The 70,634-nt window shown below is 47.3% G+C and overlaps 2 protein-coding genes across 2 annotated transcripts in view; both read left to right on the plus strand.

The window, feature by feature from the left end:
- Window positions 1–9,976, plus strand: part of CASC3 (CASC3 exon junction complex subunit) — a gene marked incomplete at its 3' end in the record, with an annotated part of 16,498 nt that extends 6,522 nt beyond the window's left edge. Inside the window, exons 7-13 of the mRNA XM_080712230.1 lie at window positions 1–57; window positions 4,388–4,452; window positions 4,967–5,081; window positions 5,858–5,956; window positions 6,195–6,409; window positions 9,681–9,803; window positions 9,953–9,976. The exon at window positions 1–57 is cut by the window's left edge and continues 629 nt beyond it. Coding sequence (XP_080568356.1) covers window positions 1–57; window positions 4,388–4,452; window positions 4,967–5,081; window positions 5,858–5,956; window positions 6,195–6,409; window positions 9,681–9,803; window positions 9,953–9,976 — 698 coding nt within the window. The remainder of the gene's footprint in view (window positions 58–4,387; window positions 4,453–4,966; window positions 5,082–5,857; window positions 5,957–6,194; window positions 6,410–9,680; window positions 9,804–9,952) is intronic.
- A 10,197-nt stretch (window positions 9,977–20,173) lies between these two features.
- RAPGEFL1 (Rap guanine nucleotide exchange factor like 1) lies at window positions 20,174–37,787 on the plus strand (the record flags this gene model as incomplete). The annotated part of the gene is made up of 15 exons (XM_080713539.1): window positions 20,174–20,693; window positions 23,521–23,596; window positions 25,497–25,632; window positions 25,823–25,920; window positions 29,639–29,751; window positions 29,985–30,152; window positions 33,867–33,964; window positions 34,067–34,189; window positions 34,995–35,173; window positions 35,254–35,344; window positions 36,317–36,367; window positions 36,666–36,753; window positions 36,949–37,013; window positions 37,372–37,426; window positions 37,663–37,787. 15 exons carry the CDS (start codon window positions 20,174–20,176, stop codon window positions 37,785–37,787), a joined length of 1,986 nt encoding a protein of 661 aa, XP_080569665.1.
- Window positions 37,788–70,634: the final 32,847 nt, after the last annotated feature.

The following is a 70,634-nucleotide window of genomic DNA, read 5'->3' on the forward strand; positions in this document are numbered from 1 at the left end:
CAGAGCAGAACTGGAGCCCAGGACAGCCTTCATTCCTACAACCACGGGAACTTCGAGGTGGGTATTACACATTGTTGGGTAGCTTTTTTCCCTTTGCATCATTGAGTTTATGGGCCCAGGACTTCTCTCTCAGGAATATGGTATCTGATAAATATTTACCTCTTTATTGACTGAAATAAAATTCTTGGGGTTTATAGGTCCATTTTTTCAGGCTTTAGAGCAGTTGTCTTTTACCAAGGCTATCTTAGTCTCTTTTTTTTGGTAGACTGGGGATTGAACTCAGTACTCACATGCTAGGCACATGCTCTACCTCTGAACTGCCTACCCAGCCCTCTCCCGTGTTTGTTTGTTTGTTTGTTTGTTTGTTTGTTTGTTTATTGAGGGTCTGGGGGTAGAACTCAGGAGCATTTGACCTCCAAGCTATACCCTCTGCCCTATTTTTTGTTTGTTGGTTTGGTTTGGGGGGGGCGGGTCTGGGGATGGAACCCAGGGACACTCGACCTCCGAGCTATACCCCATGCCCTATTCTTTTACTCTTTATTTTGAAACAGGATCTCACTAAGTTGCAGAGTGCCTCACTAAGTAGCTGTTCACGAACTGTGATCCTCCAGTCTCAGCCTCCTGAATGCTGAGATTACAAGTGTGGGCCACCATGCCCGGCTTCTCTCCTTTTTTTGAGACAGGGTCTCACTAAGTTGCCCAGGATGGCCTAGATTGTGTGTGTGTGTGTGTGTGTGTGTGTGTGTGTGTGTGTGTGTGTGTGTGTTACTGGGGATAGAACCCTGGGGTATTCTACCTCCGAGTGACACCTTAAGCCCATGAGTTGCAAAGGACCTCACTAATAGTTGAGGCTCTCCGTGAACCACAATCCTCCTGTTTCAGCCTCCCTAAGGAATTAATCTTCTAATTAATTAAAATTTAAGAGGCGGGCATGGTGGTGCACACTTTTAATCCCAGCATTTGGGAGGCTGAGACAGGAGGATCATGGTTCTCAGACAGCCTCAGTTACTCAGTGAGGCACTTTGTACTCAGTGAGACCCTGTTTCCAAATAAAAAATTAAAAAAGGGCTGGGATGTAGCTCAGTGGCAAAGCGCTTGCCTAGCAAGTGCACTGCCCTGGGTTTGATCCCCAGTCCAAAAAGACCCCCCTTAAAAAAATAGGGCTGGGATTGTAGTTTGGAGCTAGAATTCCCCTGGGTTCTATCCTACTATAGGGGGAAAGAATTTTTTTAAATGCCCACGTGTGGCTTTTGATTTCATACTGGATGGCATAGTTCTGGAAAATAGGACCTACCCATGTTGACACTTGTCCATTCTGGTTTGTCTTTGCCCAGCCAGATAGATTTGAGTTTTTTGTTTGTTTGTTTGTTTGTTTGTTTGTTTGTTTGTTTTTGGTCGTACTGAAGATGGAACCCTTCTCTTCTAGCTCCAGGCTACGCTCCCAGATCTATTTTGTATTTTTTTTTTTTTTTAATTTGGAAACAGGGTCTCTTAAGCCAGCGAGGCTGGCTTTGAACCTGCGTGATCCTCCTGTCTCCACCTCCCAAGTGTGGGGATTACAAGTGTGTGCCACCACGCCCGGCTCTTAGTTTCTAAAATCTAGTTCACGTTTAAAAGATTAGAAGGCAAAAAATAAAATAAATAAATAGGAATTGGAGTGTAACTCCGGTATTTTTTGTTCCGAGTTCAATCCCCAGTACCACGTACAAAAGAAAAAAAAAAAAATTGGAGCTGGATGTGGTGGCTTGTGCTTGTAATCCCAGTATTTAGGAGGCTGAGACAGGAGGACCACAGGTTTGAGGCCAGCCTCAGCTACTTAGGCCCTCCACAAGTTAGTGAGACCTTGTTTCAAAATAAAGAATAAACAATAGGGCTGGGGGTATAGCTCAAAGGTAGAATGCTCCTGGGTTCAATTCCTAGTACTGAAAAAAAAAAAAAGATTGGAAGTCCTTGTTTGGACTGGGCATTTCAGTGTCTTGTGATATAGGTGATTTTTTTTTTTTTTTTTTTTCCCCATACTGGAGATGGAACCCAGGGCCATTCTACCTCTGAGCTACACTCCCAGTCCTATTTTTCATTCTTTATTTTGAAACAGGGTCTCACTAGTTGCAGAGGGTCTCGCTAAGTAACTGAGGCTGGCTTTGAACCTGCGTGATCCTCCTGTCTCAGCCTCCCAAGTACTGGGATTACAAGCGTGCGCCACCACGCCCGGCTTTCTTTCTTTTTTTTTTTTTTTTTTTTTTTAATTGGGAATTGAACACAGGACACTGCCATTGAGCTATGTCTAGCCTGTTTTTTTGTTTTTATTTTGAGACAAATTCTTGCTACATTGCCCTAGCCTCCTAAATTGTATGGATTGTAGAACTGTACCACCACAGGAAGTATGGTATAGGTGAGGGTTTTTTTTTGTTTTGTTTTTGCATTACTGGGGGGATTGAAACAAGGGGCATTTTACCTCCTATCTACACTCCCAGCCCCATTTTTTATTCTTTATTTTGGAACAGGGTTTCAGTAATTTGCAAGGGGCCTCACTAAGTAGCTGAGGCTGTACACAAACCTGTGGTCCTCCTGTCTCAGCCTCCCAAGTACTAGGATTACAAACTTGTGCTACCACACTCGGTTTAGGTGAGGTTTATTTATTTATTTAGTACTAGGGATTCAACTCAGAGGCATTTGACTCTGAGCTTCACACAAAACCTTTTTAAAAGAGGGTCACAGGCCAGGCATGGTGATGCACGCTTAAAATCCCAGCAATCGGGAGGCTGTGACTGGAGGATTGTGGTTCGCGGACAGCCTCAGCTACTTAGTAGGGCCCTTTGCAACTCAGTGAGACCCAGTTTCAAAATAAAGAATAAACAAAAATAGGGCTGGAGGTTTTAGCTCAGAGGTAGAATGTCCCTGAGTTCTGTCCCCAGTACCACAAAAAAAAAAAGTAAAGGAAAAACAATAACAAGGTCTCACCTGTCGAGCGTGGTGGTACTTAGTGAGGCCCTTTACAACTCATTGAGACCCTGACTCAAAATAAAGAATTAAAAATAGGGATAGAGGTATAGCTCGGAGGCAGAATGACCCTGGGTTTCATCCCCAGTACTGCAAAAAAAAATGGGGGGGGGGGTTTGAGGGTATAGCTCCGAGGTAGAATTCCCCTGGGTTGAAGCCCTAGTACTGCTAAATAAATAAATAGGGTCTGGGTATGTTGCTGTGGCTGGCCTTGAGCCAGTGATCCTCCTGTCCTAGTCTCCCAAGTATAGGGATTACAGATGTACATCACCATGCCTAAATCCAAGGTCACTTTATATGTTCAAGGACTTTATTACTGTATTAAGATGATGTGCATGCCTATAATCCCAGTACTAGGGAGGTTGAGACAGGAGGATCACAAGTTCGAGTACTGCTATAGCAATGTAGGAAGACCCTGTTTCCAAACAAACAAAAAAAAAATCTAGGCCTGATGGTGCATGTTTGTAATCCCAGTACTTGGGGTGCTGAAACAGGAGCATTCCAGGCCATCCTTGCTCACTTAGCAAGGTCCTGTTTCAAAGTAAAACGTAAAATAGGGCTGGAGTGTATCTCAAAATTAGAACCTCCCTGAGTTGAATCCCTAGCGCCATAAATAAAGCTGGGCATGGTGGTACAAGTTTATAATCCCAGTACTTTGGAGCCTGAGGCAGGAGGATTGCAGGTTCACGGCCAGCGTCAACAACTTAGGCCCTCTACAACTCAGTGAGACCCTGTTTAAAAATAAAAGAATAAAATAGGGCTGTAGCTGTAGCTTGGAGGGAGAAGGCCCCTGGGTTCCCTTCCCAGTACCACAAAATAAGTACATAAATGAGAGAGAAAGAAAAAGGAAATAAAGTAAAAGCTGGGGATATTGTTCAGAGTAGAATTAGAACACATTTTCAAATGCTAGTGCTGACAATGAGCACCTTAAAAGGAATTTTGTGGCTGGACGTGGTGGCACACACTTGTAATCCCAGCATTTGGGAGGCTGAAACAGGAGGAGCGCAGTTTAAGGACAGACAACCTCAGCTTACTCCTTAGTGAGATCCTTTGCAACTCAGTGAGACCCTGTTTCAAAATAGAAATAGGGCTGGGGGTGTAGCTCAGAGGTAAAATGTTTCTGGGTTCCATCCCCAATACCGCAAAAAAAATTTTTTAATTAATTAATTAAATAAAGAATAAAAAATAGGGCTGAGGGTGTAGCTAGGAGGTAGAATGCCCCTGGCTCCATCCCCAGCACCACAAAAAAAAAAAAAGAAGAAGAAGAAGAAAAGAAAAGACAAAAAGAGGGAATTTTGCCAGTTTAAAAGAAGAACGCAAAGTTGGGTGCCAAATATATATATATATATTTGCTCTGCATCAGTGATTTTTTTTTGGTGTGTTGCAGGTATGCCCAACCACATACACATGGGAGCTGGACCTCCACCTCAGTTTAACCGGATGGAAGAAATGGTACAAAAAGGGAAGAGGGGCAGATGGGGAAGGGGGTACATATTATAGTTTGTCACTATTTAAATCAAGGTCGTGATGCCAGTTTTTTCATTGATTATCCATGTTTCTTTTAATGAGGTCTCAGAAATGTAGAATAGAAGGTTAAGGTTCAAATAGTGGTTGTTTTTATTGATTCTTTATGTTGCAAATACTTAATAAATACCTGCTACGTACCATGTTTTGTAGCATCTAAAGAAAATTAGACAGCTAGGTGTGGTAGCACACGCTTGAGACTGGAGGATTGCGGTTCGCGGACAGCCTCAGCTACTTGGTGAGGCCCTTAGCAACTCAGTGAGACCCTGTTTCAAAATAAAGCATAAAAAATTGGGCAGGGGGTGTAACTCGGAGATCAAAAGCCTCTGGGTTCCATCCTCAGACCTGCTCCCCCCCCTCCCCCCCCAAAAAAGGAGGGTAGAACTTTATATTAGAATCAGCCTTCTGGAAGACTTCTTATTCAAGTTTCTTTTTATTTCAGGGAGTCCAGGGCGGTCGAGCCAAACGCTATTCATCCCAGCGGCAGAGACCTGTGCCGGAGCCCCCAGCTCCTCCTGTGCATATTAGTATCATGGAAGGACATTACTACGATCCATGTGAGGTTTTTTCCTTTCTCTCTCTTTTTTTCTTTATGTGTATGTGTGTGTGATTATTGGGACATTTTACCTCTGAGCTACATTCCCGGCCCTATTTTTTACTTTGAAACAGGATCTCACTAAGTTGCAGAGGGCATGATTAAGTTGTATTGGGGTACTTTTTGAGGTGAAAGAAATTAAGAGACCAGCTTCTACATCCTAATTTCCCTTCTGACTTCTCACAATGGTTATTAAAGGTTGACTAGTTGCTATTCTTTTCACATGAAAAATTAAAGGCATGTTTGTGTGTTTACTGGGGATTGAACCCGGGGCATTCTACCTCCCAGGTACACCCCCTAGCCCTATTTTTTATTATTGATTGATTGACTGATTGATTGATGGTACTGGTGTTCCTGGAAACCCTTCTACTTCCGGGCTACACTCCCAGACCTATTTTATATTTTTATTTGGAAACAGTCTCTTAAGCCAGAGAGGCTGGCTTCGAACCTGCGCGATCCTCCTGTCTCCACTTCCCAAGTGTGGGGATTACAAGTGTGCGCCACCACGACCGTCTCTTATTATTTATTTTGAAACAGGGTCTCATTAAGTTGTGAAGTGCCTAAGTAGTTAAGGCTGTCTGCGAACTGAAATCCTCCTATCTCAGCCTCTCAAGTACTGGGATTACAAGCATGTGCCACTATGCCTGGCTAACAGCACATTTTAAAGGGTTTAGGGAATAAGACTTCCATGTGATATGAAGACTGAGGGTATATGAGTCCCATTGTGATATCTTACAGTGCAGTTCCAAGGACCAATCTATACCCATGGTGACAGCCCTGCCCCACTGCCTCCACAGGGCATGATTGTGCAGCCTGAAATGCACCTTCCCCATCCAGGTAAGCTTTGCATTACTGTCTGTATGTTTCTAGTATATGAGAATATGTTTTGGGCACTCCTTAAACCCCACCCTCTTTAGCTTTGTGCTACTAGCCTATGAGGCTGGCTGCCTTGGCTACTTGGGTCCATTCTGAGAATTTCCATCCTGAGCTTCTTTGTGTTAAGCAGTCCAACCGTACAATCCCATGAAAATAGTGGTATCATCTTTCTCAGTTTTTGTTTTCCTCTCTTTTCCAGGTTTACATCCCCACCAGACACCAGCACCTCTGCCCAATCCAGGCCTCTACCCTCCACCAGTGTCCATGTCTCCAGGCCAGCCACCACCCCAGCAGCTGCTTGCCCCTACTTACTTTTCTGCTCCAGGAGTCATGAACTTCGGCAATCCCAGCTACCCATATGCCCCAGGAGCACTGCCTCCCCCACCACCTCCTCATCTGTATCCTAACACACAGGTGAGATGGCTCATGAGAAGATTTTTGTAGGTACACAACCTATAAATGAGTCAGGAATGCTGTGCATGGTGGTGCACCTTGTAATACAGCATTCAGGAGGCTGAGATGGGAGGATTGCGCTTTGCAGACAGCCTCAGCTACTTAGTGAGACCCTTTGCAACTTAGACCCTTTTTCAAAATAAAGAATAAAAAACAGGGCAGGGAGTGTAGCTCAGAGGTGGAATACCCCTTTGTTCCATCCCTAGACCCACAAAATAAATAAGTAAGTAAATAAATGAGTCAGGAATATGCCATAGGAAAGGGGAGAGTATTAGAGGAATTTGAAGAATATTTTAATGCCACTGATTTGCATGTTGCACTAGGGTGCCTCTTGGTGGTCAGGTGCTGGAAATAACAGTTTATGTAATGCTCATCATCTCTTTTATTTATTTTTTCTTTTCTTTCTGTTGGTTCTGAGGATTAAACCCAGGGGGATTCTACCTTTGAGCTACACCCTCATCCCTATTTTTTATTTTGAAAGAGACTCTCACTAAGTTGCCAAAGGCTGAGACTGGTTATGAATCTGGAATCCTCCTGTCTCAGTCTCCCAAGTACTGGGATTACAAGCATGTGCCACCACGCTTGGCTTTTCTTTTCCTTTAATGGTGTTTCATTGAGTGTTTTGCGGTATGTTATATGTAGTCATATTTGCTATTTATTTAACTACATAAAGGAGCTATAAGCCAGCATGGTGAAGCATGCTTGTAATCCTAGTACTTGGGAGGCTGAGACAGTAGGATCATAGGTTTGCAGCCAGTCTCAACAATTTAGTGAGACCCTGTTTTAAAATGAAAAATAAGCCGGGCGTGGTGGCGCACGCTTGTAATCCCAGCATTTGGGAGACTGAGACAGGAGAATCGTGGTTCACAGACAGCCTCAACGACTTAGGCCCTCTGCAACTCAGTGAGACCCTGTTTCAAAATAAAGAATTAAAAATAGGGTAGGGGTTCCATCCCCAGACCCGCCAAAAAAAAAAAATTATAAAAATATTAAATGAAAAATAAAATAGGGGTGAGAGCCAGGTGAAGTGGCACACGGTTGTAATCCCATCATTTGGGAGGCTGAGATAGGATCCCAGTTTGCAGACAGCCTCAGCTATTTAGGCCCTTTGCAACTCAGTGAGACCCTGTTTCCAAATAAAGGCTAAAAAATAGGTCTGGGAACCGGGTTTGGTGGCGCACGCTGGTAATCCCTGTGCTTGGGAGGCGGAGACAGGAGGATCACACAGGTTCAAAGCCAGCCTTGCTGGCTTAAGAGACTCTGTTTCCAAATAGTATAAAATATTATAAAATAGGTCTGGGAGTGTAGCCTGGAGGTAGAAGGGTTTCCAGGAACCTCAGTACCACCAAAAAAAAAAAAAAATAGGCCTGGGGGTATAACTTGGAGGTAGAATGTCCCTGAGTTCCATCCTCAGTACTGCATAAGAGGAGAAAAAATAGGGGTGGGGATATAACTCAAAGGTAAAATGTCCCTGGTTCAATCCTTAGTACTGCAAAAGAAAAAAAGGAGCCAAGTGTGGTAGAGTATGCCTATAATCCCATTTACTTTTGGAGTCTGAGGCAGGAGGATTGCATGTTTGAGACCAGTCTGAGTAACTTAGACCCTGATTCAGAATGGATATAGCTCAGTGGTAGAGCACCCTTGGAATTGATCCTCAACACAACCACCAAAACCAAGAAAGCTATATTGTATTCCTGGACAGCTTATTCTACCGTGTCCTGCTTAACTCCCAGCAAGGTGACACCATCTGGTATTTGCTGGTATTTGGACTGTAACCATTGAACTCAGCCTTTGGCATTTGTCAAATAATGGTAGGAATTGGAGAAAGCTGGGCAGTACTCCAGAGAATAGGAACTGGGGCATAATAATGACAGATTAAGGCCTGGCTTGGTGGCCCAGGCCTGTAAACCCAGTACTTGGGAGGCTGGGAGAGGAGGATCACAGGTTCAAAGCTATCCTCAGCAACCTAGCTAATACCTTGTTTCCAAATGAGAAATTTAAAAAAATCAGCTGGAGCCGGGCGTGGTGGCGCACGCTTGTAATCCCCGCGCTTGGGAGGCAGAGATAGGAGGATTGCGCAGGTTCGAAGCCAGCTGCACGTGCTGGCTTAGGAGACCCTGTTTCCAAAAAAAATGTAAAAAATAGGTCTGGGAGTGTAGCCCGGAGGAACCCCAGTACCACAAAAAAAAAAAAAAAAAAAAATCAGCTGGGGTTTGTAGCCTCTGGGTTTAATTCCCAGTACTTCTTCTAAGAATAATAACAACAACAACAACAAGAATGACAGATTAAGAAAGAAATCAATAATCACTTTACTTTAAAGGAGCAGCCTAAAATATTTTAAAAATTAGCTGGGCATGGTGGTCCACACTTGTAATCCCAGCATTTGGGAGGCTGAGACAGGAGGATCACAGTTCATGGATAGCCTCAACTACTTAGGCCCTTTGCAATTCATTGAGGCTCTATTTCAAAAAATAAGCCAGGTGTGGTGGCGCACATTTGTAATCCCAGCATTCGGGAGGCGGAAACTGGATGATCAGGGTTCATTAACATCCTCAGCTAGTTTGTGAAGCCTTTTGCAACTCAGTGAGACCCTGTTTCAAAAATAAAAAGGACTAGCCGGGCATGGTGGCATAAACTTCTATTCCCAGCATTAGGGAGGCCGAGACAGGAGGATCGCAGTTTGCAGACAGCCTCAGCTACTTAGTGAGACCCTGTTTCAAATTAAAGAATACTAGCCGGGCGTGGTGGCGCACGCTTGTAATCCCTGCGCTTGGGAGGCAGAGACAGGAGGATCGCGCAGGTTTGAAGCTAGCCGCACGCGCTGGTTTAGGAGACCCTGTTTCCAAAATGAAAATGTAAAAATAGGTCTGGGAGTGTAGCCCGGAGGTAGAAGGGCTTCCAGGAACCCCAGTACCACCAAAAAAAAAAAAAAAAAAAAAATTAAAGAATACAAAACAGGGCAGGGGTTGTAGCTCAGAGGTCAAATGCCCCTGGGTTCCAGACCCAGCAAAATAAAAATAAATAAATAAAAAGGACTAAAAAATAGGGCTGGGACTGTAGCTTGGAGGTAGAGTGCACTTGGGTTCCATCCCCAGACCCGCAGAAAAAAAAAAAAAGAATAAAAAATCGGGCTGGGGGTGTAGCTCGGTACTGCCAAAAAAAAAAAAAAAAAAATTGTAGAAATTCTCTAATATTTTTATTTAACTTTTTCTTCTGGCTTGTGGGATCCCAGGCCCCATCACAGGTATATGGAGGCGTGACCTACTATAACCCTGCCCAGCAGCAGGTGCAGCCAAAGCCCTCCCCACCCCGGAGGACTCCCCAGCCAGTCACCATCAAGCCCCCTCCACCTGAGGTATGAGCTTCTTTCCATGAGTAAAGCACATGTTTACATCAGTGGGCTTTTCTTTATTTTAGAGAATTTCTGTTTTTCAGGGCATGTTTTTATGGAAAAACATTCTTTTGTATATGACCTCATAACAAATTCCATGTTTATTGTTTCAGGTTGTAAGCAGGGGTTCCAGTTAATATGAACTTCTGAATATTTTAACTTTAAATAGCATATGAAAGTAAGTACTCAACTTATGACTCCTTTATTAAAACTGAAGTTTATGCTTACTTGCTTTGCAAACAAAATTGCTTAATTAATGCTTTAGGTTATAATCATGGGATATCTAGGAAGACTTAAAGGACTCCTAGAATTTTCGAGGTTTATTGTTACATTGGACAGGGTTGAACTACAACCCTTTTTGGGGGGGGTGGTACTGGGGGTGGAACCCAGAGGCTTTCTACCTCTGGGCTATACCCCCAGACCTATTTTTTATATTTTTATTTGGAAACAGGGTCTCACTAAGTAGCTGATGCTGGCTTCAAACTTGTGCGATCCTCTTGTCTCAGCCTCCCAAGCGCAGGGACTATAGGTATACACCACCACGCCTGGTGCTACAACCCATTTTTAATAGCTTTATTTGCGAAGCTGCAAAAAATTATACAGGAGCACAGTCTAAACTTGATTAAAAAAAAGAAAATTAAACTTAAAGTGAGCTGGGTCTGGTGGCTCACACTTGTAATCCCAGCATTTGGGAGGCTGAGACAGGAGGATCATGGGTCCAGGACAGCCTCAGCTACTTAGTGAGACCCTGCCCAAAAAAAAGAAAAAGAAATTTAAAGTGATAGAGTAGAAAGAGCCAATTTGAAAATCATAAAGGAGAAAGGCTATGAGGTTTTTGTTGCTCTTGTTTTGTTTTTGCAGTACTGGGCATGGAACCCAGGGGCATTCTACCTCAGAGCTACACCCCTAGCCCTACATTTTTATTCTTTATTTTGAAACAGGGTCTCACTGAGTTGCAAAGCACCTTACTAAGTAGCTCAGGCTGTCTGGGAACCAAGATTCTCCTGTCTCAGCTTCCTGAATGCTGGGATTACAAGCCTGTACCACCATACCCAGCTTCTTTGCTTTTGTTTTTTGTTTTGTTTTATGGGTCTGAGGGTGGAACCCAGGGGCATTCAACCTCCGAGCTACACCCCCTTCCCTATTTTTTATTCTTTATTTTGAAACAGGTTCTAAGTTGTGGAGGGCCTCACTAAGTAGTTGAGGCTTTTTGGTTTTTGGGTTTTGGGTTTTGGTGGTTTTTTTTTTTTTTTTTTTGGTGGTACTGGGGGTGGAACCCAGAGGCTTTCTACCTTCGGGCTATACTTCCAGACCTATTTTATATTTTATTTGGAAACAGGGTCTCATTAAGTTGCTGAGAGCCTCACTAAGTAGCTGGGGCTGGCTTCAAACCTGTGCGATCCTCCTGTCTCAGCCTCCTAAGCGCGGGGATTACAAGCGTGCGCCACCACGCCCGGCTTGTTTTGTTTTTTAAGGGCTAAGCAGCAGGTACCTGTAATCCCAGTACTTAGGAGACTGAGACAGGAAGATTACAGGTTCAAGGATAGCCTCAGCATCTTTGTGAGGCTCTCAGCAACCTACTGAATACCTGTTTCATAATAAATAGTAAGCCGGGCGAGGTGGTATACGCTTGTAATCTCAGCATTTGGGAGGTTGAGACCAGAGGTTTGTGTTTTGCGGATAGCCTCAGCTACTTATTGAGGCCCTCCATAACTTAGTGAGACCCTGTTTCAAAAAATAAAAAATAAGCCGGGCGTGGTGGTGCATGCTTGTAATTCTCGGGCTTGGGAGGTGGAGACGGGAAGATTGCGCAGATTCGAAGCCAGCTGTGCTGGTTTGGAGCCCTGTTTCCAAATAAAAATATAAAAAAATAGGTGTGGGAGTGTAGCCTGGAGGTAGAAGGGCTTCCAGGAACTCTAATACCACCAAAAAAAAATAAATAAATAAAAAATAAAAATAAAGAATAAAAATAGGGCAGGGGCTGTAGCTTGGAGGTCAAATGCCCCTGGGTTACATCCTCAGACCAGCAAAAAAGAAAAAAAAATAGTAAAAAAAAAGGTTGAGGGTTGATTAGCTCAGAGGTAGAATGTCCCTGGGTTCAATCCCTAGTGCCAAAAAAAAACCCACACTTAAGCCAGGCATGGTAGCACACACTTATAATCCCAGTATTTGGGAGGCTAAGTCAGGAATGTTGTAGGTTTGGCCCTCTACAATTTAGTGAGACCCTGTTTCAAAAATAGGAGCCATGTGTGGTGGTGCATGCTTGTAATCTCAGCATTCTGGAGGCTGAGACTGGAGGATTGCAATTTGTGGACAGCCTTAGCTACTTAGCAAGGTCCTTTGTAACTAAATGAGATCCTTTTCAAAAATAAAAAGACTAAGCTAGACGTGGTGGCGCACGCTTGTAATCCCAGCATTCTGGAGGCTGAGACTGGAGTATTGCGGTTCGCAGACAGCCTCAGCTGTTTAGTGAGGCCCTCTGCAACTCAGTGAGACTCTGTTTCAAAATAAAGAATAAAAAATTAGGCAGGGGGTGTAGCTTAGAGGTAAAATGGCTCTGGGTTCCATCCCCAGACCCACAAAAAAAAAAAAAAAAAGAAAAGACTAGCTGGGCGTGGTGGCACATGCTTATAATCCCAGTGCTTGGGAGGCTGAGACAGGAGAATCGCACCGTTTCAAAGCTAGCCTCAGCTACTGAGCAAGGCTCTCAGCAACTTAGACCCTGTTTCCAAATAAAATATAAAATTGGTCTGGGAGTGTAGCTCAGAGGTAGAAAGCCCCTTGGTTCCACCCCCAGTACCACAAGAATGAATGAATGAATGAATCAATGAATGAATGAATGAATAGACTAAAAAATAGGGCTGGTATCCAGGCGTCTTGGCTCACGCTTGTAATCCTAGCATTTGGTAGGCTGAGACAGGAGGATCGCGGTTTGTGGACAACTTTAGCTACTTAGTGAGGCCCTTTACAACTCAGTGAGACAGTTTAAAATAAAGAATAAAAAATAGGGCTAGGGGCGTATCTCAGAGGTAAAATGCCCATGCCCCTGGGTTCTATCCCCAGTACGGGAAAAAAAAAAAAAATAGGACTGGGGTTATAGCTCAGAGGTACAATGCCCCTGGGTTTCATTCCCAGTACCCCCCCAAAAAAATAAATTAAAAAATAGGGCTGGGGGTGTTTCTTGAGGTACAGTGCCCCTGGGTTCCATCCCCAGTACCACAAAATTAAAAGGCTAGGAGTGTAGCTCAGAAGTAGAATGCCCTGGCTTAAATTCCAGTACTATACCACAAAAAAAAATCACTTAAGGGCTGGGTTGTCGCTTAGTGGTGGAGCACCTACTTAGCATGCACAAGGCTTTTGCTTCTATCCTCAACACCAAGGGGAAAGGGATGGAATGTGTGTGTGTGTGTGTGTATATATATACACAGATATGTACATATATATTATATGTATACACATACATACACACATATCTCATTATTTAGAAATGTGGCTATTTGGCCGGGCGTGGTGGCGCACGCTTGTAATCCCCGCGCTTGGGAGGCAGAGACAGGAGGATCGCGCAGGTTCGAAGCCAGCCGCGCGCGCTGGTTTAGGAGACCCTGTTTCCAAATAAAAATGTAAAAATAGGTCTGGGAGTGTAGCCCGGAGGTAGAAGGGCTTCCAGGAACCCCAGTACCACCAAAAAAAAAAAAAAAAAGAAATGTGGCTATTTGAAAACAGCTTATAAGTGTCCAGAGATCCACTAACACTTTGATGGTTCTTCCCTTTTCCCAACCATTGTCAGAACAGCAGAGTTGAGATCTCAGGAGAGAAGAGAACTACAACTGGCTATCCACCACCCAAAGACTTCAAAGGTTTAGGGTGGCCTATAAGCGAGCAGCTGAAGCAGGAGGAGGCTTCTTCCTCTGAGGACAGGCTCTGCTGGAAAGAGGAGAAGCAGGTGACCTCCTCCCACCTCCACTCTTCACCTGAGCTGGCTGTGCTCAGGAGAGCAGAGGCCCAGACAGCCCAGGCTTCTGAGTAGAGATCCAGAAGCCATGTCCTGCTCTTCATTTTCTCCTGGGAAATTCCAGTATCTTCTCCCAGAAAAGTTTCTGCCCGTTTGTTTTATTTTCTAAAATGTTCATTTTAAAAACCCATCTTTCTGTTCTTAAATTAATAATCATAGTTTTTTTGTTTGGTTTGTTTGGTTTGGTCTCTCTCTACCTTCAAATGAAACGAATTCATTCTGGTTTCCTGGCCCCTCGGGGTTCCCTCTTGAACTCTTCCCTGCATCCCAGATAATTGAGAATGTATCAACCAAGTGTAAAAAGAGCTGGCCTTTCACTTTTGGCTGGCCTTTGTTATTCTCTTGTATACTTGAATTCTCCTAACTCTTCTAACCCTGTGGAAACAAAGCTGTCTGCACAGTGTCCCTTTGTCGAGCAAAGCTCAGAATGGGTAGTAGGAGCCCTTCTAAGTCTGAGCTTCCATCTATACCTGAACTCTGGTGGGCTGCAATACCTTACTGAAGGTAGACTCTACTGTGGGGAGAAGTAGCAAAACAGATCGATGCTTTTGTGAGGAGGGAGAGTAAAGGGAGAGAGCCTCTGCACCTTAGGGGAATGTATTCAGTCTTCAGGGCTCAGTCTTTGAGGTTGGTGGGATTAGAGGGCCCTGCTGCTTTTCTTTCCATCCCTATTGCACCCTTATCCCAATTGCTGTGGACCAATGCATCTCTCTGGAGGCAAGTACTATCCAGCAAGAAGTTTACCTTGTCCTTTGCAGTTGTTCTCCATGACTTTCCTGCTCGAAGTATTTTAGATATTACTGCTTTATTTCCCCCTGAATCCTCCTATTCTTGCAAACAGAAGATACTGCATCTGGGCTTAAGGCCTGAGGAAGCCAGTCACTTTCTGGGCAAGGGCTCTCCCTCCTGTCCTTCCTATCCATGGCACTGAACCATTGCCCTGCTGCCTCAGTGGAAGAGCTTCCTGTTACTGCAGCACTTGTGTCTGCCAAGGGGAACTTGGCCATTGTCCCTAGACCTGAGGGAGAAGATGGTGGCTGTCTCTCCCCTAGACATGTCTGTTCTCCTTGTCTCTAGCAGTTGGCCTGACCACTCTGAGTCAAGGTGTTGGGTGGGGAGAGAAGACAGACACTTAAATTGTAACCCCCAAGGAGGAAAGAAAAAAGAGGTGCTTCGAGGCGTAGTTGGTGGTGGTGCCTTTCATAGGCTTCCCTTTGCCTTAAACCTAAAGATGTCTCTTCAAGCCTGTGGGCAGCATGGCCAGATTCCCAGACCTTAAGACACTGTGACAGTTGTGTCTATTCGTCCACTGTGTTTAATTGCAAGAATCTCTCCATGTGTGGTGTTGTTTGTTCTTGTTACTGTTTTAAAGGGTGCACATTTGTGATCTGCATCATGACTTGGAGATAATAAAATTTAAACTATAAACTTGTCTTCCTTGTCTGCTTTGCCTGAGTCTTCATTTGGGAGGGGAAAAGAGGACTCCCTAATTTCCTCCCATAGTCAACATTCACAACTCTAGCCACCCCAGACTTGTGAAATGGAAGCCCAGGGAGATGAGGACCCCCACGTGGACCTAAGTGTGTCAGCACTCCCCATCAGTTCATTTAAAAGTACATTGTGTAGACACCAAAATATCAATCATGCTATCTCTTAAATTTTGAAATTGTCATGGACAGAAAAACTAGTGACATGCTGCTTACCAACATGCTTGCCCACATTACACCCAGTACCCTTTATGTTCTTTGTTTCTTCAGTTAGTGTACCATCAAATGTTAATACAACTGTACCAGATCCTTGATGAAAAGGAGGCATACGTAGCTATCTTGAAAAGTAAAGATACTGACCGGGCATTGTGGTGCACACCTGTAATCCCGGTACTTGGAGGTTGAGACAGGAATCTTATAGGTTTGAGGACAGCCTCAGCAAGTACTGAGACTCTCCGCAACCTAGGGAGATCCTGTTTCAAAATAAAAATAAAAGCCGGGTGTAGTGGTGCACGCTTGTAATTCCAGAGTTTGGGAGGCTTAGGAGGATCGCACAGGTTTGAAGCCAGCCTCAGCTACTTAGACCCTGTTTCCAAATAAAGTATATATTTAAAAAAATAGGTCTGGGAGTGCAGCCCAGAGGTAGAAAAGCCCCTGGGTTCCACCCCCATTACCCAAAAAAAAAAAAAAAAAGACTGGGGGTGTAGCTCAGTGGTAGAATATCCTTGGGTTCAGTCCCTAGTACCACACACAAAACACAAAGACGCTGGTACTAAAATATAGCCACATTTGGGAGGCTGAGATGGGAGGATCACAGGTTCACGGGCAGCCTCAGCTACTTAGGCCCTTTGCAACTCAGACTCTTTCAAAATAAAAAATACAGCTGGGTGTGGTGGCGCATGCTAGTAATCCCAGCATTTGGGAGACCAAGACCGGAGAATCACAGTTCATGGACAGCCTAAGCTACTTAGTGAGGCCCTCCACAACTCAGTGAGACCCTCTTTCAAAATAAAAAACAAGCCAGGCTTGGTGGCGCATGCTTGTAATCCCCGCGCTTGGGAGGCGGAGACGGGAGGATCGCGCTGGTTCGAAGCCAGTCCCGCTGGCTTAAGAGACCCAGTTTCCAAAAATAAAAAAGTATAAAATAGGTCTGAGAGTGTAGTCCAGAGGTAGAAGGGCTTCCAGGGACCCCAGTACCACCAAAAAATAAAAATTGGGCAGGGGGTGTATCTTGGAGGTCAAATGTCTCTGGGTTCCATCCCCAGACCCACACATACAAAAAATAATAAGGCTGGGGCTGTAGCTCAGAGGTAGAATGCCCCTGGGTTCCATCCCCAGTACTACTATATATGTATATATTATGGCCCACAGTGTAAGGGAGAGACACCTATGGGTCTTAGTATAGTTAAGGGGAAGGATAACTGAAAGGCCACCAACTGTGGCTCATGTTACCCTTTACCTGGGCCCTGGTTCATGCAGGATAATGCCCAGCTTTGAATTGCCTGTTGCCTCCAGGTCCTGTGTGGGATGGAAGTTTGCAGCTAAGGCTATCCTTGGGACGGGAGAGCAATTGAATTTAATGTAGAGCTAGCAATCCTTGTTCTTGGGTTCCACCAAGCCTTACGCTGGGGGCATGGACGTGGTGTATTTTAAAATGACAGGGTTGGGCATAGTGGTGCAAGCTTGTAATCCCAATACTTGGCAGGCTGAAACAGGATCATAGGTTCAAAGCCAACCTCAGCAGCTTAGATTCTGTTTCAAAATAAAAGTGAAGTATGTCTGGGGGCATAACTCAGACGTAGAATGCCCCTGGGTTCAATCCCAAGTACCAACTGCAAAAACAAAATGATAGATGGAAGTTATCCCACACCTCTTGGCACTGCTGCTACAGCCAGATAACTGACTTTCCTGACCCCATCCCTAATTCATCTTTAAGTCATCTCATTTTGCATCCCTTCTCCCGGACAGGGTAATAATAAAATTTAGACTTTAAGCTTGTCTATAGGCCAGGTCTCCTGGGGTCATACAAAGAATGCCAACCAGGCTTGGGGGTGGGTTACTGGCAGCAGGAATGAGAGTGTTAAGATGCTTCCCCCTCACCCCTGCCTCCTGCTTCCCCAGTCCTGCAGTTAGATCCCATTGCTCTCTCTGTTGCCCTGGTAACCAGCTCAGCAAGAAGAAACTCAAGCTCAGCAAAGCCCCCAGGTTCTCTCTGCCCTCCCAGCCTGCCTCTTGGTGGGCAGAGTGAAGGGGAGTATAAGGGGCAGACAGATCAGCCTAGGGCAATCCTGCCTGTTTTTTTTTTTTTTTTTTTTTTTTTTGTGTGTGTGTGTGTGTGTTGGCGTGGGGGGTGCTGGAGATTGAACCCAGGGGCATTCTACCTCCAAGCCACATCCCCATCCCTTTTTATTATTTGGAAACAGGGTCTGAGTTGCTGAAAGCCTCACTAAGTTGCTGAGGCTGGCTTCAAACCTACGTTTCACCTGTGTCAAGCCTCCCAATTACTGGGATTACAGACACACGCCACCACACCTGGCTGCCCAATCCCTTTCTAAAAGCCCAGGGGCTCAACTTTCAGTTAAAGGTTTTTGGCCCCATCTCTTCACAGTGGTAATTCATACCACCCTACCTTTCTCTTTATCTCCACGATAGATCGCAGATGCCCTGCCAACCCTTCTTCTCTGGGTCAGTACACAGGCTTGCTACCTTATGAGTGACTCAGAAACAGCAAGGACTTGCAGTCCCAAAGCCATCTCCCAGCATCTGCAGCCCACTTGGGTTGGGTTGTACAACTCTAAGGCAATGATTTTCAGCTTTGGCTATTTGGATCACCTGGGGAGCTTTTCAAATATAGGCCTTGATCCTGCCTTGGGAATCTCATTTAATTTATCTGGGGTGTGGGCTGGGCATCGATATTTATGAAAAGCTTCCCTGTGATTCCAACGTGGAGTTGGGGTAAAACTGCTACTGTCCTAGGAGAGCCACTACCTGATGCTCTGAATTCAAGGTCTTGAACTCAATGACTCACTCGCTGCCTGATATCCTTGGATAGTGGGGAGTGGGGGGCACTGGAGTCTGTTCTCCAGCTTTTAGTTCCCAGAAGTCTCTTAGGCTCTTTTTACTTCCAGCCCCCACACCCTCCACACTCCCCAATTCTTCGCCCTTCCTAACCGACAATCCCAAATCCTGCCCAGAAAGGAGGTTACCAAGGCAACCGGCTTAATCTGGTAACTGTGGCATGTGCTGGGAGAGAAGCCCTCCCCTCTTCCTATTCGGTTCATAAAATGCTACCTGGAGAGCTCCAAGCCACTCCAGCCAGTTTCCCCTTTCAACCCTAGGGATATTGGGGTGTCCAATAAAAGGAGCCCAAGAAGCTGGTCCTCAGACCTAGCTTCTTAGGCAAAACTGGGTTGTCTGTAGTTCTTGTTCCCACTCCAAACCCACAGATGGGTGGGCAAAGATTTGTTTCTGTGAACACATGCTCTATCACACATGGGACCAGATACGCACATACAGTGACATGAGTGTAGCGCACACCCTGTCGGTTCTACCACCACTCCCAGCAGTTAACATTCCTGTCCATGCCTGGCTGGTGCGCAGTAGATGGGTGGGGCATTAGCCAACGAGCTCCAACCCACCTGGAACCTGAGCCACTCCCTGACCTTGAAAGCCTAACCTGGATGTGCTCACACTGTATCTCCACATCCCCGACCTCCTGAGGCACAGTGTACCCTTGGGGACAGAATGCTCTGGCATGAGCATCAAGAAGCAGGATTACTTGGAGCGCTCATTTGGCACCACTATTTCCGTACCACGGCTACATCCACTCTGTATGCTCTGATAGTTGGCAGTTTTGGGGCTAGCCACGGCCCTGCCTCCTTCTGCCGCCATGTGGGCTAGGTGCCCTCCTACTCCTCCCCTCTGCCTATCTCTTCTCACCCCAACTAGACCTGCCACAACCTGCTGCTCTCTGCCTGGCTCTTATCTGCCTGCCAGTACCTGCCTCACAGGCCAGGGCTGCACCACCTACTTACTATACCCTACCAGAAAGGGCAGATGGGCACCACCCCTAGTGCCAGTGCCCGTCCACCCAGGAAGCCTTTCCAGTCCTTCTCCCAGGAGCTAAAGGCCACATGTTCCTGTGAGTATAGCCAAGGTGGACAGGATTCAGCAGTCTTTGTAGGCTTCACCTGCGTACTGGTGGGTGAGTCAGGTGCAGGCCACAAACCGGCCGGGGCTCTAATGATGCTAAGAGCCCCGCTACTCCTGAGAGCCAAGAATCCTCCCCGTTGGCAGACCACTCCCTCGCCTTTGCCCTTAATCTCTACGTCTTGCTGTGAACCCAAGCCCCTGTTTCCTTGCAGTCAGCCCAAGTGGAAGCCCCGCGCGGCCGGGGGCGGGCCCAGCGCGGTGGGGGCGGGGACTGGGCGGGGACTGAAGAAGGGGGCGGGTCTCGGCTCTGCCACCTTCCCCCGGGCGAGGAGCGCAGCCGCCGCCGCCGCGTCCTCCCAGCCTTGCGCTCGGCCCGCTGCCTCTGCCGCCGCAGCCTGGCCCAGAGCGCAGAGCCGGGGCACCGGCCCCGCAGCCTGCCCGCCCTCCGGCCGCAGCCGGCATGGGAGGCCGCTGAGAGCGGACATTCCCCTCTGGCACCTGCCCCGACCACTGGCCACTGGACTTCGGCCAGCGAGCCTCGGCCACCTCTGGCCCCCAGTCCGGCGCCTGGCACGGCCCTCGGCTCTGCTCCTCCGGCCCTGAGCATCGTGTCCCCGCCCCCCCCGCCCGCGCCTGGGACACCTGGGTCCCCCGGCGGCCCCCGGGAGAGGGGCGGGGGGGGCATGAAGCCGCTCGAGAAATTTTTGAAGAAGCAGACGTCGCAGCTGGCGGGGCGAGCGGTGGCGGGCGGTCCCGGCGGGGGTCCGGGGAGCTGCGGAGGGCCTGGCGGGGGCGGGGGCCCTGGCGGGGGCGGCGGTCCGGCCGGAGCACCGCGGCCACTGCAGCGGCGTCAGAGCGTGTCTCGCCTGCTGCTCCCTGCCTTCCTCCGGGAGCCCCCCGCCGAGCCGGGGCTGGAGCCGCCCCCAGAGGAGGAAGGGGGCGAGCCCGCGGGGGTCGTGGAGGAGCTGGTCAGCGGCGGGCCCTGCTGGCTGCAGCTGGAGGAGGTGCCGGGGCCCGGGCCGCTCGGGGGCGGGGGGCCCCTGCGCTCCCCTTCCTCGTACTCTTCGGATGAGCTGTCCCCCGGCGAGCCCCTGACTTCGCCGCCCTGGGCCCCGCTGGGCGCCCCCGAGCGGCCGGAGCATCTTCTAAACCGAGTTCTGGAGAGGCTGGCTGGAGGGGCCACCAGGGACAGCAGCGCCTCAGGTAAGGAGTCCACGGGCCAATCCATCCTGAGGTAGGGGGTGTCCTGGGTTTTTCTTCTTATCCTTAGAGAACGAGAACGGAATGGTGGTGTATGCTGGAGTCTGAGTGTGGGGTTGAGGGGTCTCTCGAAATGGGGCAGGGACTAAGCTGAGCCACAGACCTTCGAGCAGAAGAGAAACGGCAATGCCCGCCTTCCTCCCTGTAGCAGCCTCACCCACGCGGGAAGGAGCTGAGTCTCCTCTCCTTCAGCCACCCTTCCTCTCCTGTGGACATTTTAGCCATAGCCTCCCTTGGGTCCCTCATGTTGGCTACCTCCTCCTCTGCCCCCAGATTAGGGCCTGACACAATAAAATGGAAGCCTCAGAGCACAGCCGCGCCACCCTTCAGATGTGCCCAAGGCTTGAAAACCTGACAGGAGTCCCTGACTGTGTAGACGCCCCCAGAGCACAGGCTAGCCCACTGGGTAAGGCAGCGTGGACGGGCCCAAGGCCCAAGCTGCCTTTGGGGCTCCGGCAAAGGGATGCATTGTCCTTAGCAGTTTGGTGGGGGATGGCATTCTTCTTGGGGCTGGACTCAGAGGTGTTTGTGAGGAAAGGGACCTCAGGATAGGCATCCGAGCCCTGCAGCACCCGGGGGGTCCTGGCCTTCCCAGCTCCCACCCTTCCGGTGGCAGGCCTCTGCGCATGGCCTCTTTAAAAAATAATAACCACACCCTGAGAGGTTTATTCCCTTAACCATGATGCTATTTCACCCCTCCCCATCAGCACACGACTAAGGGGTCTTGAAGGAGACCGAAGCCCCACATCCCTGGTTAGTGCTGAGATAGAAGACCTAGGGGCCTCTCCATCTAGCTCTAGGCATCCATGAAGCCCGGGAGGTCTGAGGCTTGGGAGCCCTCCTTGAGACCCTAAGAGAGGGAGGTTTTACACTTTGTTCCTAGCCCTCTGCAAGGAACTCCAGCCTAGGTGTGTGAAGTGGGGTGGCACTCCCCTAGATTTTTCTTGAGGCCTGGGTCCTCTCCTTTGGTTCAGGCTGTAGTTGCCCTGGGGAGCTGACACCTTTTTGGATTTAATTAGAAAAATATCAGACACACACAGCTCTCTTAACCATAACTTCCCGCCTACACCACACACCCTGTGTCTCTATGACACATTCCCTGGGGAGGCTGTGCGTTGGACCAGATCCTACTTTAGAAGAGACAGATACCAAACTGTAGCCCCCATATCAGCATCTCCCCCACTCTGCACCATGTTCCTCTTCCTTTGCTCTGGCTTCGTTCTCCCGTTAGATAGAGTGTAGGAAGGATATCAGGCCTCACTGTTCCTAGACCCTGTGCCTGAAGCTGGGGGTCAGGGCTAGGGACTCTGACTTGCTTTCAGAATATAGCAGGGAGCCAGGCAGTGCTGCATCTCAAACACACACACACACACACACACACACACACACACACACACCACTGTATGGTAGCTGGGCAGAGAGAAAAAGGAGAAACTCTTTCCCCTTGCACAGGGGCCTGGTGCCATACACTTTGCTCTGCTTCCCCTGTGGTAAGACTCCTGAATTGTCACCCATATGATCTGGCCTAGCAGGCTGGATCCCCAGAGTAACTGGTTTGGGAAAACCCAAACCAGTCCCAGAGTGAATGAGAATCAGCTTAACCTGCCACCTTGATACTTCCAGTGCAACCATGTTCTCAAGCCATTTGCGTGTCCTCCCAGGGTGTGTAGGAGGAGGGCACTTACAGAAGGTCCCCCACACCTCTCCAGGGCCTCTGAAACACCTAGGCAGCCCCGTCTCACCACTAGGTTCACCCTGGGACTCTACCTTGCCTCCAGCATATGGAGGAAAAGAACATGAAGAAGCAGGAGTCTGGCTTGCACCGGCTCCAGGCCAGTCCCTCCCCGCCTTGGGCCTCAGTTTCTCATTTGTGAAATGAGCTAGCTAAAGGAGATGACCTTGTGTGGCTTCTCCTCCACCTTCATGGCTAGAATTGGTGGCCAGGGACGGTGAGTCTGTCAGAGCCTTGGTTTTGTCCTGGAGCAGAGCCTGGGGACCTGGTCCTAACCTGTCCTGGTGAGGACACCTGGCTCCCTCCCTGTGCCCTCCCTGTCTGTGTGTGCCAGGCAGCCTTGCCCCACCCCAGGGCTGCAAGTCAGGGCGACCTTGTACCTGGCTGACTGGCTGAGCCAGGCCCAGACAGGGAGGGGTGTGGAAGGGAGAAAGGTGGCAGGAGGAGCCCCTCCCCTCCACCTTCCAGCATTAACCCTTCCATGGCTGGGCACCCAGAGGGTGCAGGATTTCTATTTAAAGACTCTGAGATCAAAGAGATGGCAGTCATTCCTTTTTAATGGGGCTAGTTCCCACCTGCCTAGTTGGAACTTAAAGATGTAGGGTAGGGTGTGGGGAGGGGAGGAGGGACACACATACACACCCGCTGCTGACCCTGACCTCTGTGTTTGGAAGTTCTCAGTCTAGAGCCCTTCTTTTGTGGGCTACTTAATTTTTCAGGCAGCTCTCAAGCTTGGTGTGTCATCTGATCAACTTTCCACACACACTGAAGAGGAGTGTGCATGGCCGGCAAAGGCACACCCCTCTTCCCTCCAGCTGCCTTGGCAGCTGCCAGTCCCACCCCCGCAGCGGCTGCCCCGAACCTTCACATATGTGTGTGTGCGTGTGCGTGCGTGTGTGCAGAGCATGACAGGGCAGGTGGCTGGGGCTCCAGCCTGCCTGAAGAGAACTCGCCCTCGGAGGCTAGAGAAGGGTATAGGGTTTCCAGTCTGGTCCTGGAAGCGCCCTCCTGACATGTGGCACCCGTTGATTTCTACAGATATCCTGCTCGATGACATCGTCCTCACTCATTCCCTCTTCCTCCCAACTGAGAAATTTCTGCAGGAGCTACACCAGTAATATCCTTTTGTGGAGCATGGCTGAGCCGGGCGTGTTGGCACACACTTGTAATCCCAGCATTCGGGAGGCTGAGACAGGAGGATGCGGGTTTGCGGCCAGCCTCAGGTACTTAGGCTTTGCAACTCAGTGAGACTGTTTCAAAATAAAAAAAATAAAAAATAGGGCTGGGTGAGTAGCTCGGAGGTAGAATGCCCCTGGGGTCCATCCCCAGTACTGGAAAAAAAAAAAAAAAAGCCAGAGGGGGCTAGTCCCTCCACCCATGTGTGACTTCAGAGCCCAAGAAAACACACCTGGCCTTTTGACTCTCCAGCTGTGTGGCCTTGAGTGATCACCTCATCTCCTGGGGTTTTGGTTCCTTCTGTAAAATGGAGGTGAATAGCACCTGCCCTGTCGTCTATGTGCTGCTGTGAAGATCAGCTGGATAGCAGATGTGAGAGTGCTTTGGCAACTGCAGACACTTGTGTAAATATAAGGTGTCATTATTCTATTAAGGGTGCCTCTTTCCTCACTGAATTATTCCTCTAAACATCTGGTTGCCCAGTGAGTTATTATAGGGTCTGATGTCAACATCAGATCATGGCTGTCCTTCAGTAGGGTCGGCTGGGGAGGAGCCGCTGGCTGCTTGTTGGGTCTCATGTGAGCACAACCTCTCACTGAATATCTTAGAACCTAATTGTGACTGTCGGGCCACTGAACAGAATGTAATAGATTCTCTTAGAGGTAAAGACAAGGCCAGGTGTGGTGGTGCACGCTTGTAATCCCAGCATTCAGGAGGCGGAGACCAGAGAGTCACAGTTCATGGACAGCCTCAGCTACTTAGCGAGGCCCTTTGCAACTCAGTAAGACTCTGTTTCACCAAATAAAAATACTAAATAATAGAGCTGGGAGCTGGGCATGGTGGTGCATGCTTGTAATCCCAGCATTTGGGAAGCTGAGACAGGAGGATCTGGGTTCGCAGACAGCCTCAGCTATTTAGTGAGGCCCTGTTTCCAAATAAAGAATAAAAAATAGGGCTGAGGATGTAGCTCAGAGGTAGAATGCCCCTGGGTTCCATCTTCATTACTGCAAATAAGAAAATAAATAAATAAATAAATAAATAAATAAATAAATAATAGGGCTGGGAGTGTAGCTTGGAGGTACAATGCCCCTGGGTTCCATCCTCATTACTGCAAAAATAAAGTCAGGTTTGTCCATCTGTAAGCTCCAGATCTTGGGCTGGCCAGAGGTTGAATGGATCCTGGTACTGTGTTTACAGAAAAAAATCTGACAGGAAGAGCTGGGAGTGGTAGTGCACGCTTGTAATTCCAGCATTCAGGAGGCTGAGACCAAAGGCTTGCGGTTTGCAGACAGCCTCAGCTAGCTACTTAGGCCCTCCGCAACTCAGTGAGACCCTGTTTCAAAATAAAGAATAAAAAATTGGGCAGGGGGTGTAGCTTGGAGGTCAAATGCCTCTGGGTTCCATTCCCAGACTCATAAAATAAAATAAAATTAAATAAAGAATAAAAAATAAGACAGGGGGTATAGCTCAGAGGTTGAATGCCCCTGGGTTCTATCCTCAGACCTGCAAAAAAATATAAAAATAAAAAATGGGAAAAAATAGGTGTGGGGATGTAGCTCGGAGGGAGAATGTTCCTGGGTTCCATCCTCAGTACCTGGGGGGGGGGGAATCTAACAGGAAAGAGCTGGATGGGGTCAAGAGGGTGCCACTGCTACCTGTTCTGAGCGAAAGCCTGGGCTGGCACAGGACAGGAGGAGGGCTTTGGCTCCAGGTCCTCCAAACCTCCTTTCTCTCTGGCTCCAAACCTAGTAAATTTTTGTGGGGTGGCTTCGCTTCCCATTGCCTCCCTTCGCAATTTTCTCAGATCTGCCAAGGTCTTTTCTTAACTTAGGGGTCAGCTTTGTTCGGGCTGGGAGCCTGGAGGGCCCTGAGGGGCTGGGCCGGAAGCAGGCGTGTCTAGCTATGCTGCTCCATTTCTTGGATACCTACCAGGGGCTGCTGCAGGAGGAAGAGGGGGCCGGCCACATCATCAAGGTGGGTCTTGGGAAGAAGAGGCCGGTGAGCAGGATCTTCACTGTGGAAGGGGACCCTTTGAAGGGAAGCCAAGGATGCTGTAGTTCATACGGTCCTATGCTTGAAGGCATGGAGAACCTGCCCCAGCCCTTACGGGGAGTGATTTGGGGATGAGACCCCCGCTTTCATCTTTCTGTTATTCTCTCCCCAGGATCTGTACCTGCTAATTATGAAGGATGAGTCCCTTTACCAGGACCTCCGAGAGGACACGCTGAGGCTGCACCAGCTTGTGGAGACTGTGGAGCTAAAGTGAGGGGGGAAGGGTTATAGGAGAGGACAGGAGAGCTCCCCTGAGTTTTTCTGTTACAGGGGCTGCCTCTGGCCTCTTGGTTTCAGTATGTTTTTATTTCAACCTCTTTCTCTTATTGGAGGGTAGCACAGAGCACGGTATCCAGTCACTTTTTTGGTCCAGTCTCCCATCTGTTTCTGTCAGTCTGATGGTATACGGATAAATATTTAGCCGGGCGTGGTGGCGCACGCTTGTAATCCCGGTACTTGGGAGGCTGATATAGGAGGATTGGACAGGTTTGAAGCCAGCCTCAGCTACTTAGTGAGGCTCTCAGCAACTTAGTGAGACCCCGTTTCCAAATAAAATAGAAAATAGGTCTGTGGTCGAAAGCCTTTGGGTTCCATCCCCAGCACCAAAAAAAAAAAGAAAGAAAGAAAGAAAAAAAAAAAAGAAAGAAAGAAAGAAAGAGTGAGAAAGAAAAAAAATTAACAACCAGTGGCTTAGGAGAAAGAGCCCTGATTTGTAGTTTTTGCTGATTCCCATGGTATAAATTCTCTTAACATGGTTACTGAGGCTGGACATGAACCTGTGATCCTCCTGTCTCAGCCTACCAAGAACTGGGATTATAGGTGTGCACCACCACGCCCAAGCTACCAATAACCAATATAATATCACTGAATGTGGAGTTAGGAAGAGATAATGTACAGTAGTCAGGTCTTATATATCATATTTCTACCATACTAATACAATAGATATAAAAGTCTCAAGAAGCAGGAGTGGTGGTACATGCTAGTATTTGAGAGGCTGAGACAGGAGAATCACAGGTTCACGGCCAGCCTCAGCTACTTAGTGAGGACTCTGCAACTTTGTGAGACCCTGTTTCAAAATAAAGAACAAAAAATTGGGCTGGAGGTATAGCTTAGAGGTAGAATGCCCCTGGGTTCCATCCCAGTTCCACAAAAAATAAATAAGTAAAAACCTTAAGCCAAGTGTGGTGACACATGCTTGAATCCCAGTACCTGGGAGGCTGAGACAGGAGGATTTCAGGTTTGTGGCCAGCCTTAGCTACTTAGGCCCTCTACAACTTAGGAAGACACTGTTTCAAAATAAAGAATAAAAAATGGGGCAGGGGTATAGCTTGGAAGTAGGATGCCCCTGGGTTCCATCTCCAGTACACAAAAAATAATAAATACCTCAAGAACATAGATAATAATAAACTTTAGTAAAACAAGCTGGCATGGTGGCGCACGCTTGTAAATCCCAGCATTTGGGAGGCTGAGACAGGAGGATCTTGGTTCACAGACAGCCTCAGCTACTTAGTGAGGATCTTTGCAACTCAGTAAAACCCTGTTTCAAAAACAGAAGAATAAATAGGGCTGGGGGTGTAGCTCAGAGGTAGAATGCCCCTGAGTTCCATCCCCCAAAAAACAAAAATACAAAAACAAAACAAACAGCTGGGCGTGGTGGTGCACACTTGTAATCCTAGCATTCGGGAGGCTGAGACTGGAGGATTGCAGTTTGCGGACAGCCTCAGCTACTTAGTGAGGCCCTTCACAACTTAGTGAGACCCTGTTTCAAAAATAAAGAATAAAAAAAATTGGGCAGGGGGTGTAGCTCGGAGTCAAATGCCTCTGGGTTCCATCCCCAGACCCGCAAAAAAAAAAAAAAAAAAAAAAAAAAAAACCCAAACAATAATAAGCTTTAGTAAAACAATTAGGAAATTTCCTTTTATGTAATAATTTTTGACCATGTCATAAATCATATATGTGTATACATGTATACATGCACACCACAAAGTTTTTTTCCTGATATAAGAGATTGAATTCACTGCCTTATACATGCTAGGCAAGTGCTCTACCATTGAACTACATCCCCAGCCCTTTTTATTTTTGAAACAGAGCCTGCTAAATTTCCCAGGCTGGCCTTGAACTTGCAATCCTTCTCCCTCAGCCTCCTAAATAGCTGAGATTATAGGCATGCAACACATGCATTTTGGTTTTCTTCTTTTGTTTGTTTTTTTTACTTTACTAGGGATTGAACCCAGGAGCATTCTACCTCTGAGCTACACCCCCAACCCTATTTTATTCTTAATTTTGAAACAGGGTTTCGCTAAGTTACGGAAGGCCCCAGTAAGTAGCTGAGGCTGGCTCCAAACCTGTGATCCTCCTATCTCAGCCTCCCAAGTACTGAGATTACAAGCATGCGCCACCACGCATTGCCCTGGCATTATGTTTTTGTTTTGAAACAAGGTCTCAGCCGGGCGTGGTGGTGCACGCTTGTAATCCCCGCGCTTGGGAGGCTGAGACAGGAGGATCGCGCAGGTTCAAAGCCAGCCTCAGCTGGCTTAAGAGACCCTGTTTCCAAATAAAATATAAAATAGGTCTGGGAGTGTAGCCCGGAGGTAAGGTCTGGGAGTGTAGCCCGGAGGTAAGGTCTGGGAGTGTAGCCCGGAGGTAGAAGGCCCCTGGGTTCCATCCCCCAGTAGCACCAAAAAAAAAAAAAAAAGAAAAAAGAAAAAAAGAAACAAGGTCTCACTAGGTTGCTAAGAGACTTAGCTATCTTGCTGAGGCTGTCTTCCAACCTGCGATCCTCCTGTTTCAGCCTCCCAAATACTGAGCATATACATTTGAAGGGCTGTGTTTTAATGCCTAGTCAGCAAAATTCCCCCAAATTGGACTTGGGAGCCAATGTGAGCTGGCTTCAGGACACCACTGCATCTGTTCATCCCTTCTGCCCTTCCTGTTTCTCCCTTCTCCATCCCCACTGTGTGTGTAGGCCTTATTACTCCCCACCTGTACTAGGGACACAGCCTCCTTCCCAGAGCTTTAATTTATGGCCTTGCATCTTTCTTCCTTTATGCCGCCACCAGAGAAATCTTCAAACTTGCATAAATGATACCATCACACTCCATTCCAACAGCATCCAGGCTCCTCACTGCCTCCAGGACAAAACTAGACATCCTAGCACAGCACTCTGCACCCTCCCCTCTCCGCCTTCTGCTGAGCCCCCATCTCATCTCCCACCCGTGACTCTCCCTGCGGAGCTCCATTCTCCACCCTGTGCGTTCCCAGCTTCCTGCTGCAGTCGCATTAGCCCACCCTTTGCTCTTCCCATTGTCCTTCAAGGCCCAGGTCAGATGCCATCCTCTCCACGAAAACAACCCAGATTCTCCTTTTAGGAATAGCTTTCTCTCTCCCCCATACCAACATCCCTCTCCTGTGTCTTTGTCATATCACCAACACCTCCTGCCTGGTGTCAGAAATAGCTGCATACACGTCTGTCTCCCTCCCAGACTATGAAGTTCTTATTGGCAAAACTCAATAAAAGTCTCATGCCTGCTAACCTACCATGTGCCAAGCAGCGTGCTAGGCCCTAGAGGATGAAAAAAAAATCAGTAAGAACCAATCCACTTCTCAAAATCTCTCCATCTCTTAAAAGAGATAAGCCATGAGCATAAGCAGTGCCATCCCTGTATTCTGCAGCAGTCGAGGCAAGTAAGTGACCTATCATGGTGGGTGGCTGGGTCAGAGAGGAACCAGGAAGAGGTGACGTTTGATTTGGGCCACTTGGACAGTTGTTACATGCTGGTCATCGTCCTCTCTTCTCACCCCCTTTAACCACCTTCTGAAGCAAGCTGGTCCATCCTTGACCCAATTTCGGTATCCCTGCTTAATGCTGCCTGCCTGGCGTTCCATATGCCCAGCAGGGCTTGCTGATGCCCGGCTGTGTTTGTGCCAGGATTCCAGAGGAGAGTCAGCCACCCAGCAAGCAGGTGAAGCCACTCTTCCGCCACTTCCGCCGGATAGATTCCTGTCTCCAAACCCGAGTAGCCTTCCGGGGCTCAGATGAGAGTAAGAAGTGTGGGCAAGGGGAGGGGCAGGGCTTTCCCAGTGGCTTGGGGGAGACATGCGGGATCTCTGGGTCTTGGGCACCCTCAGTGGACTGTCCCTGTGTAGTTGAACCAGGCTCTTTACAGCATCTTCAGGGGCTAGTCTCTGGTGTGGGAAGTGGAGGTACTCTAACAGGGCCTGGGCCAGGTCTGCCACTGCCTCTGTTGAAAAGTGGATTTCCTCTCTCTGTGCAGTCTTCTGCCGGGTCTACATGCCTGACCACTCTTACGTGACCATCCGCAGCCGCCTCTCAGCCTCTGTGCAGGACATCCTGGGCTCTGTGACGGAGAAGCTGCAGTACTCAGAGGAGCCGGCAGGGCGTGAGGAGTCCCTCATCCTGGTAGCTGTGGCCTCCTCAGGAGGTGAGGGGTCAGCACCCTGGGCAGGGGTGAAAATTGAATTGTAGATCCTTGCTCCTCTAAGTGTGGGCATGTGACCAGCCTCAAGTACACCTGGGAGCCTGTAAAAATCTCAGACCCCACCTGAGACAAGCTGGATCAAAGGATGTATCTGGACAACACCCCCCCAGGGATTAAAGTTTGGGAAACCATAGCCCAGGACCCTTGGGTTCTGATCATAGTTTTGCCTCTTACTCATCTGGGGATGTGTTTTGGTCCTTTATGAACATGCACACTTGTGTGCACAGGGGCGTGTGTGCATGTGTGATACTGGAGATTGCACACAAGGATACTTACTACAGAGCTGTCTCCCTGACCACCCCCCACGCACACCTTTTTTTTGTGTGGCACTGGGAATGGAACCCAGTGGCCTATCTCTGGGCTACACTCCCTCTTTTTTTTTTTTTTTTTTTTTTTTTTGGTGCTGCTGGGGTTCCTGGAAACCCTTCTACCTCCAGGCTATACTCCCAGACCTATTTTATTTTTAAATTTGGAAACGGTCCCTTAAGCCAGCGAGGCTGGCTTCAAACCTGTGCGATCCTCCTGTCTCCGCCTCCCAAGCATGGGGATTACAAGCATGTGCCACCACGCCCGGCCCAGACCTATTTTATAGTTTGCTTGGAAACAGGGTCTAAGTTGCCATGAGCCTCATTAAGTAGCTGAGGCTGGCTTCAAACCTTCACGATCCTACTGTCTCAGCCTCCCAAGCGCCAGGATTGCAAGCATGTGCCACCACGCCCAGTTTCCCCCCACCATTTTTATGCTGGAGATTAAACTCAGAAGCATCTACCTCTGAACTACACACCCAGCCTGACTTTATTTTTTTTTAATTGGAAACAGGGTCTCACTAGGTTGCTGAGAGCCTGGCTAGATTGCTGAGGCTGGCTTTGAACCTGTGATCTTTTTTTTTTTTTTTTCTTCTGTGGCACGGAGGATGGAACCAAGGGGCTACACTCTCGGACCTATTTTATATTTTATTTGGAAACAGGGTCTCACTAAGTTGCTGAGAACCTCACTAAGTAGTTGAGGCTGGCTTTTTTTTTTTTTTTTTTTTTTGGTACTGGGGTTCCTGGAAGCCCTTCTACCTCCGGGCTACACTCCCAGACCTATTTTTACATTTTTATTTGGAAACAGGGTCTCCTAAGCCAGCGCGCGCAGCTGGCTTTGAACCTGCGTGATCCTCCTGTCTCTGCCTCCCAAGCGCGGGGATTACAAGCGTGCGCCACCATGCCCGGCCGTTGAGGCTGGCTTTGAACCTGTGCAATCCTCCTGTCTCAGGCTCCTAAGGTACTGAGATTACAAGCATGTGCCACCACGCCTGGCTTGAACCTGTGATCCTCTATCTCACCCTCCCAAGTACTGAGATTACAGGCATGCGCCACCACGCTCAGCTTCCCCAGCCCTATATTTTATTCTTTATTTTGAAACAGGTTCTCACTAGGTTATAGAGGGCCTCACTAAGTAGCTGAGGCTGGCTGCAAACCTGTGGTCCTCCTGTCTCAGCCTCCTAGGTACTGGGATAACAGGTGTGTGCCACTATGCCTGGCTTTTTTTTTTTTTAAATTTTGAAACAGGGTTTCTCTAAATTATTCTAAGCTGATTTCAAATCTGCAATCCCTCTCAGTCTCTCACATACTAGGATTCCAGGCATGTGCCACTGTGCCATACTTGTTCTGGTTCTTTATTGCCCCTAAGCATCTAAGATACTTTATTTATTTATTTGTTTACTTACTTACTTACTTATTTGGCATTGGGATTAAGCAGGAACATTCTATCTCTAAGATATACCCCCAGACTGTTTTTTTTTTTTTTTTTTTTTTTTTTTGCAGGTCTGGGGATGGAACCCAGGGGTATTTGACCTCCGAGCCACACCCCCTGCCCAATTTTTTATTCTTTATTTTGAAACTGGGTCTCACTGAGTTGCAGAGGGCCTCACTAAGTAGCTGAGGCTGTCCGTGAACTGTGATCCTCCTGTCTCAGCCTCCTGAATGCTGGGATTACAGGCGTGCACCACCACGCCCGGCATCCCCAGACTGTTTTTTATTTTATCTTTTTTTTTTTTTTTTGCGGGTTTGGGGATGGACCCCAGGGGCATTTGACCTCCAAGCTACACCCCCTGCTCCACTTTTTCTTCTTTTATTTTGAAACAGGGTCTCACTAAGTTGCAGAGGGCCTCACTAAGTAGCTGAGGCTGTCCACAAACCGTGATCCTCTGGTCTCAGCCTCCCGAATGCTGGGATTACAAGCGTGCGCCACCATGCCCAGCATTTTATCTTATTTTATTTATTTTTTGGTGCTGAGAATGGTACCCAAGGGCCTTTCACTCCCAAGCCATATCCCCAGCCCTGTTTTATTTTTATTTTGAAACAGAGTCTCTACTTGCTGAGGCTAACCTCAAACCTGCAATCCTCCTGTCTCAGCCTCCCAAGTACTGGAATTACAAAATTTTTGCAGTAGTGGAGATTGAACTCAGTGGCATTCTAACTCTGAGCTATACCCCCATTCCACACCTGATTATTTTATTTTTATTTTGAAACAGGGTCTCACTAGGTTAATGAGAGTCTTACTACTTGCCAAATGTTTTCAGATGGGTGATTCTCCTGTCTTAACTGGGATTACAGGCATACACCACCAAACCCATCTGAAAATACTCCATTTTTCAGGCTAAAGACACAAGTTGATGGCATACAGTGGTGTACCTCTGTAATCATAGCTACTTGGGAGCCTGAAACAGAGGGTCACAGGTTTGAGGCCAGCGTAAGCAATTTACTGAGACTGTTTCAAAATAAAAAATAAAAATAAGCTGGGCATGGCGGCACACGCTTGTAATCCCAACATTCAGGAAGCTGAGACGGGAGGATGACGGTTCGCGGACAGCCTCAGCTACTTAGTGAGGCCCTCTGCAACTCAGTGAGACCCAGTTTCAAAATAAAGAATAAAAAGTAAGGCAGAGGGTGTAGCTCAGAGGTCGAATGCCCCTAGGTTCCATCTCCAGACCCGCAAAAAAAAAAAAAAAAAAAATAGGGCTGGAGGTATAGCTCATAGGTAGTATGCCCCTGAATTCCATCCTCATTACCACAATTCCATCCTCATTACCACAAAAATAAATAAATAAAGAAAGAAAGAAAGAAAGAAAGAAAGAAAGAAAGAAAGAATTAAAAAATAGATCTGGGGGTATAGCTCAAAGGTAGATTGCCCCTGGTTTCCATCCCTAGCACCAGAAATAAATAAAAATGCAAAATGAAGCCGGGCACAGTGGTGCACACTTGTAATCCCAGAATTTCGGAGGCTGAGTCAGGAGGATTGTTTATGGACAGCCTCAGCTACTTAGGCCCTTTGCAATTCAGTGAGACCCTGTTTCAAATAAAGAATAAAAAATATGGCTGGGGGTGTTGCTTGGAGGTAGAATGCCCTTGGGTTCTATCCCCAGTACTGAAAAAAATAAAAAATAAAAAACGGTTGGGGGTGTAGCTCAGAGGTAGAATGCCCTGGGTTCAACACTCAGTATGAAAAAAAATTCCTTTGATAAATTTATATAAATATGATATAAATTGGTAAGAGCCTGAGTCCCACCAATCTAGAATGTATCAGTGCCAGGTTTGGTGTTTCTGGACGGTGCCTGAGGTATTGGAGGGTCCAGGGGCTGGGGCCGAGGCTGAGCAGCATGTTCTCCTGCAGAGAAGGTCCTTCTCCAGCCAACTGAGGACTGTGTATTCACCACGCTGGGCATCAACAGCCATCTGTTTGCCTGTACCCGGGACAGCTATGAGGCCCTGGTAAGAATTTCTCAAGGGCTTGGCTGGGAGCAAGCGCTGAGGGAGGCTGTCAGCCCCTCACCTGCCACCAGAGCCCAGCCTCTCTGCCCTGCCTGTCACCAGGTGCCCCTCCCTGAGGAGATCCAGGTCTCCCCCGGAGACACGGAGATCCACCGAGTAGAGCCAGAGGATGTTGCCAACCACCTTACTGCCTTCCACTGGGAGCTGTTCCGATGTGTGCACGAGGTGGGCACCAAGGCCGGCATGGACAGGGCAGGAGGGAGAGAGGTGCCAAGGACGGTCAGTGTCTGTAGACCAGCATCCTGGCTAGAGCGCATGCCCTGGGGCCACGTACAGCTCTTACCTCCCCACACCCTATTTCCAAATTAAAATATATATAAAAAATAGGTCTGGGAGTATAGCCCAGAGGTAGAAGGATTTCCAGGAACCCCAGTACCACTAAAAAGAAAAAAAAAAGAAGAAATGTCACGGAGATTCTATAGCTCAGAAGTTTAGGGCCAAAGGGCTATTTACCTAGTCCCTGACTCAGGGTATTTAAAAAATATTCACCGTTAAAGAATTGTTTTTTAAGCCGGGCGTGGTGGCACACGCTAGTAATCCCAGCATTTGGGAGGCTGAGACCGGAGGATTGCGGTTTGCGAACAGCCTCAGCTACTTAGTGAGGCCCTTTGCAACTCAGTGAAACCCTGTTTTAAAATAAAGAATAAAAAGTAGGGTTGTAGGGTGTAGCTTGGAGGTAGAATGCCCCTGGGTTCCATCCCCAGTACCGTGCAAATAAGAATACAAATAAAAAAGAAAGGGAGTGACAGTATCTCCCAGATGGTTGTCTTGAAGATAAATCAGCCCTTAGCAAGTGCCTGGCACCTAGTAATAGATGGTGAAATTGTGTTAACCTTGGTTGTCTCGGTTGCATCCTGTCCTTGTTTTTCTGCCCCCCAACCCAAATCCTTCCTGTGCTGCTCCGGCGCTGCACTGCCATCTTCCCACTCACCCCCGACACCCTGGCCGCCCCTCTGCGCCGTGGGTGCAGCTGGAATTTGTAGACTACGTGTTCCACGGGGAGCGCGGTCGCCGGGAGACGGCCAACCTGGAGCTGCTGCTGCAGCGCTGCAGCGAGGTCACACACTGGGTGGCCACCGAGGTGCTGCTCTGCGAGGCTGCGGGCAAGCGCGCCCAGCTGCTCAAGAAGTTCATCAAGATTGCAGCCATGTGAGTGCGGCCAGCCGTGGCGGGGGGTGGGGGGCGCAGAGATCTGGAGGTACCCCCTGACCACGCCTTCCACCCTGCAGCTGCAAGCAGAACCAGGACCTGCTGTCCTTCTTCGCCGTGGTCATGGGGTTGGACAACGCTGCCGTCAGCCGCCTGCGGCTCACTTGGGAGGTAAGAGCCCCCCAACCCCCATACACTTCCTTCTGCACTGTGCAGACCCAGCCATCCCACCAGGGGACCCCAGGACTGCCGCGAGCCTCTAGGAAGTCTTTAGGCCAGTTGGAAGCGGGCGCCCTCTTCTGGCAACTACAGCCCCAGTGCACACAGCTCGGCTCTCGTCTTGGTGCAAATCAATTTTTAAAAAAGCATATTGGCGCAAGCCTGTAATCCCAGTACTTGGGAGGTTGAGATAGGAGGATGGCAGGCTCGAAAGCCAGCCTCAGACAACTTGGTAAAGCTGCCAGCAACTTAGACTCTGTTTCCAAATAAAAAAATAAAAGGGAAGCTGAAGCCGTGCTAGTAATCCCAGTACTTGGGAGGCTGAGACAGGAGGATGGTGGTCCTTGGACAGCCTCGGCTATTTAGTGAGGCCCTCTGCAACTCAGGGAGACCCTGTTTCAAAATAAAGAATACAAAATAGGGCAGGGGGTATAGCTTGGAGGTCAACTGCCTCTTGCTTCCATCCCTAGACTCACACACACACACACACACACACACACACACACACACAAAAGAATGCCTCTGGATTCAGTCCCCAGTAACACACACACAGGCACACGCACACATGCAAACACACACACACACACACACACACACACACACACAAGAATGCCTCTGGATTTAGTCCCCAGTAACACACACACACACACACACACACACACACACACACACACACAGAGCCAGTATTCCAGCCTGCAAGGAACATAAAGAGGTCTTGCTTTCCCCAGAATAATTCATTTCTTTGGGGGCTCTTTGAACAAAGCTCCTGGATCCAGCCAAGGGTGGTCCTCCTTCCTATGCACTGTCCTCCCAGCTCCCCGCAAGGCGTGGATACTCTTTCCCTCTCTAATTCTGGGAATTAGGTGCTCCTGTGAAATCCAAGGAGCTCCCCCTTTGACGTTCTTCTTCCTTCAAATTCTGCAGAAGCTGCCAGGGAAATTCAAGAACTTGTTCCGCAAATTTGAGAATCTGACCGTGAGTGGGCTTGGGCCTTTCACTCGCCCTTGGACTTTCACCCGTGTTTCCCCGAGTCCTCGCCCTTAGCTTCCCTTTCAAGGTGTTTAGTGCATGGGACACCAGCCCTCTTTTTACCACATGGGAGGGGAAGGGTGGAAGTATTGCCACCTTCTCTTCCATAGAGGAGAAGAGCCACACCCCCAGCTAGATGACTCCCCCCTATCTGATGGGGCAGGGAGAGGAGGGAGAGGGTGGGGGACATCTTTGAGGAACACTGGGCAGGTCTGTCCCTGATCCTCCTTCTGCAAAATGCTAGGACCCATGCAGGAATCACAAAAGCTACCGAGAAGTGATCTCCAAAATGAAGCCCCCAGTGATCCCCTTCGTGCCTCTGATCCTCAAAGGTGAGCGGGCCGTGCCCACAGCGAGGCTCCCCTGCCCACACTCTCCTCTCCCCCGTGCCTGCTTCTGCATCCCCGCCTGCAGAGGAGCCCCAGGCGGAGTGGATTCTGGGGGAGGGCAGGCGTCCTGGGCGCGGTGGCCCTGGGGACCTCCTCTCCTCTCCTGTCCTCACAGCTGGCTCTTTCCCCTTCCCCCAGACCTGACTTTCCTGCACGAGGGAAGCAAGACCCTCGTAGATGGTTTGGTGAACATCGAGAAGCTGGTGAGTGGCGCTGCCAGCCCCAGTCCTGTGAGTGAGGGGTTGCACCCTCCCCCTGCCCATCACCTCCCCAAAATAGACGCTGTCCTCCACGGTGCCCAGCTTGCCTAACAGACTCCCGACTGTCTCCCGGGTGGCGTCACTGTGGCAACCCACCCATGGGTGGCAAAGCTGACAGGTGGCTCGGGGACAGCGCTGCCTCCCCCTCACCTGGCGCCTCGCTACACCCCCTCCTCTGGTCCTTCAGAGACTCTGCAGAACCAGGGCGCTGGAGGGAGAAACACCCACAGGGGCTGGGGGCCGGGGAGAGGAGGAGGGTCTTTCCGGGCCCTTTTCATGGCCATTCCTTGTCACCTCCCAGCATTCAGTGGCTGAGAAAGTGAGGACAATCCGCAAGTACCGGAGCCGGCCCCTCTGTGAGTACCCAGGCCTCTGAGAGTGGGTTTTCTTTTTTTTGGGGGGGGGTAGAGCTGTGGCTCAGTGAGGGGGCTCGGGGAGAACTCCCTGCTCAGACGGGGTCTTTCCTTACCTTGGTTAATTCTCCATTCTCTCCTTGGGCCACCTGCCCAATACCTATCGGGATCCACACCCTATGCTCTGTAGAGGAAGAAGGGAGGCTGGGAGGCTGATGGCCTCTTCTCCCCAACCCCAGGCCTGGACATGGAGGCTTCCCCTCACCACCTGCAGACCAAGGCCTACGTGCGCCAGTTCCAGGTCATTGACAACCAGAACCTCCTCTTCGAGCTCTCCTACAAGCTGGAAGCCAATAGTCAGTGACAGCGGAGGAGCCTTGGCGCCTGGCACGCAAGCACTTTGCATGGAGTCCCAGCCAACCCTGGAGTGGCTTCCTGCCTCACAGGGAAGAGCTGGATGGACTTACCAGGACTCAGCCTGTTCATCCTGTTGACTTCCTCTCACCCTCTCTCCTTCCTGCCCCAAACCACACTCTGCTGGTTCCTGCCCTCTCTGGGAAATGGGACAGAAAGTCCCTTCCTCTGTCCCTTCTCCTTCCCAAGCAAGGAGGAAGCAGCCTCTTCCTGGCTCACCAAGAGGTGAGGCGGAGGCCCTGGCTGCCTTCTCCCCCCTCCACACCTGTCCCGCTCCCCCCTGGCCAGGGTCTGGAGCCCTGATGTACCCTGGGAATATCGCCCCCCATGGTGTGTGTGTGTGTGTGTGTGTGTGTGTGTCTCCTCTCTTTGAGAGCAGGAGTGCATCTGACATGGAGGGTATCGTGTGTACGGGGGGGGGGGGTTCCTTTGGTTTGGTGCTACCCCTGCCTGCTCTACCCCTGAGATGGGATGGACGGACGGTGTGGGGTGCTTCCCCGGCACTCCCTGCCCAGCTCCTCCTGCTATCCTGCATGCCCAGGCTTGCGGGCCAAGCTGCTCCCGAGGGCAGGGAGCAGCAGCGGGCTGGAAGGTTACCCAGCTGCCCCTGCAAGTCCCCCACCCAGGCCTCACCAAGCTCCCTGGCGGAGGGGGCTCTGATCTGTTAAGGTAGTGATGCTCAGGGAAACACAGGCCTCAGCCGCCTATAGGACCCCTCCTCTGCTTTGCAGTTGGGGGGTGCGGCGGTATCAGGAGTTAGGGGTGCCTGCTCCCCCACGCTCCTGCTTTGGGGGCTGTCTCACTGCTGAAGAGGGAGTTGTCATCCTCCTTCTGGCTCTTGTTGCAGACACCAACAATTTGGTCTCTGTCCCTGTCCCTGTCTTGACTCCTCTTTGTCTTCCCCATAGAGCTGGGGTGGGGCATCTACGTATGGCAGGCAGCTTCCCAAAAGGGGGGAGAGGGACACAGACTGTAAAGGTAAAACTGGACTCTGGGCCTTTATTACCTCTCTGTCTCCCCACCAAGGCCCGAGGGGTGCAGGGGCTCCTGGCAGCTACTGGGTGAGGTTTCCTGGCACAGCCCCACCCTCCCTCCTGGCACCACCTCTTTCCCTTTTGAAGAGGCAGCAGCAGTAGCAGCTGCCGCTGCTGCTCTGGGGGTGTATATATTTTTTACCCAAAGCTCTGGAATTGTAAATTTATTTTTTAAAACTCAGAAGAGGGAAAGAGCCTTGTATTATATGTAAACACTGTATCATAGGTTATGTTGTACAGTCCCTTTTATACAGCACTCTGGTTCCTGTTGCAAAAAAAATAAAATGTCTTTGGACATACACAGGCACCAGGGCCCACCCAGCCCCTGCAGCCCTCACAGTGCGGGTGGCCCCTCCTGCTCCCTGCCTCCTCCCTGCGACTGCTGAAGCCCCTCAGCTCCTCGCCCACTTCCCATCCTCCTGACCCTCCCAGCGGCCTTCCCTCTCCAGTTCTCCATCCCTCCTGGAATACTGCAATCCCCCCCATGCCCTGTCTTGGCTGCTGCTTGTCCCCTCACCTTGACGCTGCCCTGCTGCTTTTGGGGGGCCCCAGCCCCCTCCCCGCGCCCCACAGCTTTAACAGAGTGAACTGTATTGTACAGGCTCCGCTGTCATTGCAGAAACCACTGGGTGGAGAGAAAGCCGATAAAGTCTATGAATCAACCGCCTGCTGTTCTCCATTCTGTTTCTTTTCTTTGAAGCTGGAGAAGGGCTGAGGGAGGGGAGAGAGAATGGCTCAGTGCTTAAGGTCCCTCAGCAAGACTGTCTGGAGTGACTTGGAAAATGTGGGTGAGAGGAAAAGGTACCAGCCTGGCAAGACCTATCACTGGTGTGAGGAGCTTGGAAGAGTGGATGTTTCTCTCTTACCAGTTCCGGGTGACCTACATGTGTGATCACAATGCAGGCTGCCCCGTAAGGTAGAAGACAGAGGCTGAGCAGTTCCAGCCAAAGTCCGAGTGACTGGGTGAGAGAGGGACAGAACTGGTTCCTAGCCCAGGCTTGTCTGCCACAGGCAGCACGGGCTGTGCACACAGCCGACATCAGAGACAGGAGCCTAGCGTGAGGCTCTCCAGATAACCTAAGCTCCAGGCAGCATCACGCTTAAACAGATGTGCACGAGCCCTCCGCCTCAGCTGTTTCTTCTTCAGTCTTCATCTCGGTAAAGGGTTCTCTCATCCAGCCATGTTTTCAAGGGAAAACCTAGGACTCAGCTTTTTTTTTTTTTTTTTTGGTGGTACTGGGGGTGGAACCTAGGTACTTTTCTACCTCTGGGCTATACTCTGAGACCTATTTTATACTTTATTTGAAAACCGGGTCTTATTAAGTTGCTGAGAGCCTCACTCAGTAGCTGAGGCTGGCTTTGAATGTGCCCAATCCTATCTCAGCCTCCCAAGTGCTGGGATTGCAAGCGTGTGCCACCACACCCAGCCATTCTCCTTTTTGTTTTATTGTGGTGCTGGGGATTTAACCTAGGATTTGGGTTTTTTTTGTGTTTGTTTTTGGTTTTTTGTGTTGTTTTTTTTTTTTTTTTTTTGGTGGTACTGGGAATAAAACCCAGGGGCATTCTACCTCTGAGCTACACCCTCAGCCCTATTTTTTTTATTCTTTATTTTGAAACAGGGTTTCTTTTCTTTTCTTTTTTTTTTTTTTTTTTTTTTTTTTGGTGGTACTGGGGTTCCTGGAAGCACTTCTACCTCCAGGCTACACTCCCAGACCTATTTTTACATTTTTTATCTGGAAACAGGGTCTCCTAAGCCAGCACGTGCGACTGGCTTTGAACCTGGGTGATCCTCCTGTCTCTGCCTCCCAAGCGCGGGATTACAAGCGTGCGCCACCATGCCCGGCGAAACAGGGTTTCACTGAGTTGTAAAGGGCCTTACTAAGTAGCAGTTGAGGCTGTCCGCAAACCATGATCCTCCTGTCTCAGCCTCCAAAGTGCTGGGATTACAAGCGTGCGCCATCACACCCAGCTGAACCTAAGGGTATTATATCTCCAAGCTACATCCCAACCCCCCCTTTTGTAATCCTTCTGTCTTTACCTTCCTAATACTAGGATTACAGGAATGCACCACCATGCTTTACTTTGGGGATGGAACCCAGGGGCATTCTACTTTCGAGCTACACCCCCCATCCCTATTTCTTAATTTTTTTTATTTTTATTTTTTGGTGGTATTGGGGGTGGAACCCAGAGGCTTTCTACTTCTGGGCTATACTCCCAGACCTATTTTTATATTTTATTTGGAAACAGGGTCTCACTAAGTTGCTGAGAGCCTCACTAAGTAGCTGAGGCTGGCTTCAAACCTGTGTGATCCTCTTGTCTCAGCCTCCCAAGTGCGGGGATTACAAGCATGTGCCACCACGCCCGGCTTCAGACCTATTTTTTTTAATATATTTTATTTGGAAACAAGGTCTCACTAAGTTGCTGAGAACCTCATTAAGTAGCACTAAGCAGCTGAGGCTGGCTTCGAACCTGTGCAATCCTCCTGTCTCAGTCTCCCAAGTACTGGGATTACAAGCGTGCACCACCACACCCAGCTTTTATTTTATTTTTTTGAAACAGGGTCTTGCTGGATTGCTGAGTCTTGCTACATTGCTGAGGCTGTCCTCAAACCTGTGATCCTCCTGTCTCAGCCTCCCAAGTGCTGGGATTCTAGGTGTGCACCACCACCCAGCATATCACTCATTCTTGATTTAGGGCTCTTCCTCTTTTTTCTTTCTTTTTTTTGCAGTACTGGGGATGGATCCTAGGGGCATTCTACCTCTAAGCTAGCTATACCCCCATCCTCATTTTTTTATTCTTTTTTTTTTTTTTTTTTTTTTTTTTTTTTTTTTTTACTTGGATGGAACCCTTCTGCCTCTGGGCTACACTCCCAGACCTATTTTATATTTTATTTGGAAACAGGGTCTCTGAAGCCAGAGAGGCTGGCTTTGAACCTGTGCGATCCTCCTGTCTCTGCCTCCCAAGCGCAGGGATTACAAGCGTGCGCCACCATGCCTGGCCATTTTTTTTTTTTATTCTTTATTTCGAAACAGCATCTCACTGAGTCACAAAGGGCCTAAGTAGCTGAGGCTGTCTGCAAACCACGATCCTCCTGTCTCAGTCTCCCAAATGCTGGGACTATAAGCATGGGCCATCACGCCCAGCTTTTTATTCTTTATTTTGAAACAAGTTCTCACTAAATTGTGGACGGCCTCACTCAGTAGCTGAGGCTAGCTGCGAATCTGTGATCCTCCTGTCTCAGCCTCCCAAGTACTGGGGTTACAACTATGCACCACCACCAAGTTTATGAGAGTCTCACTTGCTGAAGCTGTCCTTGAACCTGCAGTCCTCCTGTCTCAGCCTCCCAAGAACTGGGAGATTGAACCTATGGGGTTCCTCTGATCTACACCCCAGGCTTATTTTTTTTCTTCTTGCTAAGTTGCTGAGGCTGGCCTTGAACTTGCCATCTTCCTGTCTTAGACTCCCGAATACTGGAATTATAGTCACGTGTCACTTGCCCAGTTAGTTTTTTTCTTTCTTTCTTTCTTTCTTTCTTTCTTTCTTTCTTTCTTTCTTTCTTTCTTTCTTTCTTTCTTTCTTTCTTTTTTCCTTTCTTTCTCCCCCCCCCCCCCCTGGTACTGGGGGAATATAGGCCTGGGCCACCACTCCTGGATTGGGTCTCTTTTTTTAGCAAGGAAAGCTGCCCCTGCCCTGTAAAATGGGCCACTAGGGGAGCCAGAGCCCAGGGCCTGAGCAGGTTCTGTCTTCCTCAAAGTATGCTGGTCCATCCTCAGGGACTCCATGTCCTCCAGTCGATGGGGAACCAGTCCTTGTCCCACTTCCCAGGAGGGCAGAGGGAGTGGCATGGGTTACTCTCCTCTACTTCTCAGGGGTGATGGCAAGAGCTGACATCCCAGAGCGTATACCCTGTCACTCTGTGCTCGGTTTCATGTACAGTCTCCCATTTAATCTTCCCAACAACTCTTGAGGTTGGTTCTATCAGCTTCACCTTCCAGATAAAGAATTGAGGTTTAGCTGTGCGTGGTGGCGCCTACTTGTAACCCCAGTACTTGGGAGGCTGAGACAGGAGGATTGGCAGGTTCATGGCCAGCCTCAGCTACTTAGTGAGACCTCTGCAACTTAGACCCTGTTTCAAAATAAAAGCTCGGAGGCTGAATGCCCCAGGGTTCAATCCTCAGTACCGCAAAATAAGTAAATAAATAAGAATTGAGGTTTTGGCAGGCATGGTGGTGCACGCCTATAATCCCAGACTTGGGAGGCTGAGATAGAAATATGGCAGATTCAAGCCCAGCCTCAGCTACTTAGCAAGGCAAGGCTCTCAGTAACTTAGTGAGACCCTGTTTTAAAATAATAAAGTAATAATAATGATAATAATGATGCTGATGCTAGGGGCGTAGTCTGGAAGTAGAGGGCCCCTGAGTTCCATCCCCAGTACCACAAAAGACAAAACAAAAAGAACCCCTGAGGTCTCAGAGTTTTTTTTCTTTTTTTAGTGCAGTACTGGAGATTGAACCTATGGGGTTCCTCTGATGTACACCCCAGCCTTATTTTTTTTCTTCTTGCTAAGTTGCTGAGGCTGGCCTTGAACTTGCCATCCTCCTGTCTCAGACTCCCGACTACTGGAATTATGGTCACGTGTCACTTGCCCAGTCCCCCCCCCCCCCCGGGTACTGGGGGTTCCTGGGGCATTTTGCCTTTGATCTAAATTTCCCCAGCCCTATTTTATTTTAAAATAAGAGTCTTGGTAAATTGCTGAGGCTCTTGCTAAGTTGCTGAGGCTGGCCTGGAACCTCCTGTACCCAGTTTATTAAGAGATTTTTTTGAGCCGGGTGTGGTGGCGCACGCTTGTAATCCCAGCATTTGGGAGGTCTAGGCAAGAGGATCAGGTTTCGCTGCCAGCCTCAGCTACTTCCTGAGGCTCTTTGAAACTCAGTGAGACCCTGTTTCCAACTAAAGAATAAAAAAATATGGCTGGTGTATAGCTCGGAGGTAGAATGCCCCTGGGTTCCATCCCCAGTACCGCAAAAAAAGACAGTGACTTGGACGTCCACTAGGTGTCGCCACCGAGATTCCTTTCTCAAGGTGCAGAGGTGGGAATTTCTTGGAGGAATCTTGATCCCTCTGAGATGATGGCCTGTCCTCAGGCCTACTTGTCTATTTGACCAGAAGAATTTATTTCCTTAGTCGCTTTCCACTCGCTCTTTCCTATTTAGCACCTACGTCTCTCAAATCATTATTTTATTTTATTATTAGGATTTTTGGTATTGGGAATGGAACCCCAAAGGCATTCTACCTCTGAGCTACACTCCAAGCCCTTTTTATTTACTTATTTTTGTGGTACTGGTGATTGAATCCAGGGTCATTCTACCTCTGAGTGACACTCCCAGCCCTATTCTTTCATTCTGAAACAGGCTTTTAGCCAGGTGTGGTGGTGCATGCTTGTAATCCCAGTACTTGGGAGGCTGAGACAGGAGGATTGCAGGTTCTTGGGCCAGCCTCAGCTATTTATAGTGAGGCCTTCTGCAACTTAGACCCTGTTTCAAAATAAAGGATAAAAAATAGGGATGGGGAGGGATGTAACTTGGAGGTAAAAATGCCCCTGGATTCAATCCCCAGTACCTAAAAAAAAAAAGAAAGTCTCACTAAATTGCTGAAGTCCTCTCTAAGTTGCTGAGGGCCTCACTAAATTGCTTGAGGCTGGCTTTGAATCTGTGATTCCCTTGTCTCAGCCTCTCAAATACTGGGATTACAGACATGTACCACCTTGCCTAGCTGCCCTTTTATTTTTATTTTTCTGGCACTAGGATGGATCCCCTGGGTGAGGGGAGCATCCTACCTCTGAACTACAACCCCAGTCCTATTTTTTATTTTGAAACTCAGCCTTACTAAGTTCCTGAGGGCCTTGCTAAATTGTTGAGGCTAGCCTTGAAACTGAGATCATCCTGTCTCAGCCTCCCAAGTACGGGATTACAGGCTTCTATCTTTAAGTGTGTGTGTGTGTGTGTGTGTGTGTGTGGTGAGGATTGAACCCAGTGGTGTTCTACCTTTGAGTTGCACCCCAAGCTCTATTTTTTATTTTTTATTTTTGGTGGTACTGGGGATAGAACCCAAGGGCCTTCTACCTCTGGTCTACACTCCAAGACCTATTTTATACTTTATTTGGAAACAGGGTCTCACTAAGTTGCTGAGAGCCTCACTAAGTAGCTGAAGCTGGCTTCAAACCTGTGCGATCCTCCTGTCTCAGCCTCCCAAGCACCGGGATTACAAGCGTGCGCCACCACGCCTGGCTATCCAAGCCCTATTTTTTAATTTTTCTTTTGAAACAGAGTCTCACTAGGTTGATGAAAATCTCATTACTTGCTGAGACTATCCTCAAACCTGTGATCCTTCTTTCTCACCCTCCCAAATACTAGGTTTACAAGCTTATAAGCAGGCAGCCACCATGTCTAACTTATCTTTTTTTTGATGGTGGTACTGGGGTTCTACCCTTCTATCTCTGGGCTACACTCCCAGACCTATTTTACTTTTTTATTTGGAAACAGGGTCTCTAAAGACAGCGAGGCTGGCTTCGAACCTGCACCATTCTCCTGTCTCTGCCTCCCAAGCGCGGGATTTACAAACTTGTGCCACCACACTGGGCCCCAATTTATCTTTAATTTTGAAACAGTCTTGCTAAATTGCTGAGGGCTGGCCTCAAACCTATCTCTGCCTCTCCAAATACTGGGATTACAGATACTGTCATGCCCAGCTTTTTTTTTTTTTTTTTTTTTTTTTTTTGGTGGTACTGGGGATAGAACACAGGAGCACTCTACCACTGAAGTAATTCCTATTTATTTATTTGTTTATTTATTTATTTATGGTGGTACTAAGGGTGGAACCCAGAGGCTTTCTACTCCGGGCTATACTCCCAGACCTTTTTTATATTTTATTTGGAAACAGGGTCTCACTAAGTTGCTGAGAGCCTCACTCAGTAGCTGAGGCTGGCTTCGAACCTGTGCGATCCTCCTGTCTCAGCCTCCCAAGCGCAGGGATTACAAGCATGCGCCACCACACCTGGCTCCTATTTATTTTTGTGGTACTGGTGATGGAACCCAGGGGCATTCTACCTCTCACCTATACCCCCAGCCCTTTTTTTTTTTTCCGGGTCTGGAGATGAAACCCAGGGACATACGACCTCTGAGCTACAGCCCCTGCCCTATTTTTTATTTTTTATTCTTTATTTTGAACCCGGGTCTCACTGAGTTGCAGAGGGCCTTACTAAGTAGTTGAGGCTGTCCGTGAACCATGATGCTCGGGTCTCAGCCCGGCTCATGCCCAGCTTATTTATTTATTATTTTGAGATAGGGTCTTCCTAAGTTGCCCAGGCTGTTCTGGAACTTGTGATCCTCCCGTCTCAGTCTCTGAAGTAGCTAGGATTATAGACCTGTTCTATTCTACTATACTTGGCTGGGTTGTATTTTTATTGAGTCTGAAGAATATGGTGAGTGTGTGTGTGTGGTACTGGGTATGGAACCCAGGGACATTCCACCTCCGAGCTACACCCACAGCCCTATTTTTTATTCTTTTTTTGAAACAGGGTCTCACTAAGTTGTGGAGGGCCTCACTAAGTAGCTATGAACCTGCGATTCTCCTGTCTCAGCCTCCCAAGTACTGGGATTTACAAGCCTACGCCACCACGCTCGGCCTGCCGGGTCTTCTTAAAAGCTTAGCGCTGGGACCTAGAAGAGCCTCACTTAATTTTTTAAATTTTATTTATTTTTTGGTACTGGGGTGTGAACCCAGGCATTCTACTTCTTTTTTTTTTTTTTTTTTTTTTTTTTTGGTGGTACTGGGGTTCCTGGAAGCCCTTCTACCTCCGGGCTACACTCCCAGACCTATTTTTTATACTTTTTTATTTGGAAACAGGGTCTCATAAGCCAGCGCGCGCGGCTGGCTTCAAACCTGCGCGATCCTCCTGTCTCTGCCTCCCAAGCGCGGGGATTACAAGCGTGCGCCACCACGCCCGGCCAGGCATTCTACTTCTGAGTTATACTACCAGTTCTCTTTTATTTTTTATTTGGAACAGAGTCTTGCTAGTTTTCTGAGCATCTCCCTAAGTTGCTAAGGCTGATCTCGACCCTGTGATCTCCCTGCCTCCGCCTCCCAAGTGCTGAGATTACACATGTGCACCACCATACCTAACTGGATGGCCTGGGTGCATCCTGCTGGCTAAAGGCAGTCGCCAGCTGGGTGTGGTGGTGCGCACCTGTAATACTGCTTCAGTGAGAGCCATCTTTGGAGATGAGCAGTTTATGATTCCTAAATTGCCAGGACTGCTCTTCTAAGTTCCAGAGCCCAACATCCTATGAGCATTGGACCTCTCTTCCTGGATGTCCCACCAGAGTTCTCAGGCTCCTTCACCTCCCAGCCTCTCTGTATTCTCAACTCTCTCCAGGTTATGTCTTAGCTTCACCTCCACAGTTAAAGCCAGTTTTTTTTTTTCTTTCTAATACTAGAGATTGAACTGAGAGGTGTTCTACCACCAAGCTCGCTCCTTCCTTCCTTCCTTCCTTCCTTCCTTCCTTCCTTCCTTCCTTCCTTCCTAACTTCCTTCCTTTCTTGCTTTATTTTTTTTTTTCAGTACTGGGGATGGAACCCAGGGGCATTCTACCTCCAAGCTACACTCCCAGCCCTATTTTTTTTATTCATTTTGAAACAGGGTCTCATTAACAGAGTTGCACAGGCCTCACTAAGTAGCTGAGGCTGGCCACGAACCTGTGATCCTCCTGTTTCAGCCTCCCAAATGCTGGGATTACAAGCGTGCGCTCCCCCCCCCTTCCCTTTAAATTTTGAGACGAGGTCTCACTAAGTCGCCCAGTCAAACATGGATCCTCCTACCTCATCCTCCTGAGCAGCTGGAATTATAAACCTGCGCCACCCCGCCCTGCAACAATCACCTTTGGCTCCTCCCTCTTCAGTCCTCACATTCCATTTCTAAAATATCTCTAGAACAACTTCTCTCCATCTGGCTGCTGATAGCCTAATGATGATCACGGCTAAGACTACTGAGTTCTTACTGTTTGTATACACACTTGGAGCACATTCCAGTTAGTCTTATCTCCATTTTGCAGATGAAGGGTCATTGGAAAACTTACCCAAAGTCTCACCCCATTCAGCCATGGGGAGAACTAAGCACCCTTCAGCTTGGTAGATACGCAGGCCTACCTCCACAGCCTTCCTGCCAAACCGGTGCCCTCTGACACTCAGTGCCGGCGCCGCTCCTCTCTCTTGGGCTTCTCCAGTAAGCTCCACCTGGCATTCCTGCTTCAGCCTGGCCTCATTGAATCTGTCCTCTGTGTTGCAGTCACAGGGATCTTTCTAGAGTGCAAAGTGCATCATGGACTTTGCTGCTTAAGTCTCTGTATGTGTAGGGGGCCAGGGAATGGGGATTTAACCCAGGATCATTCTATCTCCAAGCCACACCCCCAGTCTTTTTTTTTTTTTTTTGCCATACTGGGGATGGAAGCCAGGGGCATTCTACCTCCAAGCTCTACCCCTAGCCCTATTTTTTTTTTTTTTTTGGTGGTACTGGGGGTGGAACCCAGAGGCTTTCTACCTCGGGGCTATACTCCCAGACCTTTTTTATATTTTATTTGGAAACAGTGTCTCACTAAGTTGCTGGAAGCCTTACTGAGTAGCTGAGGCTGGCTTTGAACCCGTGCGATCCTCCTGTCTCAGCCTCCCAAGCGCAGGGATTACAAGCGTGCGCCACCACGCCCGGCTAGCCCCCAGCCCTATTTTTGATTCTTCATTTTGAAACAGGGTCTCACTGAGTTGAAAAGTGCCTCACTAAATAGCTGAGGCTGTCCGCAAACCGTGATTCTCCTGTCTCAGCCTCCTGAATGCTGGTATAATAAACCTGCACCACCACACCTGACTGACTGTCTTCTTTCTTTCTTTCTTTCTTTCTTTCTTTCTTTCTTTCTTTCTTTCTTTCTTTCTTCCTTTCACTAAGGATGAAACACAGGGGCATTCTACCTTTGGGATATACTCCTAGACCTATTTAATATTTTATTTAGAAACAGGGTCCCAGCCGGGCGTGGTGGCGCACGCTTGTAATCCCCGCGCTTGGGAGGTGGAGACAGGAGGATTGCGCAGGTTCGTAGCCAGCCACGCTGGTTTAAGAGACCCTGTTTCAAAAATATAAAATAGGTCTGGGAGTGTAGCCCATAGGTAGAAGGGCTTCCAGGAACCCCAGTACCACCAAAAAAAAAAAAAAAAAAAGAGAAAGAAACAGAGTCCCAATTAAGTAGCTGAGGCTGGTTTCAAACCTGCGCAATCCTACTGTCTCAGCCTTCCAAGTACTGGGATTACAAATGTGCACCACCACACCTGGTTTATTCTTATTTTTTTTTTTTTTTGGTGGTACTGGGGTTCCTGGAAACCCTTCTACCTCCGGGCTACACTCCCAGACCCATTTTCATATTTTTATTCAGAAACAGGGTGTCTTAAGCCAGCATAGCTGGCTTCGAACCTGTGTGATCCTCCTGTCTCCGTCTCCCAAGTGCGGGGATTACAAGTGTGCGCCACCACGCCCGGCTTTATTTTTTATTCTTGAAATATAAACATTTGTTTGACATAAATTTCCTGTATTCCTCCTATGTGCTATTCTTTATTTTGAAACAGGGTCCCAAGCCAGGCGTGGTAGCACACACTTGTAATCCCAGTATTTGGGAGGCTGAGATAGGAGGATCTCAGGTTTGCAGCCAGCCTCAGCTACTTAGTGAGGCCCTCTGCAACTTAGTGAGACCCTGTTTCAAAATAAGGAATAAAAATATATAGGGCTGGGAGTATAGCTAGGAGGTAGAATGCCCCTGGGTTCCATCCCCAGTACCACAAAAAAAAAAAAAAAAAAGAATGAAAAAGAAAGAAAGAAAGAAAAGAAAAGAAACAAACAGGGCCTCATTAAGTGGCTGAGATTGGCTATGAATCTGCAATCCTCCTGTCTCAGCCTCCCAAGTACTGGGATTACAAGTGTGGGCTACTGCACCAGGCTTAAATTTTAATTTTAAAATATGCTCTTACCTGCAGAGGGATTTGCTAAATTGCTGAGGCTGGCCTTGATCCTGTGATCTCCTTGTCTCAGCCTCCTAAATACTGGGATTATGGGTTAGTGCCACCATACCTGGCTCTGCTTAAGCTTTTTTTTTTTTTTTTTTTTTGGTGGTACTGGGGTTGGAACCCAGAGGCTTTCTACCTCCGGGCTGTACTCCCAGACCTCTTTTATATTTTATTTGGAAACAGGGTCTCACTAAGTTGCTGAAAGCCTCACTAAGTAGCTGAGGCTGGCTTCGAACCCCTGTGATCCTCCTGTCTCAGCCTCCCAAGCGCGGGGATTACAAGCATGCGCCACCACGCCTGGCTCTTAAGCTTTTTTTTTGAGGTACTAGGGATGGAACCTGTCTCAGCCTCCCACAAACTGGGATTACAGCTGTGGGCCACCATTTGGGCTTTCTATCAGATTCTTACCCAGCTCAGCCTCCCAAGTACTGGGATTAAAAGCACTCACCACCATGCATGGCTTATATACTTTTTTTGTGTGTGGTACTAGAAGTGGAACCCAGGGGCTTTTCTACCTCCGAGCTATACTCCCAGACCTATTTTATACTTAATTTGTAAACAGGGTCTCACTAAGTTGCTGAGAGCCTCACTCAGTAGCTGAGGCTAGCTTTGAAACTGCGATCCTTCTGTCTCAGCCTCCCAAGTGCTGGAATTGCAAGTGTGTGCCACCATGCCTGGTGCCTTTTTTATATTTTTTAAATATTTATTTATTCATTTATTTTGCGGTACTGGGGAAGGAACCCGGGGGATTCTACCTCTGAGCTACACCCCCAGCCCTGTTTTTTATTTATTTTGAAACAGGGTGTCACTGAGTTGCAAAGGGCCTAAGTAGCTGAGGCTTGTCAAGAACCGCATTCCTCCTGTTTCAGCCTCCTGAATGCTGGGATTACAAGCATGCACCCCATGCCTGGCTTATTTTTTTTAATTTTTAGTTTCATTTTTTATTGATGAAACTAGGATGGAACCTAGTTTTTTTAGGATGGAACCTACGAACATTCTACTCCCCACCCCCAGATACACCCACAGCCCTATTTGTTTGTTTGTTTGTTTATTTATTTTTGTAGTACTGGGGATGGAACCCAGGGCATTCTATCTCCGAACTACATGTCCAAACCCTATTTTTTTCCCCCAGTACCAGGGATGGAATCCCAGGGTCATTGTACCTCTAAGCTACAACCCAGTCCTACTTTTTAGTCATGTATTTATTTATTCATTTATTTATTGCGGTACTAGGGATGGAACTCAGAGGCATTCTACCTCCGCGCTACACTTCCACCCCTATGTATTTTAGTCTTTTTTAATTTTTGAGACAGTGTCTCACTGAATTGCAAAGAGCCTAGCTAAGTAGCTGAGGCTGTCCATGAACGGTGATCCTCTGGTCTCCACCTCGTGAATGCTGGGATTACAAGTGTGCACCACCACTTCCGGCCCCAGCTGTATTTATTTATTTATTTATTTATTTATTTATTTATTTATTTTTATTTATTTATTTTTTTTGGGTGGTACTGGGCCCAGAGTCTTCTACCTCCGGGCTATCCTCCCAGACCTATTTTATATTTTATTTGGAAACAGGGTCTCACTAAGCTGCTGAGAGCCTAAGTAGCCGAGGCTGGCTTTAAACCTATGCGATCCTCCTGTCTCAGCCTCCCAAGCGCAGGGATTACAAGCGTGCGCCACCACGCCCGGTTATTTATTTATTTGGTGGTACTGGGGTTCCTGGAAACCCTTCTACCTACAGTTACACTCCCAGACCTATTTTATATTTTTATTTGGAAACAGGGTCTCTTAAACCAGGGAGGCTGGCTTCGAACCTGCGCGATCCTCCTGTCTCCACCTCCCAAGCGCGGGGATTACAAGCGTGTGCCACCACGCCCGGCTGACCGATTATATTTTATTCTTTATTTTGAAACAGAGTCTCACTGACTTGCAAAGGGCCTCACTACTTAGCTGAGGCTGTCTGCAAACTGCCATCCTCCTGTCTTGGCCTTCCAAATGCTGGGATTACAAGCATGAGCCACCATGCCCAGCCTATTGTATTAAATGAGTTATTACAGAGCCTGGCATATGATGTTAATAATAAATATCAGACCTATAATTACTCTTTTGACCCAATTTTTTGTCTGTCCTTCAAAGTTCTAGCTCTAATCACATCAAAATGCTTTTCTTCTAGTATGCCAGGATTCTTCTTGTTTTTCACATACTTGCCTGGGACCCTTTCCCTCCCTTCCTGCTCTGGCCAATTCTTATTTATCCATCAGGCCTCACTTAGAAAATGTCCTCGCTCTAGCCGGGCATGGTGGCACACGTTTGTAATCCCAGCATTTGGGAGGCTGAGACCGGAGGATCGCAGTTCGCAGATAGCCTCAGCTACTTAGTGAGGCCCTTTGCAACTCAGTGAGACCCGGTTTCAAAATAAAGAATAAAAAATAGGGCAGGGGGTGTAACTTGGAGGTCGAATGCCCCTGGGTTCCATCCCCAGACCTGAAAAAAAATAAATAAAAATAAAAAAGAAAATGGCCTCACTTAAAGCTGGGCATGGTGGCACACGCTTGTAATCCCAGGACTAAGGAGGCCGAGGAAGGAAGATCACTGGTTTGAGGACAGCCTCAGTAATTAGTGAGACTCTTATTCAACCTAGCAAGACCCTGTTTCAAAATAAAAAAAATAGGGTTGGAAGCATAGCTCACAGGTAGAATGCCCCTGGGCTCAATCCTCAGTACCATAAGGAAAAAGAAAAAGAAAAAGAAAATGGCTTTACTTAGCTACTTTCTTCATGGAGCCTATAGCTCTCTCCCCAAGAGAGGTGTTCCCATATTCATGATGTGTGTTGTTTTTATAGCGTGAGGTTCCAAAGCTCACGCTATAAGTGGGGGGCTTATAGTCGTTACAGTGGGCAGAGAATGCCCTCTGGAGAGGGCATGTTTGAACTAAGCCTTGAAAAATGAAGAGGCAGAAGAATGCCAGTACAAGGGCCTTGAGGTGGGCACCATCTCAGAATAGGGAGATGGTAGAGGTGACAGGTAGGACATGAGGTTGAAGAGCTGGGAGGCTCTAGTAAGGGCTTTAGACCCAATCTCCATCTTCAGTCATGCCCGAGTAGGTACCCGAGCATCTTTACTCATCCTTCAAGGCCCAGTTCCAAAACATTTATGAAACCTTCTCTCATTCATTAGCGACAATTAGCCACTCCCTTGTCTGACGTCTCACAGCATATATGTCCCCATGGCACTATCACATGGTGACTTGTATGCCAGCTAGCTGTTTACCAGTCAGTCTGCCCACCAACATGGTGAGTTCTTGAAGGTAGAGGCTCCGTCTTAGTCATCTCTGTACCATTCTCCTGGTGCCTAGCCCAGTGTCTGGCCCACATCAGCTACACCATGTGACACAGACCTGACTAGTGGGTGGGGTTCAACAGTCTTCATGGTGCAACAGAAGGAAAACAAAAATCATAACAACTTATGGCTTATCGTGTGTTTTCCCATTCATTACCTTATCTGAGCCTTCCAAAAACCCTAAGAGACAGAAAGGAGAGGAATTATAGATCTATTTTATAGCTAAAGCGGCTGAAACCTTGTAAGTGGTGAGGACTAAGTCCAAATCCTGCTTCTTACTTTGGTTTCAGCGCTGAGAATGGAGTTGATTCAAAGAACATTTTGAGGATATAAATCAATGGGGTTGGCTGCAGCCAAACTGCTTTTGTGGGTGGACTGGGAAGAGATCCTTGGTTGCCACGGAGTTAGCAGCTCTTGCCAGTAGGGCACAGGATTCCTGTCCCTCCCCCAAACAACTAAAGGAGCTCGCAGCACCATCCCTCAGCCCTGGAACCTAGGAACCCTTGGCTCAGGAAAGGATGTTCAGGTGGGAAGGCGAAGATGATGTAAAGGATGACTTGTTGGCAGGGTCCTGCCTCTCCGTTACTATGACAACCAGAGCTTGCCTACAGGGCCTTTGCAAGGTTGGCTGAGGCGTGCTCTCTGTTAACTCCAGATTAGGGAAGGACATTTATAGGGGAGGAAGTGTGTGTGTGTGTGTGTGTGTGTGTGTGTGTGTGTGTGTGTCCGCGCGCGCGCAATGAAGTCAAGATGAAAAAAGAAGTCTATTCAAGAAACACTTTTTAGTTCATTGGTTCACCTCGGCAACGTTAGAATCCTGCGTAATTTGAATAGTCCTCCCCACGCCCAGGCTTCACTTCCTCAATTAAATCAGAATCCCTGGGGTGGGAACCCTGCGATTAATCACTCGTTATTTAAAGTTCCCCAGGTGGTTTCAACTGCAGCCAAAGACGTAAAGCCTGCTTTCGGCGCGGAAAGCGCAGGGCCTCCGACCTTCCCAAGATGGCGGCGGAGCCAGCCGCTTCCGCCGGCCCGGCGCCGGCCGGGGGGCGGGCCTTCGCACCGCGCATGCGCTTCCGGCTCTCCGCGCCTGGCCCCGCCCCTTCCCCCCGCCTCCATTTTGTTCGCGGACGCTGGGGACGGTGGGAGCAGATCCATTTCCGGGTTGGCAAAAGGGGCGGCGGCGGCGAGAAGGAGAGCTTGCAGGGGGGGCGAGCGGAACGAGACGAAACCGGAGCGGAGGTGGCGGAGGACTCGCTCCCGGAGCAGCTGCGGCCAGGTCGGGAGGAAGCGGGGGCGGCGGGGTCGGTCGCCGAGGTGACCCGGGGGCCTGAGTGGGAGGGAGAGCCGGGGGAGGGGGCCTGGGCGGGGCTTGGGGAGCGGGGTCTCGGGGGAGGGGCCCGGCGGGAGAGGGGCTCCGGGGGCGGGGCCGGGGCGGGGGCGCCAGGCAGGGGGCGTGGGGAGCCCGAGTGCCCTAGGATCGCGTCCTGCTCTGGGGCCGGGAGGGCGCGGACAGTGGAGACGGGGATGAAGGATTCTGAGAGACAGGAAGTAGGGGATTCTGAAGGGCTGGGTAAGGTGAGTAAGACCGCAACTCACCGGGAGGAACGAGGTTACCGGACGCAAAAATGGGCAGATGGGAAGGGAGGACCTGTTGGGAACAGGTAATTAGCAGGATGCTCTGGGTGAGGAGGCCAGTATGACATTATGGGGATTGATTCAGATGAAAACTAATGGATGGGAGGATGACTCGGGAAACTGCTTACGTTGGCCGAGGTAAAAGGTTGGACTAAGGAACGTTGAGATGCGCGTAGGGAGCGCTTGGAGTTGAGGGTTCTTGTTGGAGTGAAGTGAGGGAATGTGGAAATCTTAAAGTGCTAAATGTAGGCATTATGTGTGATTGAGTTACCGATCAGAAAGGAAATTTCTGAAAGGATAGCGTTAAAGTGAAAAGTTGGAAGAAGCGGTGTGTACTGGAATGTGCGTGAGTGAGTGAGTGAGTGTGTGTGTGTGTGTGTGTGTGTGTGTGTGTTCTACCTCTGAGCTGCACCTTAGACCTATTTTTTTGTTTGTTTTTAATTTGGAAAAAGGATCGCACTAAGTTGAGAACCTCAACCTCACTAGGTTACTGAGGCTGGCTTTCAACCAGTGGTCCTCTTGTCTCAGCCTCCCAAGCACTGGGGTTACAAGCATGTACCAACACGCCAAGCCCAATTTTATTTATTTTTGATACTGGGGATTGAACTAAGGGACATTCTACCTCTGAGCTACATCCTCAATGCAGTTTTATTTTTTATTTTGAAACAGGGTCTCACTAAGTTGCAGAGGGTCTCACTAAGTTGCTGAGGCTGGCTTTGAATCTATGGTTCTCCATTCTCAGCCTTACAGGTTCTGGTATTACAAGCGTGTGCCACCATGCCCAGCTTTGGATTTTTCTAGTACTGGGGATTGAAACCAGGGGCATTCTACCTCCAATCTATAACCCCAACCCTATTTTATTCTTTTATTTTGAAACAGGTTCTCACTAAGTTGCAGAGGGCCTCACTAAGTAGCTGAGGCTGGCCGCAAAATGTTCTATCTTCCTGTCAAAGCCTCTCAAATACTGGGATTACAAGCATACACTACCAGGCTAGACAGGGAATTCATATATTTATTTATTTATTTATTTATTTATTTATTTATTGGTACTGGGGTTGGAACCCAGGGGCTTTCTACCTCCGGGCTATATTCCCAGTCCTATTTTATATTTTATTTGGAAACGGTCTAAGTTGCTGAGAGCCTCACTAAGTAGCTGAGGCTGGCTTCGAACCTGTGTGATCCTCCTGTCTCAGCCTCCCAAGCGCGGGGATTACAAGTGTGCACCACCACGCCCGGCTGGGAATTCATATTTTTAAAGGAACTTGAATAATACTGCTTTGGGTGCTCCCCGGTCCATCTTTTTCTCATGCTATTATTTTTGCCTTGCACTTTTTTTTTTTTTTTTTTTTTACTACTGGGAGGTGAACCCAGGGATATTTTACTTCTGAGTATCCCCAACTCTATTTTATTTATTTATTTATTTATTTATTTATTTATTTATTTATTTATTTATTTATTGTACTGGGGATGGAACTCAGAATCATTCTACCTCCGAGCTACACCCCCAGCCCTATTTTTTAGTCTTTATTTTTGAAACAGGGTCTCACTGAATTGTAAAGGGCCTCACTAAGTAGTAGTTAAGGCAGTCCGCAAACCCAGATCCTTCTGTTTCAGCCTCCCAAATGCTGGGATTATAAACATGTATTTTATTATTTTTTTAATTTTAAATTTTTTTTTTTTTTTTTTTTTTTTTTGGTGGTACTGGGGGTGGAACCCAGGGGCTTTCTACCTCTGGGCTATACTCCCAGACCTATTTTATATTTTATTTGGAAACAGGGTCTCACTAAATTGCTGAGAGCCTCACTAAGTAGCTGAGGCTGGCTTCGAACCTGTGCGATCCTCCTGTCTCAGTCTCCCAAGCATGGGGATTACGAGCGTGTGCCACCATGCTTTTTTTTTTCTTTTCTTTTCAGTACTGGGGATGGAGCCCAGGGGTATTCTACCTCTGAGCTACACCCCCAGTCCTATTTTTTTAAAATTCTTTAGTTTGAAACAGGGTCTCACTGAGTTGCAAAGGGCCTCACTAAGTAGCTGAGGCTGTCTGTGAACCCGGATCCTCCGGTCTCAGCCTCCCAAATGTTGGGATTACAAGCGTGTACCTCCACACCTGCTGTCTATTTTTAAAAATTTATTTTATTTTATTTTTTGCGGGATGGGACCCAGGGACATTTGACCTCCGAGCTACACCCCTGCCCTATTTTTTATTCTTTATTTTTTATTTTTATTATTTTTGGTGGTACTGGGGTTCCTGGAAACCCTTCTACCTCCGGGGTACACTCCCAGACTTATTCTTATATTTTTATTTGGAAACAGGGTCTCTTAAGCCAGCAAGACTGGCTTTGAATCTGCGGGATCCTCTTGTCTCTGCCTCTCAAGCGGAGCACCACCACGCCTGGCCTTTTATTCTTTATTTTGAAATAGGGTCTCACTGAGTTGCGGAGGGCCTTGCTAAGTAAGTAGCTGAGGCTGTCTGTGAACAGCAGTCCTCTGGGCTCAGCCTTCCGAATGCTGGGATTACAAGCGTGTGCCACCAGGCCCGGCTTTTGTTTTATTTTAAAACAGGATCTCCAAGTTGCTGAGGCTGGCCTCAAACCTGCACCCTCCTGTATCAATGTTCCAAGTACATTACAGGCCTGGGCCACCGTGCCTGGCTTTGTGTGTGTGTGTGTGTGTGTGTGTGTGTGTGTGTGTGTGTGTGTGTGGTACTAGGGTTGGGAATTAGGGACATTCTGCCTCTTAGCTACATCCTCAGCCCTACACTAAGTTGCTGAGGCTGGCTGTGAACCTGCTCTCCCCCTCGTCTCAGCCTCCCCAGAACTGGGATTACAAGCATGTGCCACCACGTTTGGCTGCTTTTTTTTTTTTTTTTTTTTTTAATGGTACTGGGGATTGAACTGAGGGCAATCTACCTCTGAGCTATACCACCAGCCCTACTTTTCTTTTATTCTTTATTTTGAAACAGGGTCTCACTAAGTTGCAGAAGGCCTCACTAAGTAGCTGAGATTGGCCAAGAACCTGTGATCCTGTCTCAGCCTCCCAAGTACTGGGATTACAAGTGTGTACCCACCATGCCTGGCTGTTTATTTATTTATTTATTTATTATTTTTGTGGTACTAGGGATGGAACCCAGGGGCACTCTACCTCTGAGCTACATCCTTAGCCCTATTTATTTTTATTTTTATTTATTTATTTAGTTTTTGCAGTAGTGGAGATGGAACCCAGGAGCATTGTACTTCCAAGCTACACCCCCCAGTCCTATATTTTAGTCTTTTTTTTTTTTTTTTTGTATTACTGGAGATGGAACCCCAGGACATTCTAACCCTGAACTATACTCCCAGCCCTATTTCTTATTCTTTATTTTTGAAACAGGTTCTCACTGAGTTGTGAAGGGCCTCACTAAGTAGCTGAGGCTGTCCTAGAACCACGGTCCTCCGCTCTCTCTCCCAAGTGCTGGGATTACAAGCGTACGTCACCACGCCCGGCTTTATTTATTTTTTAGTGTGCTTTTATTGGTGCATTATAGTTTCACATCATAATGTAAATCATATTGACAATGACATACATGCACACAGCACTTGATGCCTCCCTGCCCATTTTCCCCCATCCCAGAGTTCTAAGATTGATGGTGTATATTCACATATATACACATAGTTGATGGTTGTATTTACTCAGTTTTTTTAATTCTTAATGTTAAGTTTTTGTAGTAAAAAATTACATATTAATTGGAAGGCTGAGATAGGAGGATCACAGGTTGGAGGCTGGGGTAACTTAAGGAGATCTTGATTCAAAATAAAAATAGGAAGCTGGGTGTGGGGGCGCACACTTGTAATTCCAACATTTGGAAGGCTAAGACAGGAAGATCATGTTTTGTGGACAGCTCCAGCTACTTAGTGAGGCCCTTTGCAACTCAGTGAGACCCTGTTTCAAAATAAAGAATAAAAACTTGGGCCAGGGGTGCCACTTGGAGGAAGAATGCCCCTGGATTCCACCCCCTGTACTGTGAAAGAAAGAAAAAGAGAGAGAGAGAGAGAACGGAAGGCAATCTGGGGTGTGAAAACCTCAGGGTTTGATCCCCATTACCACAAGATTTTTTTTCATATTACTGTTAGATTGTATTGGCTACCATCAGAATTAAAGATGAGGAAGTTAGAATTGAGGATGAATGAAGTTAGTGGATGGGTTGATGGAGACTAGAAGTCAGTGTTTTATTTTCTAACTATATCCACCTGACTGCTCTTGACAGATGCTCTCTTCATGAACTCTTGGGGAATTCACTAAAAAGTAGTATTTTAGACAGTTGAGCCTTATGCTTTGGTTCATTCACTATGGCCTTGTTGTCAGTTGAGACCAGGGTTCTTAGGGACAGTTTTAGTTGCTTTATTTTTAATTCTTTGAAGTCTTGACTGGTTTTTTATTTATTTTTTTTGGTGCATAATATTCTCAAGATTTTGTCCATAGGTGAACTTGTTTAGCCTAGAAGTGGTGTTCCTGAAAGTCTTGACATTTCTGAGGTCTGACGTGGATTTGTTAAAGAGGGAGGAGCTTTTAATTCTGTCTTACACTTGATATCAGAATGATGTTTACTCTAGTTGGTACTGATTAGTTATGAGATGTCAGCACAAAGGTAAAATCCAGAGGAGGGGAGGAAGGTGTTGAGAACAGTGGGTTCTTTTTCAGGTCTTACTGGTGGCTCTTAAGAAGGGAAAAGAAGCTGGGCGTGGTGGCACACAGGCAAGAGAGAAGTCCTGTTCTTTCGACGATTTTTGTTTTGCTTTGTTTTTTTGGTGGTGCTAGGGATTTGCACTTTTTTTTTTGGTAGTACTGAGGTTCCTGGAAACCCTTCTACCTCCGGGCTACACTCCCAGACCTATTTTATATATATTTTTGGAAACAGGGTCTCTTAAGCCAGTGAGACTGGCTTCGAACCAGTCTCCTGTCTCCGCCTCCCAAGCGCAGGGATTACCCTGCGGTGCTGGGGATTTGAACCCAGGGGATTCTATCTCTGAGTTATACCCCCAGCCCTAAGTTATTTTTTTATTTATTTGGAAATAAGGTCTCACTAAGTTTCGGATGGCTGTCCTTGAACCTGCAGCCTCCCAAGTACTGAGATGATAGGTGTGTGCCACCACACTCAGCTGAAGGGACAACTCTTAAACATTTTCCTGACTCTTTGGGCTCCAATTGGTTCTGGTGCACTGTAGTCTGTTTTCCTATTGCTCAGAAGTACTTCTGAAGTTCACATGCTATTGGTTTAGGCTATTTCAGCAAACCCTAGCCTTCATACCAACTCCAGGAAGAGCTGCAGTCTATGGAGTATATGTACTTATTTGAGAGGAAAATCAGCATAATATTCATTTAATATTATGCTGATTTTCAACCTACAGTATATATTTTTTCCCTTCCATTTTACAGTGCTAGGGACTGAACCCAGGGCATCATGCATGTTAGGCGAGTTTTTTTTCTTTGGTGGTACTGGGGATTGAAATCAGAGGTGCTTTGCTACTGAGCTATGCCCCCTGGCCCTTTTTATTTTGAGACAGGGTCTTACTAAATTACTGTATACTGGCTTGATACTATGAACCTCCTGGTACTGGGATTCCAGGTATGTGCCACTGTGGCCAGCAGCTTTAGTGTGTGTGTGTGTGTGTGTGTGTGTGTGTGTGTGTGTGTGTGTGTAATATTGGGGATGAAATCTAGGGGCATTTTACCTCTGAGCTACACCCCCAGCCCAATTTTTATTTTCTTATTTGGAAACAGTATCTTAATAAGTTGCAGAGGGCCTAAGTTGCTGAGGCTATCTGTGTTGTGAACCTGTGATCCTCCTGTCTGTCTCTGAAGTACTGGGATTACAGGTGTGCTCTCTCACACATGGCTTGGTTTATTTATTTTTATTTAATTTTTTAATTTTTTTTTTTTTTTTTTGGTGGTACTGGGGATGGAACCCAGGAGCTTTCTACCTCTGGGCTACACTCCCAGACCTATTTTTACATTTTATTAGAAACAGGGTCTCACCAAGTTGCCGAGAGCCTCACTAAGTAGATGAGGCTGGCTTTGAACCTGTGCGATCCTCCTGTCTCAGCCTCCCAAGCGCTGGGATTACAAGCATGCGCCACCACGCCCAGGGGGCTTGGTTCATTTGTAAGGGAGTTTTGAGGTACCTTACGAAGCCTCAGCACTCCTGGCCAGGCTTTTGGTAGAGCTTGCTGCTTCAACAGAATGATTTTCAATTTTTCCTCTCATGTCACTTTTTCCCATTGCTCTGCCTGAGCTAGTTCTAAATGGAAAATGACAAATCGCACATTTTTTCCCTCTGCTTTTTAAGTCTCTGGTAGACATCTTGTCTGTGTCACAGTTTGATACCACCTAATTGAAAGAAGTCTTGACTGCTTCAAATAGGGAGGGTGACAGAAACTGAGCTGGGTTTCCTGGGCCAGAGAATGGACTCTGTCAAAGCAAAGAATAGTTGTAGAGATACAAACTGGGACTTTGAAGCTGTGACTAACATTTTGGCAACATGCATCTCTTTGCCAAGTGACTTCTTTTCTTCTTGAGTGTGATTGTTGATCTCTTTCTCAAAGTAGGCTCTTGTTATTCTTCTTCACATAACCCCAAGCAGAAATTGGCAGTTCCGGCTGACTGACCGTCTCTTGAGGGATATGCCCTGGATTACAGTGGATGGGGCATGCATTCCGTGTCAAGATGAAGTTCGCTGGCAGATCCTGAATGTAGATTTGCAGGAAAAGAGAGGCAGTGCTGTTTACTGAATGTTCCTGCAACCCTTTATCTTTTTTCTAAATTCACATTTGATTCATACTCACTTGGTGATGAAATGCCTTTGCCAAACTTTGGAAGGCTAGGACACTGAGGAAGAAAGACAGTATTTCCAACTTTCCCCCCTACACTCACTCCCAGGCCTTTGAGACAGAGAAATCTTTACTTTTTTTTGGTGGTACTGGGGGTGGACCCCAGAGGCTTTCTACCTCTGGGCTATACTCCCAGACCTATTTTCTATTTTATTTGGAAACAGGGTCTCACTAAGTTGCTGAGAGCCTCACTAAGCTGAGGCTGGCTTTGAACCTGCACGATGCTCCCAAGCACGGGGATTACAAGTGTGAGCCACCACGCCCGGCTAGAGACAGAGAAATCTTACAGGCTAAGCTTATGAGCATTTCTTTCTTTTTCTTTTTGTTTTTATTTTTTGCAGTTATAGAGCTTACTCTCAAGGTTTAAGGAATGCTAGGCAAGTGCTCTACCATTCAGCTACACCCAGCCCATAAGGACCAGTTTTTTTTTGTTTGTTTGTTTTTTTGTTTTGCGATACTGGGGATGGAATCGGGGTCATTCTACCTCTGAGCTACACCCCCAGCCCTATATTTTTTTTGTGTGTGTGTGATATGGGGGATTGAACCCAGGGGATACCCCCAGGCCTATTTCTTCTTCTTCTTCTTCTTCTTCTTCTTCTTCTTCTTCTTCTTCTTCTTCTTCTTCTTATTATTATTATTATTATTATTATTATTTTGGTAGTACTGGGGATGGAACCCAGGGACTTTTCTACCTCCGGGCTACACTCCCAGACCTATTTTATATTTTATTTGGAAACAGGGACTCACCAAGTTGCAGAGAGCCTCACTAAATAGCTGAGGCTGGCTTCGAATCTGTGTGATCCTCCTGTCTCAGCCTCCCAAGCACTGGGGGATTACAAGCATGTACCACCGCGCTCGGCTTTTTATTCTTTATTTTGAAACAGGGTCTCACTGAGTTGCAGAGGGCCTAAGTAGCTGAGGCTGTCTGCGAACCATGATCCTCCTGTGTCAGCCTCCTGAATGCTGGGATTACAAGTGTGCACCACCACACCTTGCTATCATTTCTTGATATTATCTATGGAGGGATATTGAAAAATGCTAAATTGTGGAGTGCAGTGGTGCACAGTGTAAATCCAAATACTCCGGAGGCTGAGGCAAAAGGACCACAAGTCCATGGCCAGTCTCGGCAATTTTGTGATATCTTTTCTCAAAAAGGGAGCTGGGCGTGGTGGCACATACCTGTAATCCCAGTATTTGGGAGGCTGAGATAGGAGGAGGATCCCAGGTTCAAATCAGCCTTAGCAACTTAGGCCCTCAAACAACTTAGTGAGACCTTGTTTCAAAATAAAATAGGGCTCAGCAGGGTTTGGAGGCACATGTTTCTATTCTCAGTACTTAGGAGGCTGAGAGAGGAGGACCACAGGTTTGAAGTTAGCCTCAGCAATTTAGTGAGACTCTGTTTCCAAATAAAAAGTAAAATAGATCTGAGGGTGTAGCCTGGAGGTAGAAGGCCCTTGGGCTTACCCCTCTCAGCGTTGCTGAGCATGATCACGCACACTTATTTTTTTATTTATATTTTATTTTTTGGTGGTATTGGGGTTCCTGGAAACCCTTCTACCTCTGGGCTACACTCCCAGACCTATTTTATACTTTTTATTTAGAAACAGGGTCTCACTAAGTTGCTGAGAGCCTCACTCAGTAGCTGAGGCTGGCTTCGAACCTGTGCGATCCTCCTGTCTCAGCCTCCCAAGCGCAGGGATTACAAGGGTGCGCCACCACGCCCGGCTGTGAGTGTCTTTTTTTTTTTTTTTTTTTGGTGGTACTGGGGTTCCTGGAAGCCCTTCTACCTCCGGGCTACACTCCCAGACCTATTTTATATTTTTGAAACAGGGTCTCTTATGCCAGTGTGGCTGGCTTCGAACCTGCGCGATCCTCCTGTCTCCGCCTCCCAAGCGCGGGGATTACAAGCGTGCGCCACCACGCCCGGCTGTGAGTGTCTTTAAGGATACATTCTTAGAAGTAAAATTGCCAGTCGGGCATGGTGGTGGTGATGCACCAGCATTCGGGAGGCTGAGACAGGAGGATTTGGGTTCATGGACAGCCTCAGTTACTCAGTGAGGCCCTTTGCAATTCAGTGAGACCCTGTTTCAAAATAAAGAATAAAAAATAGGGTGGGGGTGTAGCTCAGTGATAATGGAGGTAGAATGCCCCCAGGTTTCATCCCCAGTAACAGAAAGAAAAAAAAAAAAGAAGTAGTAAAATTGCCAAAGCTGACTTTTTTTTGTTTTGTTTTTTTACTTCAGAGCTACTCTTCCAGCCCTGTTTTTTATGGTGGTACTGGGGATTGAACCTAGGGGCATTCTACCTCTGAGCTATCCCCCCAGACCTATTTTATTTTTAATTTGAAACAGTTTCACTAGGTTGATGAGAATCTCAGTACTTGCTGGGGCTGGCCTTGGACCTCTGATCTTCCTGTCTCAGCCTCCCAAGTACTGAGATTACAGGTGTGTGCCACCACACTGGGCCAAAATTCATGATTTTAGAAACTGGTTTGGAGATTAGAATTTTTTGGTAACAGTTCTTAGATTTTAGGGAATCTAGTTTGCTAGATTTGCCATTTAGGAAACAGAAACCCATTTATTTTTAGGGAATATTGACTTTTTTTGTGGTACTGGAAATTGAACTCAGGCGGATTCTACCTCCAAGCTATATCCCCAGACTTTTTTAATATTTTTCATTTTGAAACAGCACATCACTAAGTTGCAGAGGGCCTCACTAAGTAGTTGAGGCTGTCCATGAACTGCGAACCTCCTGTCTCAGCCTCCCAAGTACTGGGATTACAAATGTGTACCACCACTTTTTTCTCTTAGTCCGTATGGGGCTAGGGAAAGAGCACAGATGTTCTTATGAACTGGTGAATATAGTATTCTGTCATACCTGTCATCCAGGCCATATATCTAACATGGCACTTAGGTCTTGTTGGACAAGTGAATCAGTAGCCCAAGGTCTGTCATAACTCTGAATATATGAAAGCACTTTTATCTGGGGCCATTATAATTCTGGATATATGAAAGCATTTTTATCTGCAAACATAATTGACTTGTTTGGAGTCACAGCATTCAAAGCTCAGATGGTCCTGTCTGATTTAGTACCTTTCTTGTGTAATTGGATCAGCTCGCCCTGTTTTCATAACTTGAGACTCGTGATTTAGCAGCCCATCACTAGTGATTGAGGAATGAAAATGTGCAAATTTTCCTCGCATTTCAGCAAGGGGCATCTGTGTTTCTGATGGCTTAAGGGTATTAGGATGAGAGAGATGAGACTCTTCAACAGTGAGAATCACGGCTTTGTTATTAGATTATCTGTGGTGAGTTGGGACTTAATATATTATCTTTGAAATGAGGCATGACACTTCTCTCCATGTGAAGTCTGAATCAACATTTTAAAGAGCATCTGCTTACATTTTCTTTTCGGCATTTTCTTAATGGAGACTGTCATCACTGGATTTTTTTCTTCTGACTCTTCTCTGTGTATTTTTTTTTTTTTTTTTTTACTTTTACATTTAAGTCTGTAAAGGAAGGGTGTTCTAGTGGAGGTTGAAGGCTGCTCATGTGAGATGTGGCTAGTTTAGAGTGAGAAGATGATCTATTTTTTTTTGTGTGTGTGTGTGTGTGTGGTACTGGGGGTGGAACCAGAGGCTTTTCTACCTCCGGGCTATACTCCCAGACCTATTTTTATACTATATTTGGAAACAGGGTCTCACTAAGTTGCTGAGGGCTTCACTAAGTAGCTTTGAACATGTGTGATCCTCCGTCTCAGCCTCCCAAGCGCTGGGATTACAAGCATGTGCCACCACGCCCAGCTAAGATCCATATTTTTTTTTTATCATCAACACTAGGTTTTAGCATGCCTTATTAATAGTATTTAGTGTGTTCCTTAGAACTTCCAAAGATGTTTCAACAATAGATATTGGTTATGTTTTAGCAGTTAATAGCATTTAATTGAAAATAGGACCCCAAAAAGGGTAAGGTAATTGATTTTTTGGGGGAGAGGTGGGGACTGGGGATTGAACACATGGGTATTCCCTCAGCCCTTTTTATTTTGAAACAGGGTCTCGCCAAGTTGCCGAGAGTCTCATTAGGTTGCTGAGGTTGGCCTTGAACTTGTGATTCTCTTGTCTCAGCCTCCCAAGTACTGGGATTACAGTGTATGTAACCACACTTGTTTTTGTTTGGTTTTGTTTTGTTTAGGAGTTGGGCTCTTACCATTGTCGCCTAGGCTGCTCGAACTCCTGGTCTCAAGTGATCCTTATGCCTCAGCCTCCCACGTAGCTAGGACTACAAGCATGTGCATCCACACCTGGCTTGGTTATGATTTCTTAGAGTGTCTTGGACACTATATTGACCTCTGTTAGCTAAGCGCTGAGGTTAGTGATCACCCTGTGGTTACACACAGGCTGTGGGAGAGGTCCAGGTCACATTAGGTTGCCTGCTTTCATTAGTGATGAGTCAAGACAGATTCTAGAATAGGAGATAATAGCCTTTTAATTTTTATGTTTTTTTTTTTTTTTTCTTTTCAGTACTGGGGATGGAACCCCTGGGCATTCTACCTCTGAGGTAAATGCCCAGCCCTATTTTTTTATTCTTTATTTTGAAACAGTCTCTCACTAAATTGCAAAGGGCCTCACTAAGTAGTAGCTGAGGCTGTCCGCGAACTGTGATCCTCCTGTCTCAGCTTCCCAAATGCTGGGATTACAAGTGTGCGCCACCACGCCTGGCTCTGTTGTGTTTTTTTTTTTTTTTTTTTTAATATACTTTACTTTTGTTATTTAATTTTTTATTTTTTTGTGGTACTGGGGATGGAACCCAGGGGCATTCTATCTCCAAGCTATACCTCCAGCCATATATATATATTTTTTTTTTTTCAGCACTGGGGATGGAACCCAGGGCATATTCTACCTCTAAGATACTCTCCTAGCCCTATTTTTTTTTTTTTTTTTTTTTTTTTTTTTGCGGGTCTGGGGGTGGAACCCAGGGGCATTCTGTTCTACCTTCAAGCTATACCTCCTGCCCTATTTTTTTTTTTTTTTTTTTTATTCTTTATTTTGAAACCGGGTCTCACTGAGTTGCAGAGGGCCTAAGTAGCTGAGGCTGTCTGCGAACCACAATCCTCCGGTCTCAGCCTCCCAAATGCTGGGATTACAAGCATGCGCCACCACGCCTGGCTTCCTAGCCCTTTTTTTTTTTTTTTTTTTTTTGGTGGTACTGGGGATGGAACCCAGGGGCATTCTACCTCCGGGCTACACTCTGAGACCTATTTTATATTTTATTTGGAAACAGGGTCTCTTAAGCTAGCTGAGGCTGCCTTCGAACCTGTATGATCCTCCTGTCTCAGCCTCTCAAGCGTGGGCCACCACGCCCAGCTCCGAGCCCTATTTTTAATTCTTTGTTTTGAAACAGGGTCTCACTGAAGTGCAAAAAGACCTCACTAGGTAGCTGAGGCTGTCTGTGAACTGCAGTCCTCCTGTCTCAGCCTCCCCAATGCTGGGATTACAAGCATGTACCACCACACCTGGCTTATTTTTTATTCTTTATTTTGAAACAGGGTCTCACTAAGTTGCAGAGGGCCTCACTATGTAGTTAAGGCTAGCTTAGTACATGTGATCCTCCTTTCTCAAGTGCTGGATTTACAAGCGTGTGCCACCATGCCTGGCTATTTCTTTAAAGTTTTAAACAGGCTCACTAATTTTACCATGTGCTGCTGGTCTTGAGCCTGCAATTCTCCTGTCTCAGTGTTTAAAATTTCTATTCTTCTTACCTGCATTGGTAACAGATCTCACTTATTTTCTTGAAACTTTGGTCATTCTTTTTATATGGTAGTTTTGCTTATACATTGAAGGTTTTAAGTAATTAAATGTTTGGTTTTGTGTCAAAATTGTAAGAATACGTAGTTTTTTTTTTTTTTTTTTTTTTTTTTAGTGGTATTGGGGTTCCTGGAAACCCTTCTACCTCCGGGCTATACTCCCATACCTGTTTTATATATTTTTTAATTTGGAAACAGGGTCTCTTAAGCCAGCGAGGCTGGCTTCGAACCAGTGCGATCCTCTTGTCTCCACCTCCCAAGTGCGGGGTATACAAGTGTGCACCACTACGCCCGGCTAGAATACATAGTTTAAAGAGTCAAATAAGACTACAAGGCTTATAATACAAAAACAAAAACAAGCCCTGTGCAGTAGCATTTAGTGACTTTTGGGAGGCTGAGGCAGAAGAATTGAAAGTTTGAGGCCAACCTGGGCAGTTTAGCATGACTCTGTCTCAAAACAAAATATCAAAAGGGGTTGGAGATGTGGCTCAGTGGAAAACACCCTCCCCCACAACCCCGTTCAAGCCCCAGTACCACACACACAAATGAAAAAAGAAAAGCAAAAGAGTAGCTGGGGTTTGGGGATGCATGCTTGTAACCCCAGCATTTGGGAGGCTGAGACAGGAGGATCGCTGTTTGTGAATAGCCTCAGTTACTCAGGCCCTTTGCAAGTCAGTGAGACCCTGTTTCAAAATAAAGAATAAGCTGGGCGTGGTGGCGCACGCTTGTAATCCCTGCGCTGGGGAGACTTTTGAGACAGGAGTATTGCACAAGTTCAAAGCCATCCTCAGCTACTTAGTGAGGCTCTCAGCAACTTAGTGAGACCCTGTTTCCAAATAAAAATATAAAATAGGTCTAGAAGTATAGCCTGGAGGTAGAAAGCCCCTGTGTTCCACCCTCAGTACCACACACACAAAAAAATTAAATAAAATAAAAAAGAATAAAAAATAGAGCTGGAGGTGTTGCTCTGAAGTAGAATGCCCCTAGGTTCTATCCCTAGTACCACACACACAAAAAAAAAGCAAAAGAGTTTCTCCTTTTCTGTATGTGCGTGCGTGCGTGCGTGCGTGCGTGTGTGTGTGTGTGTGTGTGTTACTGGGAATTGAAACCAGGGGCATTCTACCTTCGAGCTACACCCCAGCCCTATTTTTTATTCCTGATTTTGAATGGTCTCAATAAGTTGTGGAGGGCATTGCTAAGTAGCTGAGGCTGGCCGTAAACCTGCGATCTTTCTTTTTCAGCCTCCCAAGTACTGGGATTACAGGCGTGCCCCACCATGCCTGGCCGTTCTTGGTATTTCAAGAGTATATTAGATGTTTAGAAAATCATTGAAAGACTGGGAAAGCTTATTAAGCAAAGCCATGTGGCAAGGATTGCAAGCAGCTTTTGCCATTAATCTTTGCTACCTTAAGGACTAAAGCATTTAGTTTCAGAACAACATTGGAATCTACTGTAAACCACATGTCTGCCATGTGTCTGAGGCCACATATTTGCTCTTGCTCATTGCTACTGCAAGAGCAATAGTGGCACCTACCTTTCTTCCATCATCCAAATCTTAGTGAAATTCAAATCATAGCTCTGGACGGCAAATGTAGCTCACTGATACAGTGCTTGCCTAGCATATACAGAGCCCTGGGTTTAATTCCCTAATACTGCAAAAACCAAACCAAACCAAAAAAACAACCTTAGCCCCGTTGACAGAAAATCCAGGAAAATGTAGCTCCCAGGCTTCCAGCCTCTATTTCCAAATGAGTTAAGAGGGAGTAGAAGTGAATATTACCAAAACAAGAAGAAAACGTGGCATTGACTGGGCGTGGTGTGGTGGCGCACGCTTTTAATTTTTTAATCTCAGCATTCTTTTTTTTTTTTTTTTTTGAAATAGGGTCTCTAAATTGTTGAGGCTGGCTGGGCGTGGTGGCGCACACTTGTAATCCCTGTGCTTGGGAGGCTGAGACAGGAGGATCGCACAGATTCAAAGCTAGCCTCAGCTACTGAGTGAGGCTCTCAGCAACTTAGTGAGGCCCTGTTTCCAAATAAAAATATAAAATAGGTCTGGGAGTATAGCCCGAAGGTAGAAAGCCCCTGGGTTCCACCCCCAGTACCACCAAAAAAACCCAAAAAACCCAACCCCCCCACACACCAAAAATAAATTGTTGAGGCTATGCCTCAAACTTGTGATTTTCCTGTCTCAGTCAAGTGCTGGGTTTACAAGTGTGAATCATGGTGCCTAGCTAGGAATCTTGTTTCTTATAAAGACTTTGGATTCTCCAGTTTTTTTTTTTTTTTTTTTTTTTTTGCGGTACTGGGGATGGAACCCAGGAGCGTTCTACCTCCGAGCTACACCCTCAGCCCTATTTTTTATTCTTTATTTTGAAACTGGGTCTCACTGAGTTGTGTAGGGCCATAGCTGAGGCTGTCTGCAAACTGCTATAATCCTGTCTCAGCTTCTCACATGGTGGGATTACAAGCGTGTGCCACCAACGCCTGGCCTTTATTTCTTCCTATCCTATATTCTCCATACCAGGTGCCTCTGATTCCTGAGACTTTTCTAAATTTCTTTGGTGAGAATTTGGTTGCTCTTTGCCACTGTGTGTTTAGCTTTTCCTTTGCTGGAAAGGGGTGTGTGTGTGTGTGTGTGTGTGTGTGTGTGTGTGTGTTTACTGGGGATTGAACTCATTCTACCTCTGAGCTACACTCTAGCCCTAATTTTTATTCTTTATTTTGAAAGAGTCTCACTAAGTTGCAGAGGACCTAAGTAGCTGAGACTGGCCATGAACCTGCAATCCTTCTGTCTCAGCCTCCCAAGTACTGGGATTACAAGCGTGGACCACCACGCCTGGCAAACGACTAGTTCTTTTACTGCCTGTTTGTAAAATATTTCCAGCTCCTCCTTGGTTGCTATGAATTGCTTGGAGGTCAGGAGCCAAATAGTACTTGACTTAGTAATATGACAAAGGCCAAGTGTGGTACCCAAGTTCTCAGATCTTGGAAATTTTATGGGTTTTAGTAGCTAAAATATAACCCG

Source organism: Muscardinus avellanarius, assembly GCF_963383645.1.
Source record: "Muscardinus avellanarius genome assembly, chromosome: 16".
NCBI classification, from domain to species: domain Eukaryota; kingdom Metazoa; phylum Chordata; class Mammalia; order Rodentia; family Gliridae; genus Muscardinus; species Muscardinus avellanarius.